Source organism: Lissotriton vulgaris, chromosome 3_1 (genome assembly GCF_964263255.1).
Source record: "Lissotriton vulgaris chromosome 3_1, aLisVul1.2, whole genome shotgun sequence".
Lineage (NCBI taxonomy): Eukaryota > Metazoa > Chordata > Amphibia > Caudata > Salamandridae > Lissotriton > Lissotriton vulgaris.
In genome coordinates, this window is record NC_141689.1 from 2,030,673,658 (window position 1) to 2,030,745,746 (window position 72,089).

Sequence of the window (72,089 nt, forward strand, 5' to 3'; positions counted from 1 at the left end):
GCCGGAGCCCGAGCCCAGAGCCTGACAAGACCCAGCTTCGCAGACTTTTCACAGCCCGATCCACAGTCCCTGCAAAGAAGGGACCCGTGGAGGCACCGAGAGACGTGGGAGCGGCCATCTTGAAAGACCCCCGAGACGCTGACTGCGCAGCACCCAAGGCACCCTCGACTCTGTGCTTTAGGGTTTAAGAAGCCCCACAACCGAGCAGCATTTGCACCAAAGATCAGCCCTCCAGCATCTCCACGATCTGCGTGGGGCCCTTTTGCTTTGTGCCACTCGACTCGCCATCCCGGCCGCCTGTTACGTGGTCAGCGGCCATCTTGGCGACTAAACCTACAATTTACACTGTGGGTCTGGTTGCTCCAGACCTGCCCTCGCTCCTGTAGAAAGGAGTACCCGCTCTAACCTTGCTGGTCCGAGTAATAAGCCTTTTTCACTTTCCCCCTGGCTTGCATTAGCCAAGGCTTGTTTGCTTCAATCGAGTTGCCGACACCGCCATCAGCTAGAGCCTTCAAGGGACAGCTCGTGATCGACTCCTGGACGTCCTTGACCTCTTCGTGTCCACGTGGCTGCAGAGAGAAGCAACACCTCATCACCTGTTTGCACCCGACTTTGCCTGGTTCCAATCTGGTTCCACGGTGGTCACTGGTCAGTGACTTTGAACATTGTCCCCTCTGCTTTCAGGTCTTCACCACTTCAGATCCACCCTTGGATCCACCGGACACTTCTCCTTCACATCGCCTGCAGCATCTTCAGCTTCAAGCGCCAAGAACCTGCGTGTCAAAACCCAACGCCACTTCGACCCTGTGCACCCACTTCCTGTGGGTGAGGTAACATTGCAAAGCCGGTGTCCCTACACTGGTACACACCTCTAGGGTCTGTGTCTTAAGTTTTGTTCCTCTAGGTTCAGCGGAAGTGCCCTTAAACTAACTTTGTACTTTTTACACACCATAGACTTTGTTTTGAAAAGTGCGTGCACTTTGAACACTGCACCCGAGTCCCGTGGGCCTTTCCCGACTTAGTCATTGCCAGTCTCGAATAGCTCCAGCGATTCCCAAGGCCCTAGGCCTCTTCACTTTCCTATTGGTATCTCTTATACCACTTTCTTAGTATATGGTTTAGGTGGCCCCTAGGGCTCATCCATATTGTGCAACTTTTGTGTATTTTAAACTGTCTTGTGATTTAACGCTTGTGCTTCTGTGCTCATAAAGAGTCCAGGGGATTTTATAGTTAATAAATCAATATATATTTTCAATATATATCTGTGTGGTGTCCCTTTCATTTGGTATTCAAGGGGGTTGTGTATGGTATAACAGCTGGCTTCACATGCCTTTCAGAGTTTAGCCTAAGACTGCTTTGTCCACGTTACCACTAGGATAACTGGTCTACAAGGTTGAATTACAACCATCATCATAAGGGTTGCTTGGCATGGTACAAAGTGATCACTAAGAATTAGTGAGCATTATATACCAGGCCAACTTCTCACATTGGTGAGCAGCGGATTGGGATCTGAGCTTGCTGTTGTTTTACCATTACAATCTTTGAGATTATCATTTGAAAGATCATACAGGCACCTGCTAGGTACATATAAAACAAGACTAGTATACTTAAGTTCTACTGAACTTAGTTGTTGTAGAGTAAAGGGAGTAGCACACCCTAGCTACAACTACTAGATAGGTTTAGTAGGTAAACACCAGTGTAGGTAGATTGCAACACATCCACCCACACTAGAGCAATGTCTGGAACAGAGGGGTCCAGTGGACTTACTCCTGTTGAGAGTGACCCTCCAAGGGCACCATCCCAGTTTGCTATTTTTCCCTTTAAGGAATTAAGACATATTTGTGTCTTAAGGGGTCTGAAGACAGGGCCTTCCCCTACTACAGACCACCTAAGAGAGCTCTTGGATCAGTCTGAGGCTCTAAAGACCTCTAAAGCAAACCCCAAAGGGGATGCTGAAGGAGGCCATCCTTCAGAGGATGACACTGTAGACACCCCTGCCCCTATCATCCTGGTAGATGAGGAAGCCTCCACCACTGGAGCTCCTCGGGTAGATGTAGAGGAAGAAGAAGAGGAGGAGGAGGTGGAAAGCAGTGAGTCAGATGATGACAGAGATAGTCAGGTGCTGGTCAGTAGACTGAACCAGGCTAACTTAAGCTTACTTGGGAATGAATCAGGTAACAACCCATTCAGACCCCCAGGTGGACTTAACCAGAAGCCTAGGAGGAGAAGGACTCACTCAGGTGACTCTGACAACTCCCATGCTTCTAGAGGCTCTCATGGTCACTCCAGAAGGGGGATGACTAGCCCTCAGAGAAGGGAACATGAGGCCAAATTGAGAGAATCTCAAATTAGAGAGGCTGAATTGAGAGTCCAGAGACAAGAGTTAGAAATTGCCCTGGCCCAAGAGAAACTTGCTAGAGCAAGACAGCCTAGAGAGAGTGGATTAGGATCCACTGGTGGCAGCAATATCCAGAAGGATAAAGACAGGTCCTTTGATACAAGAAACCTGAGTAAGATTGTGCCCCCCTACAAAGCTGGGGATGATATCCACAAATGGATGACTGCACTTGAGAGAGCCTGCATGGTACAGCAGATCCCTCAGGAGCAGTGGGCAGCAATCTTGTGGCTCTCCTTTGAAGGTAGAGGCAGAGACAGACTCCTCACAGTTAGTGATGAGGATTCTAGAAACTACATGGTCCTGAAGAGTGCTCTGATTGATGGGTTAGGCTTAACCACTGAACAGTACAGGTTAATGTTCAGAGATACCCAGAAGACACAGACTCAGGACTGGTCTGAATTTGTTGAGTGTGCCACTAAGGCTCTGGAGGGCTGGTTGCTGGGAAGTAAGGTTACTGACTATACAGGATTGTATAATTTAATTATGAGAGAGCAAATCTTAAGTAATTGTCAAAATCAGCTTCTACATCAGCACCTGGTTGACTCTGATCTGACCTCCCCACAAGAATTGGGTAGGAGGGCAGACAAATGGGTCAGAACCAGGATCAGGCCTAAGAACCAGGGTGGTGACCAAAAGAAAGAGACTACCAAGCCTCAAGAGAAGGGTGGGGATAAAAGTAAGGAAAAGACTTCCCCAGGGCCCCAAAACTCCAAGAATGGGGGTGGGTCCCAAGACACTTCTACATCCCAGAAAAAGCCTTATTGTCATACCTGTAAACAGGTGGGGCATTACAAAACAGATAGCTGTTGTCCCAAGAATGGCAATAAGGAGAATATACCTCCAGGTAAGGCTCCAACACCTCCTGTCACTGTTAGCAGTGGTCCCCCAGGTGGTGGGAGCACCCCCAAGAATTTGGGTGGGTTTACTTTTGGAGGACAGGTGGACTCTGGCCTATCCAGGTCCCATAACTCAGATACTCTTGTCTATGAGACTGGCATGGGGTTTGCCAATTTCACAGCTTGCCCAAACACTTTGAGCAAGTATAGACAGGAGCCCCTCATCAATGGTTTGAAAGTTGAGGCCTTCAGAGACACAGGGGCTAGCATCACCATGGTGGCTGAATGTCTAGTCCCCTCAAGGCAACTTTTACCTGATGCCAGATATCAGGTGACAAACATTGATGGCATAGAAACCAATCATCCCATGGCAGTAGTCAATCTTAGCTGGGGAGGTGTCACTGGCCCAAAGAGAGTGGCAGTGTCAGCAAACTTGCCTGTAGATTGCCTACTGGGTAATGATTTGGAAATCTCAGCCTGGGCTGAGGTTGAACAGCAAACCCATTCTAGAATGGTAAATCTCCATGGAAAGGTTAGTGGGGCTGTAATGGCTACAGCCCCAATTCAAGATGTCCTTCCTGAAAAGGTTGGGAGGGCTGAGCAAACCTCAGCCCCATCTTTAGATAACTTCCCTCCTGGAAAGAGTAGCAGGGCTGTACTAGTAACAGCCCATACCCAAACTGAGTCTCCTCCTGAAAAGGTTGGTGGGGCTGTGATGGCCACAGCCCAAACTCAAACTGATACATGGGTAGTGAAGCCTGAAATGATGGATCACTCCACCCAAACAGAGAGCATTGAGGAGGAAGAGAAATCTCCCTCCCACCAGACTTTAGGAAAGGATCAGCCTCCTCAGGGAACTGATCTTACCCCTGATGAAGGAACTGTCCCAGAGGTTGTTAGGCCTGGCCTAACAGAGCCTCTGATGGCAGTGGACCCTTCTCAGGTGGGACCCAGTCTGGAGCAGGTAACCTGCCCCTCTCTACCTTGCCTTACTCAGCCCAGGGCTGCAGAGGACAAGAAGGACAGTGAGACCCAAAGGGCCCCCTGTCAAATAAAGCACACCCATCAACAGATTAGGGGCACCGAAACTAGTAGCCCTAGTGAGGTGCAAGCTTTAAAAACTCCTGAGGGATCCCCCTTAAAAGTAGTTAGGGACCTCCCCCAGATGGATATTGTTGGGCACAGCCAAACCTGGGACCCTAAGGGCCCAAACCTGACCTGTCCCTCCAGTAAGCCAAACAGAGGGACCCAGCCTCCAGCTTTAGGTAGCCAGAGGTTGACCCTGAGAGCACAGTGCAACTCAGTCAGAGAAAGAAAGGCACACATGGTGGAGAGTGATTGGAGGAAGCTGAGCCCTACAGAGGAAACTCACTTCAGTACTCCATCTCAACACCAGCCTTTGGCTTTGCAAAGACACACCACAGGTAGAGATTCCCTATGGTGGAGACCCTCAGATACCCTTAGGGTGAGGGATTGCTTAGTGGACCATGAGACAGGGGGTTACCAAGCCAGAGCTGGTACTTCCTTATATGGCCACTTAGGCAATATAGGCTTACCTGGTCAAGGATAGCCTTATCTCCTTTCGTTTCGGGGGGGTTATGTAGGAAGGTGGATATCTGACTATGGTTACCCCCAAACTTTTTGCCTGGTGTTTAGCTGGTTTTTGACTTAGTTGGCCTGGGTTCCTGCTATTCAGGACCCCCGGCTCATTGCTCTCTCCTTAAAATGGACTCCATGTACCTTAGGTGCATAACACAATTGGAATTGGTTCACCTTATAGGCCCCTGTAACAGTGTACCATAGGTACCCAGGGCATAGGTGTAGCCAAGGCCTACCAGGGGCTGCAGCATGTGTTGTGCCACCCCTGGCCTGGCCTCCATATTTGACACAACTGGCTGATCACTCAGCTGGGGTAAGTTGGTGTAATCACCTCTTACTTAGGTACAGTATGCCTGTGCCTAACCCTAAACTGGACACATATGTTCCTATCAGCCACTCCTATGGAAGGCCTCATCAATCCTGGAGGCAGAGTGCTTGGAAATATGTGAGATGGTGCTCTAGCATGAGCTGAGCCTTTCTGCAGCTGTCGGGAACCACTCCCTAAGCTGTTCCGGGATATTGCCATACCATATACTCTTAAGTGCATTATAATCCTCGCAGTTATATGCTATCTTTGGTTTGGCTTTATCAAAACATGTCGAGTAAGGTGTCATACGAATTGGAATACTATCCCCTCGCCAGTTCTGGCGACGGGGATAGCATTCCACCCTTCTAGAGGGACACGACATGTGTGTAGCCTTAACCCTGGTTAAAGTTAAACAGAGCCTCAGCATCACAAAATGGATGCTGCCACCACAGACACATGTCTGACCTCCTGCTGCTGGGAGTCCTTCCAGCGAGGAGGGCCTGGACAAAGGGTTTCCTGCCTGGGGAGGTGCGAGCACCACCCCAGACAGGGTTTTGTGTATTGGGTAGGACAGGGCTGAATAGATTGAGACATGCCTGGGGCACACAAGGTGTCCCTGTGCATAAGCCAGCCCAAACCGGTTCTGGGGCTTTCCAGCTCCAGTCCTGGTGAGGAGCTGGACAAAGGAGAGGGGGTGTAACCACCCCCCTTCCTGGTCCCACCCATAGGGGAGGGACCTAGCAGGAGATCCACCCCTCAGATGGGAATAAGGGAGGGAGCAGTGCCATTGCACAGCAGATCATCCTGAAATCAACTTTAAACTAAGAAGACGACTGGACTTCGACTTTCTGATGAATAGAAAACTGAAGAGCATCTCCCTTGTGGCTTAGGAAGGGCCACCCTGTGAACACAGGCACCACCCAGCACCTCGACGTCTGCTTTGCCGCCGCCTCCCGCCGGAGCCCGAGCCCAGAGCCTGACAAGACCCAGCTTCTCAGACTTCTCACAGCCCGATCCACAGTCCCTGCAAAGAAGGGACCCGTGGAGGCACCGAGAGACGTGGGAGCGGCCATCTTGAAAGACCCCCGAGACGCTGACTGCGCAGCACCCGAGGCACCCTCGACTCTTTGCTTTGGGGTTTGAGAATCCCCACAACCGAGCAGCATTTGCACCAAAGATCAGCCCTCCAGCATCTCCACGATCTGCGTGGGGCCCTTTTGCTTTGTGCCACTCGACTCGCCATCCCGGCCGCCTGTTACGTGGTCAGCGGCCATCTTGGCGACTAAACCTACAATTTACACTGTGGGTCTGGTTGCTCCAGACCTGCCCTCGCTCCTGTAGAAAGGAGTACCCGCTCTGACCTTGCTGGTCCGAGTAATAAGCCTTTTTCACTTTCCCCCTGGCTTGCATTAGCCAAGGCTTGTTTGCTTCAATCGAGTTGCCGACACCGCCATCAGCTAGAGCCTTCAAGGGACAGCTCGTGATCGACTCCTGGACGTCCTTGACCTCTTCGTGTCCACGTGGCTGCAGAGAGAAGCAACACCTCATCACCTGTTTGCACCCGACTTTGCCTGGTTCCAATCTGGTTCCACGGTGGTCACTGGTCAGTGACTTTGAACATTGTCCCCTCTGCTTTCAGGTCTTCACCACTTCAGATCCACCCTTGGATCCACCGGACACTTCTCCTTCACATCGCCTGCAGCATCTTCAGCTTCAAGCGCCAAGAACCTGCGTGTCAAAACCCAACGCCACTTCGACCCTGTGCACCCACTTCCTGTGGGTGAGGTAACATTGCAAAGCCGGTGTCCCTACACTGGTACACACCTCTAGGGTCTGTGTCTTAAGTTTTGTTCCTCTAGGTTCAGCGGAAGTGCCCTTAAACTAACTTTGTACTTTTTACACACCATAGACTTTGTTTTGAAAAGTGCGTGCACTTTGAACACTGCACCCGAGTCCCGTGGGCCTTTCCCGACTTAGTCATTGCCAGTCTCGAATAGCTCCAGCGATTCCCAAGGCCCTAGGCCTCTTCACTTTCCTATTGGTATCTCTTATACCACTTTCTTAGTATATGGTTTAGGTGGCCCCTAGGGCTCATCCATATTGTGCAACTTTTGTGTATTTTAAACTGTCTTGTGATTTAACGCTTGTGCTTCTGTGCTCATAAAGAGTCCAGGGGATTTTATAGTTAATAAATCAATATATATTTTCAATATATATCTGTGTGGTGTCCCTTTCATTTGGTATTCAAGGGGGTTGTGTATGGTATAACAGCTGGCTTCACATGCCTTTCAGAGTTTAGCCTAAGACTGCTTTGTCCACGTTACCACTAGGATAACTGGTCTACAAGGTTGAATTACAACCATCATCATAAGGGTTGCTTGGCATGGTACAAAGTGATCACTAAGAATTAGTGAGCATTATATACCAGGCCAACTTCTCACACTCACTAAGGATAACACGAGGCACTCCCCCACACCCTGTGCTCCTGTCGTCGCACACTTGCCTACTGCCACTAGTGGTATGGCAAGTATCTCCCTTGCTTCCTTGACTCCCTCTCTCCCACTCCGGGCTGCTTTCGCCAGCACCACAGTGCGAGAGAATCCTGTTATCCTGATCTCTCCACTCTGCTTCTGTTTCTAACTTTTTATTCTGAGTCTCTTCGGCAGCATCCCATTCTCTCAAATATTCCCTTAATTCCTTATAGGATGTCGGTTTCGGTCCCCTCAAATCCATCTGTCCTCTTTGACCCCCTTGTTCTATCCAGGGACCCGTTGCTGAATCTAATGGGGTACTCCGACTCATTGGTCCTAGCGACTGCCTTTGGGAATTGATCGTCCTATTCCTATTCTCCATCTCTGCCCTTTCCCTGTCCCATTGTGCCTGTTCCTCCTGCTGGACTCCCTCCGGGTTGTAGATTGATACTATAGGACCTATGGTAACAGGTACTTGTAGAGCATCTGGCAATTGATACGACCTTACATGCTGCGTTTCTGGTACCTTCTGGACCACGAATCTTCCTACTACTCTCTGTTCAGGACTTGCTTGAGGTACTTCGTCACCTTTCCTATGATCCCACTCTGTTACTGGGAGCAATTTATATTCTCCCCATCTAGCTCCGTCCCCTTGCTGTAGTACGGGACTTTCGGCTTCGCTGTTGTACGGAGGTGGTCTATCTGTTAATAGCCTCTCTATCAGATCCTCATCTGGCTCGCTATCCTCATCTTCTTCTAGAGGTTTCTTTTCTCCCGTAGTCTCTATCATGGTGAACAGTTTGTCTGCTTCTATCTTTTGCACCCTCCACTTGTTAGCTTCATCGTCCCATTTAGCATCCTGCACTGCCTTTACTGATCGTCTCACTCTTTCTTGGAGCCTCTTTAAGCTCTTTTCGTGTGCTGCTCTAAACCATGCACTAAGGGCTTCGAACTGTGTTGGCCTCGGTAGAGGTCTCGTTGCGAGCATTACTGCTTTCAGTTGGTTCAATACTTCTAGCTTAAACGTTCCGTATCTCGGAAACGTCAGTTCCTTATTCCCTTCTGTCAGCTTATTCCACTCGGAGATCCATAGTATCGAGTGTAAGCCTACATTTACTGCCATATGATAAGCTGGTGTGCCTTCTGGTGGAGCTTCTTCTCCTGCATACAAATTTCTTCTATCTCTCTTAAAGATCGCCCTTAAACGCTTAAAGCACTTCATTTTTGATAACCTACGATTTTCTCTTATTCCTCTTCCTTATTTACGTCCCGATGACAAACAACCAATCCCTACGCGGCTCTCGCTGATCAGCCTATCCCAGCGCGGTTCTACACTGACCGACCAATCTCAGCGTGGCTCTACGCTGACGTCACTCGTCCCCTCTGCAGCAGTTCCCCTTTCTCAACTCGTTTCGCGGTCTTGCATGCGTCTCATTCATACGCCGAAAAAATGACTACTTCCGTCCAAGCGATCACTTTTCTATGACTGTACGGCCACAGTCTGACTGTAATTGTCACCTCAACTGACGAACCGTCTTTCCTCTCACGGTCAGACGATCGCCTTAACTGATAGGTTACTTACACACAGTAAACGTACGACCAGCGTCCGTTACTCATACACTCACTCTTACGCTCCCCCTATCATCGGTCCGACGGGCGATCAATGGTACCTCATGACCCCCTTTACAATGGTGAACAATTACTCTGGGTGTTCGATACACCCGAACCACTCAAGCTCTCCTTGAACTTAAGATTTTATCCGGTTGCGCGCGCTCACAACCTTCCCTCAATCACACTACAGGCATTCAACTCCGCTTGACATTACAACACAAGTACAACAAAAACACCGCAATCTTACAACGCATGACCCTTATACTCACTCTCGACCGACTCTGCTGCTTTTCTCTCGACGCACCGTCAGCACCGTCTTCGGCAGGGATTCTTCTTCTGGTCGTCGATGACTAGGGACCTTGGGGTAATCTAGACCTGACCTAGGTTGTCTTCCTCAAGAAGAAAACCATCCTCTGCTACCAACTGCTGGGAATGAGATTTTGATACCCTTTTTTGATCACTTTGATACCTATCTCATTCGTCAAATTTGGATCGATTGTTTTCTGTCATTGAGTAAAAGACAAACCCCGCATAGGTCAAATCAACCCCAATAACGGACACAACTCTGAAGAACCACTTACAACTGATGAAGTTTTAAGATTTTATATAAAATCAGAGTTATGGGCATTTACAATCCTCTCAGGATAAAATCAACAAGTATACGATCAATATCAATTTCCAGAATTTACAGATTAAAGCATAGACACAATGTAGTTCTGTTGCGTCATCTACAGAGAGAGAATAAACAAGTTAAATCTGTCCCTACTCTATGCTAGGTGACATCCCTACTTCGCAAGTTCCTTACCTAAAAGGTGTCAGCAGTTTGACTTCCAAAGAAGTTCAAACTCTCTTAGCCTCTAATGGTAACTTATATCGAGAAGCAGTACCCTCTCTGCCTACCCATCCGCTCTCTAAGGGTCCTCGGCCTACTGCTCTCTTGCGCTCTGATCTCTCTCAGTGCTCGCTCCTAACTTCTCCTCCCCAGGGTGCTGTCCCTAAATACACAATCATAGTATGGGTGGAACGCCCCGTGACGCCCACCACGTGTACATTTACACATCTTGGGTTTTTCCATTACTTCATCTCTTCGCCCGTTAAGTTGACCCCTCTTCTCCGGCGCCATCTTCGTCTTCTTGCTGGTGACTTCATTGACATTCCATTTGACACTTTCAGAGCAAAAGTCTATCACCTCAGCAGAACTCTACTCTTTACGACTGTATTCGTAACCTTCTTTGGTCCTGTGAATGGTCATTTCAAAACAAGACTCAAATTCCAAGTGTCTCCTATCACGTTCAGGCCATAAACTTCGTCCAACATTGTCACCTTAAATCTAACAAGACCTTTTGACTCTCGGCTCGCACATTCAGATCAAGCTATTCACGACTCCTGTGAGCCCACTAAATTACATACAGCGGACTACACTCCTGCGAACCCTTGGTCAGTCAGGTTAAAATCACACATGACCTAAACCTTCTCTAACATTCCTACAAACTCTTCTACACATTATAACCTTTAACACACATTTCTATATATAATCGCATTTAGCAAAGCAATGATTATAAGTGAATACATTTTACATAGAATACAAAGTTATATTCTCGTGCTTACACCGTGTTATACATATTCTACACATTTCTTCGCTTTACGTTTTCGTCGTCTTCTTTCTCCGTTTGATAATTACACGTACATGGATTCTGTTTGCACGTTCTTCTGTTCGTAAGCATTTCTACACATTACTACATTAGCCCACTATGTATACGGGCCTTCTAAATCCTAATACATTCTAAAGTGAATACAGAATACATTTCCTATTATTCATGTTACATCGGCTAACTTTACGCTACAAGTGTTAACTTCACGTTATAGATTTTACGTTTGCGTCATATGCTTGTAAATATGGTTCATACATATTTTTTATTCAAATTACGCTCTCTCACAGGTATGTCCCCTTTTGTAATGATGAGAGGTAGATTACCCAGATGTAAATTTAACCCAGGTTGGCTATTCAAAGATAGTGTTCAGGAATGGTCACCTGTGGAGGTGAAAAAGAATTTGGAGTTGGTTCATTACAGAAGTAAAGCGTACTTTGATAAACAACATGGTGCAAAGGATGTTGTTGTAAATGTTGGAGATTGAGTAAGGATCAAGAAACCTTTCAAGGTTTTGAAAGGCGAGAATAAATTCGACTCACCTAAAAGAGTTGTTGATGTTCTTAGGAACTCAGTCAGACTAAGTGATGGTAAGGTTTGGAACCTTAAGGATGTTGCTTTTGACATTTGTCAAGATCATGATGAGGAGCCACCTGTGAGGAGGAAATCAGGAGATTTTGATTGGGTTGAAGACTATTTTGATAACAGTGAGTTGCAATCTCAGCTAGCGCCTGGGAGTTCACTTCCTCATTTAAGGGAGGGGGAAGTTGTGGTTGGTGTTCCTGATTGTCAGGCTGGTGGGCCTTCGCATGATCCAGGTCGTAGTGTGTGTTCACCTGGTCAGGAAGTCGTAGGGTTCAAGGGTGGAAATGAGAGTTCTTCTTCCATGTGTCCTGACGCAGTTTCTGTTCCTTTTTTGTCAAGTGTGGAAGGTTCAAAGAGGATAAGAGTTTTGCCTAGTTGGCTTAAGGATTATGTTAGGTAGGTTCCTTTGGGTTTTTTTTTCTCCTGTTTCCTTTCCCGTCCTTTCTTCCTTTCCTTCTCTTGTGTTCTCCTGGTTTCTTTGTGAGGGGGGGGGGGTGTGTTATGTTGTACTTTTATTATTTTATTGTGTATTTCTTTAAGACTCGTGTTAGGTGCGAGCTCACCTTTGGAATGCTTATACATCGTGCGTGTTCTTACTGTGAAAGTCAGTTGTAGCCTGACTGGTTTGCTGTGCAGCTGTGTTCCTGGCACCACCTGTTCTTACCTTAATTCTAAAATAAAGAACTACTGGAAGAACCTTGCCTCCATCTCTACATTTCAGGCACGTGGCCACAGGGATGAGGACAAATTAGGGGAATAGGGAGGACGGAGTGTCCCAGAATATTTTCTCCTTTGACCACCTTGGTATTCGCCTAACACGTCTTCCCATCCTAAATCCAGGTTTTCTCTGCCACCCAGTAACAGCAGAAGGGTTCTCACCAGATGATCCATCCTCCACGCTAAGAGCTGCCGAGATGCTGTTTTTGTGACGTGTTGCGGAAGGAACGGATCATCAGGCATTTAATTAACAAAATTACGATGGTGGATATGTTGAAACTTTCATTTGGCTGACAGAGTTTCAACATATGTCGCTGCTCGGTCGTACGCCTTTCTTAAAAGTGCTCTTTTCAACTTGGCATTTTTTTTTAGATGCCTTTGTCTAAACAACTCTTTATCAGAGAAAACAAACCCAGAATTGAGTAATGATCGAACTTTATTGTCATATGAACTTCAATTGATCTTGTTAGAATAGTAAATAAGAAACTTAGCAAACACGAAATAAAACACCCACGATCAAAACAGTGGAACATTTCTCTATCAGTGGTTTTCACGGCGTGTTTCCAATTAAGACACATCCCAGGAGAACCCAATCAGCTCACTCCTTGAAGCATCAGCTCTGACCTTTGGAACTGCTGCAAACCAGCGCCATTATAAATGCACCTTTGATTGCATGTTGATTGTTATTGGAGACGCAAAAACGGAGACCATTTACCCAGGAGTCTTCGAAAATTGGAATAGTAGATTAAAATGTAGCAATAGATCAGTTCTCACTCTTGCGCAGAGAAATAAACAATAAAATAAATAAGTGCAAAGTGGGATATAGTAATTTCAAGAGGAGAATGCTGAGAAAATGGCCACCTTTAACGGGATTTTATATTCATCATCAATTTTAGAGAAATCGATTTTTTTCTAGAGTAGAATTGTAAACACGCAAGTACATTTTCACCATGTGAAACGATGCCGCTTTTTTTTTTTACTAACCTCAGCTATAGGAATAAATGTCTGGGGTCATGCTGGTGGTCAAACATCTGCCTTTCACACTTAAAAAGATGCCCTATGAGCCGTGTTCCCACCAAATTAATTATCGCAGTTTGGATATAGACATGCTGAGGTTTAGCAGCGAGATCTCATTGCAAGATTTTCTACACGAAGGACAAAGATCCAAATTATTTGGGATTTGCAAATGTTCTATGCACTACTTCTGGAAATCAAAAAAGTTCTATATTTCCAGGAACACAGTTTACCTCCACGTATCTCTTCGTATTGAAGAGCATCCCACCTCTGAGACAGAAAAGGTTTAGGAAAAATTCTACAATGCAGGGCAAAAATGTCGACCAACATGAATAATATGAAAGCTGCTGTTGTTCCCAAGTAGAATCATTTTTCTTTAGGGTGGTAGCTCCATTCCAAGGAAACAGTATTTCCAGTCCTAGTATTTAATGTAACAAAAAGTGCATTTTGGGTATGGTAACCTTTATTTAATTCTGTGGGACTAGATATACTGTCAAGAAATAGACACCATGAGGCCCTCTCATTTATTTCATGAACTCCAAAAGAAAGAACAAAATCTCCCAGTAGCCACAGTGTGGCAATCCATTAACAAACGTGTGAAAGTTGCCACGTTTTTATCGACTAAAACCCCACAAAGGGAAGAAAGAATCTTGATCGAAGATGAAAAACAAGAGTTTGGAAGCAAAACTCCACTACAACCTACAAACAGAAGAGAGAGTCTTGCACAATCTTCCATGCTGAAGAATCCAAGAGGGAATAACAGCTGCAGACAGAAAGACAAAAAATCAGGAGAAAAGTCTCTGAGGAAGGAACAAACAGAATAAACAATAAGGGAATGGAAAGTGTTGCAAAAGATCCTAGAGAAATCGAAGCTCACTTGTAAAATAGGAAAGGATTTCACAGGAAAATGGTTGAATCTTGAACATGGATGCTGTGGGAACACAAAATTGCATGATAAACATCTTGGTTAAGAAATAATATAATCCTAATCATACAGTAATAGAAAATATTTGTCATTATCTTGCAGCACAAGAAAGGAGGTGAAGTGTGTGACATCCTGTCTTTGATTCCCCTGGCATCTCTAATGCACCATATCACCATAATTCACAGCACCACACCCTAGATTGCACGCAGAGAAATCCAGGCCAACCAGAACCCTTCAGGGTTACCGAGGCAGAAAGCTTGCCAGCGCGCTGCATGGGTAGAAGTTGTGGAATCCTTCCTGCATGCCATGTGCACAATCTCCTTGGAACCAAGGCACCTGTCGGGTGAGTTTTCTTTGAGGATGTAATATATACTAATACTTCTATTATTTGTTTGGGAAAAGCCCAGAATTGGAAACATTGTACCAATAATTACATTGAGCGAGGTCATTCATTTACAAAGTTGCTTCATTCATGTCCCCTTTCTTGGTGAACCTCAGGATGACCCACGGCCATGAGTACAAGGAGGCTTAAGCAGAGGGAGAGATGGACTCAATTTCTGATATTGTAATGGAGGTTCTGTAAGGCACAACAGATAGATGACCTACTGTCATTTTGGGTAGCAATCTGTTTCTGAAGGTTATTTGGAAATGTCAGACTACTAATAAAAGTATGTATGAAGAGTCATCCACTACTTTCAGGTCACACTCTTCCTCTTTGCCTCAAAAGCACAAATGCAGACTTTGTTAGGGGGTAGGTGAGACTAAGGGTGAACCTTATCCGAGGACAAAAAAACTGATTGCTCAAGGGGATGTAGATTCACTAATATCAAAAGGAAAATTGTGCGCCAGGAAGAAAGTTCCTCCCTACCATCTTTGTCACTAGGATCTGTGGAAAAAGCAGAGAGGGCACGCTGAGTCTGAACATATTACTCGAAGGATAAGCAGATAGGGAAAGAGACTCTCAATACATTACTGGACAGTATTAGACACAAAATGGGCTCTCTATGTCCTATGTATCTGCCATGATTACTAGATATGTTCTGCAATAGTTTTAGCAAAGCCCCAATTGGGTTAATGCAGGCTGTCTTACTCAGTGTATCAATACAGCGATCAATGTGCTGAATTTATAGTACGTTTTAATCAAATTCTGGACTCTTTTGTGGATTGCTTCCTTAGTTTCAAGCAGGATGGAAAGATCATTAATGGCAAAGAATGCAGTTCCAACTGATCCTGAGCAAAGAAAACTCTGCTCACATACACAAACACACTAGCCTTATTTATTGGGGTTTAAACCATCTTTTCAGCTCCATCCCTACTCTTGGAGTCAAAGCAGTTCTTGATAGCAGAAGAGTTTGGACAGAGTGCTGATATCTATTGAGAACAGTGAAATGTAAGGTAGAGTTCCTCTCTGACAGGTCGTTTGATGATGTAAAAGCCAGAGGTTCAACCAAAAGGCCATCCATTGTTGCTCATCGAAAACTACATTTACATCTACAGGATTGGCATATTGATATTTCACTTCTGTCTACTGTTCCCGGATTGGTGTTTCCAGGTACTAAGCTTTTTAGAGAAGAGTTAGAAAGAAACATTATAATATATTTTAGGAAGGAAAAACAAACTAACCTCTTCCTTTTCTTCGGTCCACAGAATATCTTTTTGATAGCCCGCACAAGGACAGCAATCTCTCCAGGCACATTGACAAAGGAAGATAGGAAACACGCATGCAATTAACAGGGGCATCATCAGGTCTCCAACAGCGGTGGATTCTCCGTGAGGGCATAGTGGCTCCGCCCCCTTATCAGCCATTGTAAAAGTGAAAATACACTCTTTTAATCATCTGTTTAAAAATATATGTACACACACCTCTTGGAGCAATGCTGTTGTGCCCATGACTGATGACGACGAGTGTCAAGTGGCACTAGCAGTGAAGTTGTTGCATTCTACTTTTTATGGGTGGGCCCTCCATCTACAGTATTTGCAGGACTGATGAGCTCACAGCCCTGAGACCTGTAAGGTCATCAGCTCGGCAAACACATAGCCTTAAGGGACAGTCTCCACCCCTTAATGATATGGATGTAAAGTTAGCCCCTGGGCGCTACAGGCTGAAGCCCTGTAGCCAGGGGCTTCACATCAGTCAAGGAGTGAAGAGGATGGTCACCCCACCCATTACCAACTCATGACATGGATATGAGTCACACTCTTTGACAAGTTGGGAAAGGGTGGGGTAGAGGCTACAGGCCGGTGGAAAGCTGACAAATAGAGTCTGCATAGAACGTTTGAAAACACACTGAGCCGGCTCAAGGTGTCTGCTTCCAGCTACTGCTGTTACTGGCAGGATCATGTGGACCTCATACGCCTTCATCCATTTTCTGCTCCATTTTCGCTCCTGCGTCACAGGTGCCTGTCGACTTCACCTACATGCTTCCCCACCCTGACCTGATCTGAAGTTGACAACCGCACAAAGTGATCATTCATCTGCATCGGCTCTCCGTGGGTCCCCAGAAACTTGGCCAGTGGCATCAGACCCTTGTAAGTGTATTCTTCTCTTCCCTTAGAGGTGCATCACTGCTTGTACTTCGATCTCTCTTTACCTACTCTGAAGCTTGGAGAATTTACAATTAAAAGGAGCCCAAGCCCGTTTCTGGAAGACAGCAGTGAAATGTTCCATGCCGCCGTGTACATATTCATATAAATATATGTACACATGTGTATGCAAATGTATGCAGGAAACTATCTGGATTATATCAAATGACCTCACAGAGATTGTAAATGATTAATTGAATGTACTAAATTTACGTGAAGATGTTGTGTGTACCCTTGATAGGGGCTGGGTACAGTCCGCATATGTATATAATGTTTTGTGGCTATGCATTATTATTTTGATTAGAAACTGAATGAAAGAACAATAGCTGAGGTGTGGTTGAACATACACAATAATAATCTATGTAGTGACCTTTTAGTCATGACTTCTAAGCGGAAAAAATGTTCACAACTAAAGTGCAACAGAGAGTCCTACTTAAAGTCCGAGGATTATGGTCTAGATTGTTCCTTGATTGGCAACTGCTGGGAACATGCATATTTATCACACACAATAATTTAAATGAAATAAATACACCCCCACAACGTGTAAGCGGCTACCAAAGTGCAGCTTTTTTCGGCAAATATTGTACCTCTGGCTTAATATTATCACACTAGTTGGGTCCTGTAGAGCTCATAATATAAGCTCTCGATTTATTGTTTGAATGTCCCAACGGCGCTCCCGATGCTTCATTGTGTGCAGAATTTTTCAAGGTTATGTCTCCCCCTGCTGGTTGTAGGGCATCATCACCAATTTCACCATTGAATAGCTGTTGTCACTGGTCGGATGGAAACACGGAGTCACTAGTGCTTGAAGCATGCAGTGTAGGGTGTATATGAAAGTGTGACTCATGTGTGAGACACAGATCCTATACCTGGGTTTTATTATCTTTCACATCCAAGCCCACGAAGCCCAGACAATCGTTTTGAGCCCCTCTTGGCGCTACAATTCATCTAGATGCTCATGGATGGGGTTTGCATCCCTTCTGGATATTACACGAGTCTTAACCTAAGGGACACCTTCTTGATGGTGAGGTGTGTGCATTATCGTGCTGTGGTCGTGGTGCTGCAGGTGTTTCTTTTATGAATTTTTTGATATTGCTATTTAACAAGAATAACCTGTTTGCAAATATTCAGCTTCTGTTGTTTTATTTATGATGAATGTTGTTTTGTTTACTTTGCACATGCTTCAATCTTAACTTTTTTCTTTAGTAATTGCTGCGTGGGTGTTTATTTCTGATTGGAAAGGTCACGAAATTGGCTTGTAGGTCAATTTTTGCCCATTATTTTTTGTAGCCTATTACCGGAATGGTATTTAAGTGGCAATACACTGTTGTTCGTGATGCTGCTGATGATTGTGTTTACTTGATTCGCCTGGAGTAGTTAGTGGCAGTACGTTTTCGGAAGTCTAGATGTGTGTGCGGATTTATGAGGAGAGTCTTTGTATATGCGAGCTGTGGCATAGTAGCAGTCTATAAAGTGAAAATAAACAAGCCCCTGCACATTGTGCGTTTCCCTCTATATCAACATGGCAGTTAAATAATTGCAGGCCACACCGGCGGCGGAAATAATTTCTACTCAGTAGCGGTCGGCAGTAGGTGTTTCTATAGGGCGGTGACGTGGGCAGGAGGAGGGGCAGGGTGGGGGGAAATAATGTATGGATTACGGAGTTTTACAGGTAAGTAAACATTTAAATACATAAAACGAATTTCGTTGCGCGCACTGCATCACATTGCCGACCGCTACTTTTTCTACTTAATAAATACAAACATTTGAAGACAAAGCATCTGAATCATTTCCTATTAGTCCCCTTCTCAGGGTTTGAGCTCCACGCATGGGCACCTGGAAGTGAATAAAGACCCATCGTTGTCAGGTCAAACGGCCGCAACGGGATGTGACCAGAGAGTGCTGCAGGCAGAGCTGGACATTGACTCATGGCAAAAGCCCATGATGGAGCACATAGCAAAAGGTGATCTGCAGGATGGGAGCGTTTTGGGAGACAGACGATTGAGGGGTTCACACTACAGATGAAGATGGACTTTATGCAGACATTTTCTTTATCCCTATTTTACTGGCAGTCACCTCACTCTAAAGTTCTGCCACCCGCACACCTATATTACACATTCCTCCCCAGTGCTGCGCTGTCCATTAGAACTAGTGCTGAATGGACGTTCAATGGTCGTGCGCAGCACTGGGGAGGTAGCGCCGCTGACGACCATTGGCCGTCAGCAGCACTTAAGGGGTTAAATGGGAAAAAAAGTGCAGGTATTAATTAAAATGAGTTAGAGGTGTGGCAAATGGGCGGGGCTAAGGGCAAGATAGGATGATACATAATGACTTCTGTACCAGTTGTAGCATATATCAAAACGCATGAGAAATGCGTTTATGTAAACAAATCAGGTTAACCCATTACACAAAATGAAAGCCAAACAGGATGACATGTTAACATTTCCTTGTTTTGTAATATTTGCTGCTTCTTAATGCCATATGTTATTTGTTGTTGTTTGGCACAATACTATATATTCTTAAGCGTGCACGCACACAGAGAGCGAAACAAGCCGAGATGAACACAAAAGCATTCTACCATTCCCTTTAAAATATCTCCGGAGAGTGTCCTGATTCTCTCTCTCTTTCTCTCTCTTTTCTCTCACACAAAAATAGGCACACACAGGTCGGCAAGCACACAGACATATAAATATGTATGTTTAAACGATTATTAAAGTTAACAAGAAATGTACAGGATTTTTGACTGTACACAAATTTGTCCATTTTAAAGCCCATTCATGATTTTCTGAACTCAACAAATATCTGGTATTTTTATGTGAAAAAAGTGGCAATTCTAACTTCACCTGTCACTTCACTTCTATACAGTCATCCCTCCCCCTTCCTTCTATGTTCATCTTAACTTACCCTCAACCAAATCCATTTGCCAGTTTTCCTGGAGCTGATTCCTGGAGTGCTGCAGCGTTCCCTGCTGTTAATTTCTCTATGGGAAGGGTCAGTACTTAATTTGTAAAGAAATAAGTGCCAGGGCTCAAAGTTTTATCTCAGAACCTCATTTCTAGCGCTGCCGAATGTGAGGTTGACATTTGTTTATTCTACCACCAGAAACTCTCTCCCTGTTTATCTCAGTTTTGCCGGTACTTTTCACTCCCACTTTTTCCCTTTGTCTCTATTTTCCAGTTGTTACCTTCTTGCATCTTTAACCATTTTTACCTTTCTCTCTCGATCTGACACAATCCCTGAAATTAGCTGGGCATCACCTTCAAACACCAGCTCAAATTAAGCACTGGAGATAGGCTTTGTGGTGGAAGTGTGGGCCTAGACGTTGGCTCTCTGGACTTGTCTTGATTTTTAAATGTAAAAAAAACACACAAATATTTGTTACTGGAGCTAAGTTGACAATAATTAGTTATTGAAAGTCATCTCTCTTTCTGTATAGTAGAGCATGTTCAACAAAGCCCGGTACAGGAGGAGGCAGAAACAGGCATTCACTGGCAGATTCACAGTGAAGTGCATCTCAGCGGTCCCATCCAGCTCTGCTCTGGCAACAAAGTGCCCACGAGGCTGTCCCAGGAATTAGATATATGCAATGGCAGGTCACCACTGCTGGAAACAAGAGGTCCAAAATTAAGGCACTATTCGTAATTGAGAAAAGAAGGCACAGTGATATGTATTCGCCAACCTACACTCACCCACTATGTACATTTCTGTAGCACTCATGACACAGGCAGTGTCTGAGGGGTGAGAAGAACTGTGGGCTCCTCCCTACTGCTGGCTTAACTAGGGAGACACAGCCCTAGGCCTCTATGCAATATTTTATTGCTAGGCGCTAAGCACACAGGCTAGCGTAATGTACACATTTTCGTGTGTTTGTCACGTTCCTTCATCGTCCTGGGCTTGCTGTTTCCAAGCTTGCCTCGCCCTAGCTGAGTCAAGAGCCAGCCCCTAGCAATAAATATCTCCAATTAGAGACTGCAGGCAGGGTGCAAGCCTTTTTACGAAAAGGGTCAAAGTGAAAGTAGCTCGGAAGATGATTTAGGAAAATTCAGCAAACCTACTGTGTGCATTCCTCTTTTAAGATTTATTTGCATCACAGCTGCCCGTATAAAAGACAGCCATAGTGCCCGCCCTGGAAAATAAGTGCTGGTGCTGAGCACCGGAAACCAAAGGCACAAATTAAGCAATGGAAGGGCTAACTTTACACCTATGGAGCCAGTACCCAGGTCAGTCATGTTGTTATGCCAAGGCAGTGATTAGTGTTGGAGGGGATTAAGATTACAGGGGAACCCTACTTACTAAGAACCAGGGTAATTGTGCTATACTGAAGAGACAGTGGTTCTCGTAGACACAATAAATAATAATAGAATGAGAAATGCACAATGGCAATACATTTGTAAGGGGAGGGATAATGAAAGAGGGAAAAGAACCTCTACACAAAAAAATACATTCAATGTTTATATTTGCAACAGAAAGGACATTGATATGTAAATATATATCATTTTTAACGATTATAAATTTTTGTGCAGTGCATCCCCAAGTGAATCATGGAACCAGTGAACAATAATGTACAGTGATTTAGTAAAAAACGGTTTCCATATGTACAAAAAAGGACCAAATGATACAGAATAGCGAGGATGTCTGATAACACCAGCTATATGCGGTCTTTTTGTACTCGTGTCGACGCGTTTCAACCCCTTGGTTGGATGTGGGGTTTCTTCAGGACAGTAGGTATTAGGGATATCTGAATGGTAAGAACAGCCTGAATGGACGTGTGATCTCCTGTGATTGTGAGAAATAATCAAAAAAGCACTCACGTGAGTACCCAGCCGGGTGCTCACGATCATGAGGTGTGGGCTGCCTTCTCAGAATGCTGCACGATGGAGTATGCCTTACAGGCTAGATGGTAACAGACACGTAATGGTGTCTTTTAATTTTTAAAGTCGATTGACGAGGTCTCCTACAATGAGGTAAACACGTATAGCCGGATCAGACTCTCTTTGGTTTGCGAACCCCAGCCCATTTTACATGCCTGATGGAGGAAGGGGGTGGGGGGGCTTAACACTTTAAGGTTAATAGCCGTTCCGCACCTGATCAACAGTGCAGGGTTTGTCTAGACCCTGCACTGTTGATCACAACTTGAGGCAAGGCAAGCCCTCTCAGACCCCTGCAGTTTGGGGCCATTCAAGTGAGCACTGCTAGAATCTCCAGCAGCGACTCTGCAAAAGGCCATTGAGGGGCTCAGTGACTTGCAATTTCCTACAAAACAGAGCAGCATCTGCCCCGAGCTGGAGGACATACTTAACCGGAGCCTGCTATGCTCTCAATGAGGGTACCGGTACTCTCCCTGATCTAAGAAAAGTGCTGGTACTGTGGGCCAGAAAATTCAGAAGTGCCGGTACTCAGTACCGGTGAGTACCGGCCCATTTAAAGCACTGCCTATAGGGTTACAGTAGGGTTCTTCTTTGGCTGTTTCCTAAGCTCCCTGCCACAAGAACAGCTTGGGCACATTATTCTAGCGACCAATGGCGTCTATTACAAAGGTCTACCTGTTTGCCTTTCTCCATAACCCTCAAGCACTCTCAGGTGGTTTACAGTGCCATGTAGGCACTACAACAGACAGTAAATAAATACAAATTACCAGACTGGTCATTTCATTAAACTCTGAACAAAGTTAGTCTTTCTGAAATTACAGCGATATACAACGTGGAGACACACACAAACACAATTTTCTTTTTATACTGAATTAGCAACTACCTACATCATTATTATATCAAATCTCTTTATTGATGTCATAACTACACTTTTTTCAAATGCTTGCTCTCAGCAGCCACTCATACCCTTTATGCTCACCACTTTTGAATGCAACCAGCCGCCACTGGTCTTCCCAAAAAAGTAACCTCAGTCCTAAATCAGGGGCGATTTCGTTATCGGGGCTGAAGGCATTGTCCCCCCGTTTTTTCTTTTGTTATCCTGGGGAACCCCACAAATGTGTTGATTCCATTTAGCAGCATTGAAGACTTTGCCTTTGAGTTTGAGAGTGAGTGAGGGGTGGGGTCGGGTATGTAGCTTGAATACTGATTGACAGGTGGTTCAGCTTGGCCTTTGGGTGAAGTGCGCATGTTGCGTTGGATGGGTGCCTTGCACTGTCTAGCCCGATATGCACACTTAAAACCTTGCCAGGCTGAACAATGTTAGGAGCTGGGGTTTGCAGCTGCAGCCCCAAGTCTCCGAGGCAGTGATCCTCCTTGTGCTCTCATGCAGTTTACTAGCATAAACAGCAAGGGAGCAGCGTCTAGATTGACTCATTAGGCATGGGGGGTGGGTGGAGTACTGAGCTGCTCACTCCATGCACTCTAAGAGCCAGTACGTCACAACGGATAAGAGCGCAGGGGCAGCTCGAGAAGCGGCATGGCTTGTGATGGGAGGCATGCAAACATTGGCAAATGTCAGTGCAAGACCGCTCCTCCTGACAGTAGCTTGCTTGGATTTCTCAGTGCGGAGCAAAAGTCAGAAGGAAGATGGCGACCTCCTTCCCTCTGCTGCAGCCCAAAAAAACATAGCTTTCTTGGGGAGGGCTGCGCCAGCCATGTGAAGTGTCAAGTGTTCCTTACAGAACCAGAGCTCACTTGCAGGAGAACCTCGAAGTGCTCCTGACGACCTCTGCCTTCATCCAATACCTGCCTTCTTTTTACTGGCTGCCACTGAGGGACCAGTTGTTTTAAGAAAACAAGGGAACCCAATAAGGCCTTCGGACCGTGGGTTAAGTAACTTATTTCAAGAAACAAGGGTCCTAAGGATTTAAATATAGCAATAGAATAATAATATAGACTTCAATCAGTACTATATGGTTTCAACACCCAGCCGGGCGTGAGTTTATTTAAGGAATGATGTAAAATCTTGTTGGACCAAGAGGGACCAAAATCAGTGGTGAGATAGGGTACAGTCCTGTACCTATCCCAAAAGATTAGAAAGAACAGAACAAGGTTTAAGATAGAAGAAGGGAGAAGGTTTTTTCAGGCAGGAAACAATTTTTGAGCCAGAGGGTGACTTGCAAATACAATAGAAATTTTTCAACAAATTCACCCTGCAGTGTAAACAATTACAAGTATACATATTATATCATATGTTACACTGCATAGCGCGTCGACGTTTCGATCCCTAAAGGCTCATGATAAACTGGGACCATCATCAGGACAGTTTTACAATTTATACCTGCATTACAAATGCGAAAGCCTTTTTAAAATATTGTGGAACCCAGATTGTTAGGGAATTGGCTTGCGACTTTTAACAGCTATACATGCCTTGAAGCTTATATTGCCGCATGGGGTTGAGGGTGTTTCTACCGACCGAGTAAGTTCAGAGCCGGTGCCAGACCCAGGATGCTAGCGCTACTGGGATGTAGACGCATGCACTCCGAGGGTTTGTGGTTTCAACAGGAAGGGAAATGGTTCCTGCCGATTCGGTAGTCCGATTGCTTGCTACGTGCGAAGTAGCCGTGCAGGGGGAGATAAGCCGGGATACGCCGTGTCGGGGGAAAGGATGGCACCCACGAGACTCCTGGTAGCTGAATCCGAGCCACGGCGGGGTGGGGTGAAGCGCAATGGACTTCTACCCCTTTCCTTGCAGCGCGAGTCCGCCGCGCTGCAAGGAAAGGGGTAGAAGTCCATTGCGCTTCACCCCACCCCGCCGTGGCTCGGATTCAGCTACCAGGAGTCTCGTGGGTGCCATCCTTTCCCCCGACACGGCGTATCCCGGCTTATCTCCCCCTGCACGGCTACTTCGCACGTAGCAAGCAATCGGACTACCGAATCGGCAGGAACCATTTCCCTTCCTGTTGAAACCACAAACCCTCGGAGTGCATGCGTCTACATCCCAGTAGCGCTAGCATCCTGGGTCTGGCACCGGCTCTGAACTTACTCGGTCGGTAGAAACACCCTCAACCCCATGCGGCAATATAAGCTTCAAGGCATGTATAGCTGTTAAAAGTCGCAAGCCAATTCCCTAACAATCTGGGTTCCACAATATTTTAAAAAGGCTTTCGCATTTGTAATGCAGGTATAAATTGTAAAACTGTCCTGATGATGGTCCCAGTTTATCATGAGCCTTTAGGGATCGAAACATCGACGCGCTATGCAGTGTAACATATGATATAATATGTATACTTGTAATTGTTTACACTGCAGGGTGAATTTGTTGAAAAATTTCTATTGTATTTGCAAGTCACCCTCTGGCTCAAAAATTGTTTCCTGCCTGAAAAAACCTTCTCCCTTCTTCTATCTTAAACCTTGTTCTGTTCTTTCTAATCTTTTGGGATAGGTACAGGACTGTACCCTATCTCACCACTGATTTTGGTCCCTCTTGGTCCAACAAGATTTTACATCATTCCTTAAATAAACTCACGCCCGGCTGGGTGTTGAAACCATATAGTACTGATTGAAGTCTATATTATTATTCTATTGCTATATTTAAATCCTTAGGACCCTTGTTTCTTGAAATAACTGAGGGACCAGTGGCTCTTGGTGCAACAGTGCTGGGCCCCTCTCTTTGTCCTGGGTCTGGCTCAGGAGAAGGTGGATTTTAACACTACACACCTCAGCACCCAGTTGAGACAGATCCTCCTGAACCAATCTGATAATGAGGATAAAATGCTTGCCCCTCTTGGTGTGTTGTTCATAGAATGAAGAGTTTCACGGGCAAAATGTAGAGCTTGGACCTCTGTGCAAAAGAATATGCATTCCCCAAGGGTATTGCTCTCTTTAATCCAGGTAGGAGCTACCGAAATATTTATAGTGCAAAGCAGGCGCAAACCTGAACAAATAATTGTACTGGAAATGTTAACCTTGCTTATGCATCTGTAGAGGAGGATTGGTGTCACTACAACGCATGCTTTTACATCGCATGCCTTTACAACGCGGTTTTTACCACGCAGTCCATTACAACGCATAATGCTTTTAGGCGCTGGATAGTGAATTATTTAATTTACTATTCCAACTCCAGTCCCCGTGGATAGCAGGGAAGGTGTTGGATAGTAAATTAAATATATTCCCTATCCTAGAGCGCCACCCAGCGCAATGCGTTGTAATGGTATGCGTTGTAATGGTTGCGATGTAATGGTAGTGCTTTGTAAAAAATGCGTTGTATGTGATGTTCCCCATAGAGGATGTGCTCACATCATAAAAACACTGGATATACTTCATACACAATGTATATATTTTGACACGAAACGAGAAGGACTTTACATATAAAATGTGTGTTTATTTTGCAATGTGACTGTAGATATCACAGTGTAGCACGTGTGCCTGGATCCTAAATCCATGCTACAAAAATATGTATTTAGACATCCAATACTAGTCGAGGGCGGGCCATTAAGTTAGTATAAATGGATTGGGTTAAACGCCTGCTGCTGGTGTCAGAGCACAGCCTCAACAACACAGATGTTTATTCCCTACTCAGCCCTCCATCCTTCTGGGGATTGCCCACCCTCGATTAGTAATGGGAGTGAGCCAACAAATTAGCAGTAAGGGCTGAGCGAAGGTAATGGTACTGAGTAATAAAACGAAGTAGTGACGAACGTAGGCTCTAAAAATCATTAAGATGACACTGCTGCCTAGATCAGCAGCAAAGTCAGGACTCCTCCAAAGTTCTTTGGTTTCATTAGCCACGTAAGTGATTTGCCCTGAAATCACAAGATGTTAAGCCACCGCCGAGATTCGAACCCGGAGGTTCAGGTTCTAGCGCCGGGACACCCCCTCGGGGGTAGCTGCGCGCTCTACAAACTACATAAATAAATAAATAAAATAAATAAAACCAGGATTCCCAGTTCCTGAGTCCGGCGGTTCTGGCCGCTGCGCCACACACTCTCCCTTCGTATGAGACGCAGGCGGCAGTTCTTTTTGGTGCTATAAGTAACACATATCCCATGTTATTACCAAACTGATACATATTTTTATCATCAACTTTGAAAGGATATGTGGCTGAATTATTCCTAACACTGTAACCTTCTGGGACTGGCTGTGTGTGGGCATCCGTTTTTTTTTATTTGTGCTGCTGGTGGTGCATTAACTTTCAGGCATATTACTAGATTTAAATCTGAAATAATCAGGTTTCACAGAGCTTTCTGCATTCAGTGGTTCACTAACTCTTTGACTTTGAAAATAACCCTTGACCTGCTCTGAAAACAGGTGTCTTTTTTCCAGTATGACTCTGTGAACATTAAAGTACTTTGCTGCAGCATACAATGTGTTCAGGTTACAAATACGTTTTGGATGGCCAGGCATGTTAGAAGCTGCTCGTCAAACTGTTTTAAAGGAGCTGAGGTGAGACAAAGCACCATTTTAGATGACTGAGAGCGTGTGTGTGAATATGGTGACTGGGGCTGCTGGATGCTCTTTCTGCATTGTTGGACTGGATTCTCAATAGCCGGTAGCTCTTAAAATCGCAAAGTGCAATAAGCGAATATAGGGGCATATTACCAAGCAATAGCGATAATTATCGCTATGCATGGTTAGCGGCTAAAATTGTATCGCCGCGCTCCGACGATTTTTACCGCTGAGATACCATGATATTATCAAGGTTTTTCTCAAAAGCGGTAAAAATGCTGCAAAATGCATGAATATCGCTGAAAAATCAGCGATATTCATGCATTATCGTGACAATGCTCTTAGCCATGTTATCCACCTTCCATTGGATAACATGGCTAATAACTGCTCTGGCCAGGTGTTAACTTTTGGAGATATTTGCGCTTAGCGCGAATATTTCCAAAAGTAAGGCTTTGTTGATAATTGGAGATAGCGAAATTAGCGACTGTTTCCAGTCGCTAACATCTTGGCATGCCCACTTTGCATGTCATTAGCGATAAATATCGCTGACATGCAAAGTGGGCCCCAAGATGATCGCTATCTCCTATTAGCTGTCGCTAACTGGTGTTAGCGACAGCTAGGTAATAGGGCGATAAAATTATCGTCGCTTTAGCTGGAAAAAGTCCTGCTAAGGCGGCGATAATTTTATTTATTTTATTTATTTGATTTGTATAGCGCGTTATAGCCACCGGGGCCTCTAAGCGCTGGTTGTCCAAATTAACTAGTAGGGCTGAGCATATTACTTGATCTTAGAGTGCGCTTAGTGACTGCTCCATGCTTGTTTGAATAACACAGTTTTTAGCTTTTTCCTAAAAGTTAACAAATTGCGTTCCTTCCTAAGATCTGGGGTCAATTTATTCCACAGAGCCGGGAGTGTTTTAGAGAAAGCACGTCCCCCTACCGTGGCCAGTTTAAATCGGGGTTGGGATAGGAGAGTAGCATCCGAAGAGCGTAGAGTCCTGCTCGGCGTGTAGAGGGAAATTCTGGACTTAAGGTATGTTGGTGCATTCCCGTACAGCGTCTTATGCACTATACACAGTCCCTTGAAAACTACTCTCTGCCGAATTGGGAGCCAATGAAGCTCCTGCATCAGCGGGGATGAGTGGGTCATCCTAGGTTTCTTGTAGATCAACCTGGCCGCATCGTTCATAACCCCCTGTAGCTTATCCAGCAGCCGCTGGGGTAACCCTATGTACAGGGAGGTTCCATAATCCAGTCTGGCCAAGATTGTAGCTGAAACCACCTGTTTCAGGGTGGAGAACGATAGCAGCGCCGATATTTTTCTCAGTTGCCGCATTAAACCAATGCAGGTTCCTACTACAGTCGTGACCTGTTTTTCCATGGATAGTTTCCCATCCAGGTACAGACCTAAACTTTTGACTGCTACCGCTGGTTTCGGTGGTGCACCCAGCTCTACCGGCCAGAAACTCTCGTTCCAGGGGTTGCCCGTGATGGAAATGGGCAACACTTCCGTCTTATCCGGGTTAATTTTTAGGGAGTTTTTAGACATCCAATTAACCGTGGCTTTAAGTATGTCCTGTAGCCTGGTAGACGCTCCTGGACCTTCCTCTAGCCGGATGATAATCTGGGTGTCATCAGCGTAGTTATAGACTAGGCAGTCCATCCTGTTCAGGAGTGCAATCAAAGGCTGCAAATAGATGTTAAAGAGTAGGGGCGACAAAGCAGAACCCTGTGGGACCCCGCAGGTAATAGGCGCGGAGGTGGAAAGCAGGTCCCCCAGTTGGACTCTTTGTGTCCTGCCCTGCAGGAATGATGCAAGCCATGCCAGGGCTGTACCTCTGATACCAAAAGACCTCAACCGCGACAGAAGTTGTTCATGACACACGGTGTCAAACGCCGCGGAGAGATCTAATAGTACCAGGGCACTAGGTGTTTTAGTATCAGCCCGGCTCCTCAATTCATCCAGAATTGATAGCATGACTAGTTCCGTGCTATGGTTAGCACGGAACCCTGCCTGATTGGCCTCTAACAGGTTGTTACTGTCAAGATGTTTTGAGAGCGATACCAGCACATGCTGCTCAATTACCTTAGCCAGGAAAGGCAACTGGGAGATGGGACGAAAGTTCTTTAGACACTTAGTGTCCGAGCCAGGTTTTTTCAACAAAGGGATCAATCGAGCCTCCTTAAATGCTAAAGGGACCTGTCCTGTATGGAGAGAAGTATTCAGTAAGTGCAAGACTTCTTCTTCCATGGCCGGAAGGGCTAGCTTGAATACTTCCGGCGGACATGGATCCACCAATGAACCGGATTTAACTCGGTCCGTGATCTTAGTCAGTTCCTGCTGTATAATGAAAGGGAACTCAGCTAACGGAGTGAGAACTGGCGGAACAATATAACCAGGTGGGCTGGGACAGTCGAGGGTTATAGTTGCAGCGATTTCTCCCAGAATGTCAGAGATCTTACTCACAAAGAAGTCCTGGAACTTCTGGCAATCTTGTTGGGTGAACTCAGTGCTTTGCTCCTTGTTTGTCCTGAGTTCTGACAGAACCCGAAAGATTTCCTTCTGTGGATTCCTAGCTGCCACTATTCTCTCCTCGAAAAAGGCCGCCTTTCTGGTTTGAATGGCTGATTTGTAGGACGCCAGGGAAGACGTATAGTCTTTCCTAGCAGTGGCGTCATATTTCTTCCGCCACGCACGTTCTTTCCTCCTCACCCCACGTTTCATGTCACGTAGGGAGTCATTATACCAAGGGGCCCCAACTCCCCTGTCCACCTTCTTCACCCTACGAAGGGGTGCCACCAGCTCAATGGCTCTCCCCAATTTGTGGTGGAGGTGTCCGCAAAGGGCATCGACATTAGCGCCCTGCTCCTTTAGTGGCGGAGACTGTTGTAGGAAAGTCTTCATTCTCTCTCCATCAAGATTTCTCCATTTCCGGGCCATTTTCCAACCTTCACCCAGCTTGGGCGGATGGCCGTTCAGAGGGATTTTACATTTTATTAACGAGTGATCAGACCAAACGCATGGCAGAATCTCTGTGGCGTCCTGGGCTGGCATAGTAGTCCAGATTAAGTCTAGCATGTGTCCCTTCTCATGGGTCGGTCCATTCACCTGCTGAGTAAAATCTAAGGAGGAGGTTGCCTCCTCAATTAATAATGCTTGACCTTCTTTAGGGGATTTCTCCCAGTGGTAGTTAAAATCTCCGACGACAATCAATTTATCGTATCTCGACCGCAAATCCTGCAGCAGTCTAATAAACAGCACAGGAAAGTCCGGCGAAGCCCCAGGCGGGCGGTAGATCACCAGAAACACCACACACGCCGCCCCCTGTCTAAGTTTGACTCCTAGGATCTCTGCGCCCCCCATGGTTTCTGATAGAAATCTTTCAGCGCGGAGACGAGCTTGATAGAGGAGAGCTACTCCCCCTCCTTTTTTGGCTCCCTCCCTATTGAAGTGGAGTGCCAAATAGTTGTCTGGTAGCGCCGCCACTAAATCCGGCACAGAGCAATCTTCCAGCCACGTTTCCGTGAGTGCAAGGGCATCCAGCTCTCCGTCTTCCAATAATGAGAAGACCTCCAGCTTATGTCCCTGCAGCGAACGCGTGTTCAGAAGGCCGAACTTTAACACCTGGGCTTTTGCGTGGCGCGCCCGCGCTGTGGTAGTCCTAGGAGAACGCAGCAAGCCCTCTCGAGCCAACGCATGCATATAGCCCTGGGCAGGTTGGGACTTACCGCAGTTAAGCTCCATTAGATCACCTCTGGTGTACGACAGAATTGGACCAGGGGTTCTGGCCCCGGGCCCCAGATGGGCAAAGATGGGCTCGCCTCTGGCGAGCCTCCGGCGTGCCTATGGCGCGCCCGCTGCGCGTTACCGCTGCGCGTCATCAGGGAACGTTTAAGTAGCACCCAATCGTGCTATGGCTCTGCAACAACAAGAGCTAAACCGCCAACAAAGATGGCGTCCCTTTTCCGGCACTTCCCCTCCCAAGATGGCGATGGCGTCTAATCCCCAACTAACGAGCCGCCAAACAGCGGTGCAACTTCCAGAAATTAAATGTGGGTATGTCCTAAAGCCCCGCTAGTCATATACACCTTCCCAGACTTATTTAAAAATATACGCACATAAAAACGCACAAGATCGCGCTGCAAGCGCCGAGCATGTAGCGCACTTTAAAAAGGATTCTCAGTTCGATAAATGTCCACGGGTCAGTAGCAGTCAATGGCAGTAGTTGGAAATAGTTTTAAACAAGACGCGCCGCAGCAGCAGAGTCTCAAAAGATGCCTCGCCTGCACTAGCGCTTACCTGGACAGAACGAGCGCCTGCCGTAGTCCACTTAAGTAGCACCCAATCGTGCTATGGCTCTGCAACAACAAGAGCTAAACCGCCAACAAAGATGGCGTCCCTTTTCCGGCACTTCCCCTCCCAAGATGGCGATGGCGTCTAATCCCCAACTAACGAGCCGCCAAACAGCGGTGCAACTTCCAGAAATTAAATGTGGGTATGTCCTAAAGCCCCGCTAGTCATATACACCTTCCCAGACTTATTTAAAAATATACGCACATAAAAACGCACAAGATCGCGCTGCAAGCGCCGAGCATGTAGCGCACTTTAAAAAGGATTCTCAGTTCGATAAATGTCCACGGGTCAGTAGCAGTCAATGGCAGTAGTTGGAAATAGTTTTAAACAAGACGCGCCACAGCAGCAGAGTCTCAAAAGATGCCTCGCCTGCACTAGCGCTTACCTGGACAGAACGAGCGCCTGCCGTAGTCCACTTAAGTAGCACCCAATCGTGCTATGGCTCTGCAACAACAAGAGCTAAACCGCCAACAAAGATGGCGTCCCTTTTCCGGCACTTCCCCTCCCAAGATGGCGATGGCGTCTAATCCCCAACTAACGAGCCGCCAAACAGCGGTGCAACTTCCAGAAATTAAATGTGGGTATGTCCTAAAGCCCCGCTAGTCATATACACCTTCCCAGACTTATTTAAAAATATACGCACATAAAAACGCACAAGATCGCGCTGCAAGCGCCGAGCATGTAGCGCACTTTAAAAAGGATTCTCAGTTCGATAAATGTCCACGGGTCAGTAGCAGTCAATGGCAGTAGTTGGAAATAGTTTTAAACAAGACGCGCCGCAGCAGCAGAGTCTCAAAAGATGCCTCGCCTGCACTAGCGCTTACCTGGACAGCGCCAGGTAATGGCCCTTGGTAATATGCCCCTCAATTATTTTAACATTCAACAGTTTAATGACTACTATAGCTAGATAGATACACGCTGTGCATTGCGCTAAAGAAGTGCTTTATGCACCCATTCTCCCATACACATATCCATACATTCAACCTTTCATCAAGAATCTCAATCTGTTCACCCCTCCACTAGGGATCCACCCATGAATCCACCTCTTCCATCATCCTGTCCATCCATCTTGCCACCAAAACTATTCGTTTGACCATCCATTCACTCATCAATCCGTATGTCATCTTTCCATTCACCAAATTATTCATCCTTCAACAACACCATCTGTTCCACTAGCCAATTCATCCACCCATGCACCCCTTCCTTCCTGCATCCATCTATTTGCCCCACAACCTCATCCATTCGCCCATGAAATTGAACTATTTGCACTTTAATTTTTCAAAAATGTCCCAGGGCAGAACCCCCTTCCCCCAGATTTCCCTTATAAAGACAGAGCTCGCTGTGCTCGCTCGCTTCAGGGCACTTATCACACATTTTTATGACTCACCACATTGAGATATCACCAGCCGCCCACTGTCTGACTGGCTGGTATGTAGCAGGATTTAGCGCATCACAAAACCTCCTAAGCATCCACCTAAGATGCCTGGGTTCTTAATATTTTCTGATTGTCTAAAACAAGAAATGCCACATTCCAAATTCATCACTCCACAATGCAAGTAACAGATTGTCTAGACACTGTGGTTATGCCATTCAGTGAGGCCCAAAGCCCTAATCAAGAGGCCCTGGACCATGATTTACTAAAGGAAGTGCTGATCTGTCCATTACGGCAGGAGGTTCAAGCTCAGGAATTTATAGCATTGCCTTCATAAACTAGTGGGTCCAAGTTTTAGTGAAAATAGAGACTTTGAAGACAATCATCCATATGTTGATCCTAGGAGTCTTTAATGTCATTTTTCACACTCTGACGCATAATTGCATGTGCAGATACCACTGCACCGTGAATTTACTTGATGCTATGTAAAAAAATATTAAGGTTAGACTTTATCATTATCCATAAAAATGCAAACAGGGCCCATGTTACGAATAGGGTGTGTGAGAAATTAGTTTTTTGATTGAGGGAGGTGAAAAAGTTTCTCAAGCAAAAACCACAATCCCTTTCAGGGTGAACTACAAAAGTCGCTAAATTAACTTATGCTTAACCCCCTGGAGGATAGGTACAAAAGCAGTCAAGTGTAACTTATTGGCAAATGTGTAAAGTATTTATGAAGCACACAAACATTAATAAAGTAAAAACGCAGCACAATAAAAGAACCCAAACTAATAAAAAAAATAGAACAACTTTTAATAAGTAAAATGTGCCCAACATAATAAAAATCCAATCAATAGAACTAGAGAATCGCAATGTGAAAGGTTTAAGTGAAAATAGCGCCAAGAAGCAGAATGCACTAACTGCGGGTATTGAATCACTCTAAAGTGGGGCAAAGTCACAGGTTCAGGCTGACTGCAAAGAAGTTCTGGACGGATACAGAGACCAGTTTAGTCCTGCTGAAAAAGTTAACTTCTCAAAGTCTGGTGCACAGAGCTCAACACATCAGGATTTCACAGGAGAGGCTCAACAACTGCCAGCTGAGTGTCCACAACATTAGGGGGCACCCCTTGGGAGTCGGGAACCCACCACAGCAGAGGCCAGTGGGACTGAGGAAAGTCCCTTTGCAGGTCCAGGCAGGTCTTGTTGCAGATCCATTCAGGCCTAGTTGCAGCAACTCATCTGGCCAGTTGCACGGAGGCCTCTGAAGCTTGTTGTGTCTGTAGCTGAGAACAGGAGGTCAGCCAACGGCGAATGGAATTAAGAAAAAAATTGGGATTGACTATAAAAATAATCCAGTTTAATGGGTGCTGCACATCAAAAGATTCTAATTAATTTTAGGAAATGGTGTCACCGGGTTACAATGGACAAACAAATCGTATAGATGCTTGTATTGGGGCTAATGATTGGTGCAACCAACACAAATTACTCATAGATAGAAGATTAAGGTAGGTGAAGAACTTTTATTCACACCTCAGCCAGCCAGTAGTCTCCAGAGACCCCTGCCACCAACTCCCGCCACATTCATCATCCACAGAAACATTCTACAAATAAGGTTGCTCATGATGAATGTTCAATTGTCACTATAACTACCCCTCAGGCATGAGAGGAACATCATTACAATTGGCTTGCACAGTGTTCTGCTCTGGGTGAAATTCCCAAGAGAGAGAGGTTTATTCGTGTTATTTCTAGACCCTAAGAAATTCTACCAAGCTTGCTTTCACAGTTTCAGAAGAGGACGTTGCCTTAACTTGTCAGAAAACAAATACGCCCACCAGTCCAGATGCTGTTTTTGTGGACTAGTTTCAAGCTGACCTAAAAGTATGGATCCCATCCTTTTGGAGTTTATAATACTCTAGCAGCCTTCAATATTGTCCCAAGATCTTGGAATAAAGGTACAATTGTTCCTCTACAAAAAAAGGTGATAGGTCGATCGGTCAATATAGCCCTATGTCATTATTAGATGGTGCAGGGTCATTTTATGGCTGTGTTCTATTGAACCAAATCCATGTGTGGCTTGAGCAGATGATATTTTCACAAACCTGAAGCTGGGTTTAGGAGAGGTTTTTGCATTTTTTAGTCAGCTATGAGACTCCAACTCATTCTCACTGAATACAGTCAACTGGAGAAAGATCCATTATCAATTACGTTTGCCTTCAAACTGGTAGCAGGAGGAATTATGATGTTCTCTAAAAATCCACAGTCTTGATAGTGCCCTTCTAGCGGTTGTTAGAGGCTTACTCAGCAGTACGGCAAGAATTCACCATCAAAAACTGCAATTCATTATCTTCGCAGATGATGCTTTGTTACTGCCCAGGACCAAGAGCACTGTGCATAAGATGATGAGGGGGGTTGTTGAATATTGCACTATGAAACATCCAACTATAATTGTCACTAAAACTAAAGTTATGATTCTGAGACTTAAAACGCACTTGATGAAAACATTAGACATTTGTGGACAGTATACTAAAAGAGTGCGTTGCAGACATTTATGGTAAGCATATTGAAAGAGTAATTTTTACTATTTTGGAATTCATTTCGAATCTAAGTTTATTGCTAAAACAAAGAGAGAGCACTACTACCCTTTTGAGACAAGCTGCTGCTGCATTAAAGTGTAAATCAAGGTTGGGAGGCCAGCCAATTACCACCATACTACACATGTATAAAATAAAGGCTATTGCAACCGCCCGGCTATATAAATGTGAAATCTCTAGAAAGAGACAAACTTTCTAAGGTCCCTCCTGAGCTCAGGCCAAGGCATGCCCCAAATCCTTCTTCACCTCAAGCATTGCATACATTCAGGAAGTGTTGAAATCAAGGTGCGTCCCCTTCTTTATTGGTTGCGGTTAGGCAAGTATTCTCATGCTGAGGTCTACAGTAATGCTATGATATTTTTCCTAAATATTTGTAAAAAAAACAATTTTAGCCAATAAAATGTCTTTCTTAGTAAAATAGTCTTTGAATTACTCTTGTATCCATCTCCCATTATATGTTACGTTTATAATCTGGTCTTTGACATTCTCAATGATTCAGCTACAGTCCTTCCAGAGTGAGGAAACAGAAATTTTAGGTAGCCAGTGTGTCCCCTCCCTCGCACCCTATTCCCGTACCTATGCCCCATGTATGTCCATGTTATCGTGTAATTCCCTTCCCGTGCCTGTCATAATAATGCCCCTGCGTTTCCGTTTAATGTTAGCATGTCAGTTATTAGGCCTTCCATGTATGTAACGTTAATTCCGCACTGAGGCCTATGTTGCCCATGCATTTACATGGTACGCTTTTAAATATTGCGAAGCACACGTTTTTGTGGCTCAGCCGAGCCAGGCCCTGAATTCAGGCTCCGAGCCTCTTCTGTCTCTGAAAGCTGCAGTTTTAGGTATGCATCCCTGACCTCTACCTTACTCCCTGCCCAGCCGAGAGGTGCCCTGCCTGGCCTGCCTGCAAAGATGGTATTTTGCCTACCGTTATCTGCTCAGCCTCCGCAAAAACACATTCCAGTCTAGTGAAATAGGTAAACATATTTCCACCTGCAGAGCATAGGGCCTAGCCTTCCTGTCTCCACGCAAGTGATTTACTGAACCCGTTGCCATAGTAGGCCCATGGTCCGCGCAATGCACGAAGAAATATATGCACACACTAGCATTTAGTGATGAACGGTCTCTGCTCGAGAGACCTTTACTTCAGACAATAAATCCTCCAAACACAAGATATCAGATATGCCAAAGGTGCAGGTCGTTCTGACATCCCAGACTCCAGACTCCTCTACTAGTGCTAAAGTCAACCCCCCAGCTCTCCCCAGTTACACGTCAATTTCACGTCATGATCAGTTACGCGTACATGCAGGGTAAAGGTTTCTGCTGACACTGCAGACTCCCTCTATGCATCCACCCACCTATGACACTCCTATGACTCCTCGAGTGCACACCCTTGTGTACGCCTCTTTACACGCCTTCTTTTACGCCCATATGTTCTTATCTCTCTCTTTTCACTTGCTCCGCCTGGAGTGTTACGCCTACTGTACTCATTGAAATTGTATGGTTTTACTATATATAATGTGTGATGTTAATAAAACGTTAGATATCCCTTCCTGAACCTTAGTGGTGATGGAACCCGATTCTCAATGACTCGAGTCATCTTAATTAAAGCCCTTATGACTCAGATACCACGGACTCTGCCTCTCATTTTATGAGCTATTCTTATTGTTATCAATGTATGGAAAAATAGTCCCGGTAATTTTATTTACCACAAAATTCTGGCGCCCGAACAGGAACGAGTCCCCTTCCCCACGCCCCGGCGATGTAAGCGCAGCCCCTGACCCCTTCTACAGCCGTGACAGGCCCCTTCTGTGCACATCCGCGGGTTTTCCTGCTAACTCCCTCAGGCCCACGGAGGAGACGGAGACTGCGACCAGGCCTCCACACGAGGCGGTGAGGATTGCGGACTGTCCCGACCAGAGCCCAAGCCGAAAGAGCAAGGTCCGAGGTATCCGGAGGCCCACCTGTTCCGAGGCGCATGCGTAGCAGCAAGAAGCCGTAGCAGTCCAGTCCAGTATCGAGTTTCCGAGGCCTTCCGGTTTGCTTCCCGGTGAGTACCGTTGTGGGGAACGCATATAGACGGGTTCATTTATCTGAGCCCGGTCAAGACGGGTCTGGGTACACAGATCCGGTAAAGACGTGTCCATTAGGTGGATGCGGTATGACGTGTCTCTTTAGGAGACCGGTATGACTGTACTGTTCTAGCAGTACATCCAGTATTCTAGTGTTGTATTTCGAGATTTTCAGAATTGTGTTATTCTATGTACCAGGTAGTATCTGTTCGTAATGTTTTAATATCGTGGTATGAATGATTGTTTGCAGTCTATTATTGTGCTTAATGTGTTTTCGTTCAAGCTAGTTCAAACATGCCACTGTTTTTGAAATTACGTCAGATAGGAACCAGGAAAGGGATACTCGAAGAAGCAGTTCCCGTCCCACCTAGGGACACTCCCGGACATTTTATGTATCATAAACATGGCTTAGATGCCATACTGTACTTGGATTTATGGGTAGATTACACTAAAGATCTGGAAGAGAAATATAGATGGCCTGTCTCAGGGACATGGGAAGCTGATTGCATCATGAGAGTAGAGGAAACACTGTGGAAAAAGAAAGCCAGACAATCCCAGAAAGATGCCATAGAATTGTGGCGTAAAGAAGCGCATAGAAGAACAGAGAAAGAAATTAAGAAAGCAGAGAGAAGTAGAGAAGCATCAGAAAAAGCCCAAGAAAAAGAATTACTAGAAGAAGGTGAACGAGTTAGAGCAGAACAATTAGATAGACAAAGAAATGCCCTTATTAAAGGCATGTATCCCCTTCTCGCCGAGGGCCTACCTAAAGTGACCTCGGAAGTGTCCAGTAACTTGCCGCCACCGCTGATCCCGACTAAACTCCGTAGTCATAAACAGACCGCAGCAGACATTTTTCTTTCTTCCTATTTAGATGGCGCTGCTCCAGAATATGTAAATGTAAATGTACCTCCTACTAATCCTCCTCCCAACCCTGTTAATAACACGAATCCCCCCACTGTTCCGCCTGCTACCAACCCCCCTCCGAATCCTTTTCTCCCAGCACCTGTAGCCCAAGATCAACCTGCATTACCAGCGACAACGCTGACAGCGACAGCACTGCCAGTAAAAGCTGATTCAAGCCTAGGCGATACCAGTTTGGGAGCATCGGGAGGGGGGCCCTCTCGATATACACTGAACACCCCACCACCGTTAAAACGATCATCACTACGAGATTTAGCACTACAGCACACGCCAAAAGCAGCTACATACGCATCCCTTAGACAGTTCCTTACTGATTGTATATATGATCCAGTACCAGGGGAGGGTTCAATGCTCATATACTCAATACGATTAAGACGCGTTGCAGACTATTTGCTTATTCTACCAGGCATGAAGGACCATTTAGACAGAATATACCACTTCATTAGAACGGGGGAGGGACCAGAAAGTATTCACAAGGCCATGGCACATAGAAAAGTGGAGCTTCAACGTATGCTCTTACAGTTTTTGATTAATTGTTTGATCAGGGAACAAGACCAGCCAAATAAAGAAGTAACTAAAGTCATGACAAACTGGAGTGACAACATAGCTGCTGGTAAACATGATAAACAGAGTTGTGTAGAAGCAATGTACAAAAAATTCGTAAAGAAATTGTTGAGCTACACAAGAAAGAGCAGGCCGAGAAAGAAGCCGAGAAAGAGGATGATGAAGTCTCAGAGGACGATGATTTAGCAATTGAGGACACAAGTAAAATACATTACATAGGTAGGGCAAGACCTTTTGATAGACCCATACGCCTAGAATACAAGAAACGTTCTCTTTCCCCCATACCAGAACAATATTCCCTTGAACACATATTCCAAGCCACTAACCAAGCATTGAAAAAACGAGTAGGGAGTAGCGAACTTAGTACTATGCATGAACAGGAACTAGCCCGGTCAGCAGTACAATGGGCTGGCAATTCTAACATGTATAAGGACGATATAGTAGCGCAAACATTTTTGAGTCTTCCTCCGGAAGAACAGCGTTTAGCTGGCATTTACATGATTCAACATCTCATCACACTGTACGAAGGTCAGCATTCTGATCCGGGTCCCCTATATAAATTATTGGACGATTTACTCCTGGAAAGATGGAGAGGCCTAGGTACCGAATTAATTAATGTCATACTAGAACAACGACATAAGTACATGACTTTCCTGACCCCGCATTTTGTTCCTGTTCCACACCGAGAAAGAAAGACTTTTTACATAGATAGACAGAATCCTTTACGAGAGGTTCATCCCGTTAGAACTGACGCGGGTGCGCTTCAACGAGTATTTGTTTACACACCGTTGACAAAAATGGAATTATTGGAAATAAAAAATTACTGCCCTGTCATGATAAAGACCCGGCAGGGTTCCACCATGAATTAAAAGACATGCTCCGTATGGGGGAGTATACATACGCGGATATCATTAAAATGTTGAAAGTACTGTTACCAGCAGGAATTTATGAAAAACTTAAAGAAAAAGAGTGGGAGGTGGGAGAGAAAAAGATTAACTGGACAGAATTAGAAGACGAAGATAAAACAAGAGCCCCAGGTATTGGTCTTTCGGAAATAGCTAAAGAATTACCCGAGCTATTGATACAGGTCTTGCCAAGATTATTGACTACCAAAAAGGAAGATTGGGATGCTATTTCAGCCAGCAAACAGAAACAAGATGAAGACACTAGTGATTTCTATTCTAGATTTGAAAAATGTTTTATTATTAATAGCGGCCTAAAGACAAGTAGTGAATTGTACCCACATCTGTTTGTGACCAAATTAGTAGAGAATTCCTTACCCCAGATTACAAATAGAGTACTGAAGGTTGAAAGTACTTGGCAAGCTAATAGCCCTTCCCAAATGTTACAAATGTTACAGTACCACCAGAACCGAATTAGAGAAGAACAGGAACACGAAAAGAGACGTATGAAAGACACGAAAATGAAAGTACTAGTTGCACAGTCAGTTCCAGCCGCCGATGGCCAGAGAAAGGGCGCGGCACCTGTCAAAGGGAACTGCAACTACTGCAAACAGCCAGGCCATTATATAAATGAATGTGCTGTCCTGAAACACAATATAGCTACAGGCAAGACGAAAGAAAGACCGCGTCCTCCTAGACAGGAACCCATCCCGCAGAACACGCAACCTCCACAGAACGCACAACAGACATTAGCTGTACCCCAACCCATAGCTGCCACACAACATGTCACGCAACAAAGGTACCAGTACGCACAGTCAGATTACCCAGATTATCAACAATATTCATGAAACAGCCTAGAGAGGGAGGTTGGCTTGCCCCTTATCGAGGTTCCTGTAGATCAAGAGGGTCCCTATGTACATAGTCACGTATTGGGGAAAGACAGAAAATTTCTGATTGACACAGGGGCGAGCAGAACTACCATCAGTCATGACGAGGTCCCAGGGGCACCCCTCTCAGGCTCACGGAATATTTCCCTGGGATTTTCAGGAAAGCCTATTGTTAACGAAGTGTCTAAGCCAGTTTCCCTAGAAGTTGGTCCATTGTCCCGCACTACCGACTTATTGCTTACGAAATCATGTCCAGAAAACTTGCTTGGTATCAAAACATTGAAAGAACTAGGAGCAGTGATTTGTTGTTCTCCGGAAGGAGTGAGATTGTTTTTACGTGATTTTAAAGGACATTATGTGTTGAGAGATTTTGATCCCAGACTTCAGAATGTACCACAGCATTTATGGGCGCAAGGCCCGACTGATGTAGGTTATATGCACATTACACCATACCGTGTCACACTCAAGCAAGGAGTTGTACTGCCAGGAATCGGACAATACAAGTTACCACCCGAGGCTGTAGTGGCCTTACTGAAAATTGTTGACAAACTCATTGCACAAGGAGTGGTTGTAGAAACTGACTCCAATGTATGTAATTCTCCTATCATTCCGATTCTTAAACGAACTACAGACTAGTGATTGACCTCCGAGAATTGAACAAATGTATAATACCCCAGTACCCAGTGGTCCCAGACATTTCTTCACTATTGACTGCAATTGATTCCGAAGCAGCGTTCTTTACTGTCATAGATCTTAAGAACGCCTTCTTTAGTGTCCCAATCCATCCGGAAAGCCAGTACCTCTTCGGTTTCTGTTTAAATGGCCGAAGCTTCAAATTTGCGAGAGCTCCTCAAGGGTTCACAGAAAGCCCTAGTATTTACAGTCAAGCACTGAAACGACAACTAGACAGTATTCACATGCCTACTGACACCGCACTGCTCCAATACGTTGATGATCTATTGATCACAGCACGGACAGAACGAGACTGTGATCATGCATCACTGACAGTCTTATATTTCCTGGCCGAGAAGGGGCACAAAGTGTCCCCTTCAAAGCTACAATTCTGTGCCCAGCAAGTGGTATACCTTGGACACTTGCTGTCTAAGAGGGGTAGACAGTTGACACCTGACCGCATTCAGTTAATTGCACATCTTCCACAGCCCAAGACACAAAAGGAAGTACGGGCCTTCATTGGCCTCACTTCTTACTGCACACAATGGATTCCTCAGTATGCATATCTAGCCAAACCACTTATACAGTTGACAACACAGGAGGCAGCGACTTCGACTGCCCTCCCTTGGACTCAGGAACATACACTTGCTTTTAATGAACTGAAGAAAGCCCTATGTCAAGCACCTGTTTTAGCGACACCATGTTACAGCAAACCTTTTACACTTTTTGTCACTGAACGCGATGGCACAGCATTATCTGTTCTCACACAAGATGAAGCAGGAAAACACAAGCCTTGTGCTTACTTTTCTAGTACATTGGATCCAGTGGCCCAGGCTCTGCCTGCGTGCCTAAAATCAGTTGCAGCAACAGCTCTAGCAATCAGACAAAGCGACTCTATAGTGTTAGGACATCCCCTGACAGTACAGGTTCCACATTCAGTGGAAGTTCTCTTAAACAGGACACAGACACAACACTTGACCATAGCAAGACTGACAGGATATGAATTGACACTGTTCCAGCCACACATAGAGATCAGACGTTGCAACATATTAAACCCTGCTACACTTTTATACTCAATCACAGCAGACCCTACACCACATGACTGTGTGGAAGTCATTAACACAGTGACGAAGCCAAGACAAGACTTGACAGACATTGCATTGCCCGATCCAGACCTGACACTTTATGTGGATGGTTCATGTATGAGAACAAACACAGGAGAATTAGTGGCCGCATATGCAGTAACCACCGATATTGAAGTCATAGAAACACAACGTATTGACATCTTGTCTGCCCAAGCAGCAGAGCTCATTGCTCTGACCCAAGCCTGCATACGAGCCAAGAACCTGAAAGTAAACATATACACAGATTCACAGTACGCATTCGGAGTCATTCACGACTTCGGTGTCCTCTGGCAAGAGAGAGGTTTTCTGACCTCCCATGGAGCCAAAATACAGCATGGTCCCCTCATTCAAGCTCTGTTAGATGCAATACACTTGCCTACAGCAATAGCCATCATGAAGTGCAAAGCACATATGAAACTCACTGACATTATTTCCCAGGGTAACGACCTGGCAGATCGAACAGCCAAACTTACAGCACAGACTCATACAGACATTCCAGCTGACACGACAAAGACTGAAGTGCCATCACTGATGAATTGCATGACAATCAGGGATCCCTTACAAGATGTACTCGACATACAGACACATGCCACTCCAGACGAAATCAAGAAATGGACTGAACAAGGAGGGGTCCAGACAGATCAGGGATGGATGACGAAAGGCAAAGCCACATGGTTTCTCCCCGACTCCATGGTTCAAGCTATTATTAATACAGCACATAGTCCAGCACACTTAGGAGAAAAAGCCATGTTAGACAGTATACAGAACATCTGGTTCAACAAGCATCTACGTGCAGCAGCGAAACAGAAAGTGCGTACCTGCATGATCTGTTGTCAGTTCAATCCAGGCAAAGGCATTCCCGTAGAACAAGGTGGATTTCATCCTCCTGACCACCCTTTTGAAGTCCTCCAGATGGATTATATTCAGATGGACAGATGTCGAGGATTCAAATATGTCCTCGTAGTTGTATGTGCCCTATCTAGATGGACAGAAGCATACCCAGTCCCAGATTACACTGCTGTGACCACTGCCAAGCAGTTGGTCCGTGAATTCTTCCCGCGATATGGCTTGCCCCGTGTTGTGTACTCAGATAATGGACAGCCATTCTCTTCTGAATTAATGAAACAAGTATCTCTCCTGTTAGGGTACCAGTGGAAGTTCCATTGCGTACGACACCCAGAGGCAGCAGGCCTCGTCGAGAGACATAATCAGACTCTGAAAACACGACTAGCGAAGGTCTGTAAAGAAAAAGGCGTGGATTGGATGGTAGCCTTGCCGGTTGCCCTCTTTTACTTGCGTATGGTAGCTCATTCCAGAACCGGACTATCTCCGTACGAGGTAGTTTTTGGTAGACCGCCATATATGTGGGGTACGCCTATGCCGCGAAAAATCACTGATGTTGACAGTAATATGCTGACAAATTACCTGGCTTCCTTGATGTCTGCACTACTTTCTTGTCGTTCACAGGTTGCCGCTGCCTTCCCCGACAACACCCAGGTGAAAGGCCACAAAATCGTTCCAGGAAATTTGGTTTGCATTCGCAACTTCGACCGTTCAAGCCCTCTGGAGCCCCGCTGGCGTGAGCCGAAGTTAGTCCTGTTGACGACGAGGATCGCCGTCAAGGTCGAGGGAAGGAAGGGCTGGATCCATGCCCACCACGTGAAGCGGTTTCATGGACTTGGCCCGGAAAAGGATTCTAAAGACTGTTTCGCGAAGGTTTCTGAGAACTGTTCCGATATTGACACTAAATTCTAAAAAGTGTAAATATTTTAATAGTCCCGTTTTTACATTTGCACTTATTTCCGCGTTCTCGGGTGCAAGGCTATATTGCACCGAGACACTCATTTTTCACCTTGCTCCTCCCGGTGTGGCAGACTAGGGGCTACAACGCGGGGATAGGCGCCATCTTGAAGGGAGGAAGGGTTGGCGGTCCAGTGGCAGGACGCCTCCCCACCCTCCTCTACAGAGTATAAATGTCAAGGCCATTTCGTCCGCGCAGCGGGCGGGCGCAGCGGGCGCGCCGGTGGCGCGCCGAAGGCGCGCCAAAGGCAAGCCCGTCTGCGCCCGTCCGCGCCGGACACGGGCCTAGGGCCCCCCCCCTGGCTCTAATGTACCTCAACGCCTCCAATACTCGCACTCTATGTTAATTGACCTCTGAGCCCAAACTACGGAAGAATGTATCAGGAATAATCCTGATAATATATCATCTTTACCCACACTAAACTGCAAGCACTGTCAGACCTCCATCCCCCTGCTAAATAAAGCGGTCGGTTGGGACAACGCTAAACAGATAACGCAAAAGTTCACCATAGCCCTTATCAACGTACGCTCATTGGTGAAACACAGGCAAGAAATAGCGGATTTACTTATTGACAGGAACATCGATATAATGTTCCTCACAGAGACCTGGTTGGACAAGGCATCAGGCCCAGACCTTGTGATAGCCGTTCCAACAGGTTTCAAATCGTATAGGCTAGATAGAACTGGTAAGAGAGGAGGGGGGATCGCTATAATTGCTCGTGATACACTAAAAATCCGTACCACAGCAATTCCTTCCACTACTTGCGAGGCCTTCCAATTTGATATATACCTATCACCCTCCCACAACTTCAAAGGTATACTACTATACAGGCGACCAGAAACCCGCCTAGGATTTCTTGAAGAAATCGCCACTTTTCTGGAAACTTTTGCTACTGATAAATCCATAACCCTGCTAGGAGACTTTAATTTCCATCTAGACTGTAGTGAAGATAAGGATACTATTGCCCTGCAGTCTCAAATGGAGGTCTTCGGTCTAACCCAATTGGTGAAGGGACCTACTCATAACGCAGGACACACACTAGATTGAATATTCACCAATCATGAGAATTTGGGGGTGTCTGATGTCCTGCCAATGACCTGGACCGACCACCACCTGGTCTTAGCTACGATACAAACTAACAAAACAGCTACCGGAACAATACCAGTACCAAAACAAGAAACATTCAAAGTATGGAGAGACATCAACATCCCCAGCTTTAAAGACGCGCTGGACAATTCAAAGCCCACGCTGTCCAATAACCCAGAAATCGCCACCAAACAATATCAAGCATGGCTGGACCAGGCCGTCAATGAATTAGTCCCTAAAAAAAGGATGTCTAGAAATAGAAAGTCCCCCTCAGCCCCATGGTATACAATGGAACTTAAAAAACTTAAACAACAATGTAGAAATCGAGAGAGACAATGGAGGAAAAACTATGACAACGGAAACAAAAAGATATACAAAGAGCTTCTAGCCCAATATAAGCTATTGATTATCGAAACTAAGAAAAAATTTTATACTGAGCAAATTGAAAGTGCGAAAAACTCAAACCAGAAGCTTTTTGAAATAACTAAACAGTTGGCCGGATGCGTCCCAGATTTGACCCCTCCATGCTCACAAAACTTCTGTGATTCACTGGCCACATTCTTTTTCAATAAAGTGAATGACATCTTCTCAGTATTCAATCTCGGCGATAATCAAAATATTGAAAAAATAAATACCCCTCCCCCAAGCAATAACTTATCCTGCTTTGCTGAATCACTGAAGACCAAATCCAGGACTTTGTCAAAACCATTAAATCAGGATCGGCTTTAGACCCCTGTCCTCTGAACACTCTTCGCCTATTTATGGACACGGTGACGCCAATTATAACCCAAATATGCAATATAATGTTCCGTACAGGCATTTTCCCCACCCAACTAAAAAAGACCTTATTAAAACCTCTCTTGAAAAAGCCCGGCCTCGATAAAGCCGACCTGAAAAATTACAGGCCTATAGCCAACCTACCGCTTCTCGCGAAAATAGTGGAGAAGGCCATGAACACCCAACTTACGGAATTCATCGAGCAATACAACTTGCTTGATGAAACACAATTTGGATTCCGCAAGTTTCATGGGACTGAAACCGCACTTATAAAAGCTGCAGACGATATCAGACTAATTAGAGACCAAGGTGGTACAGCACTACTGGTGCTTCTAGACCTATCAGCCGCCTTCGACACGGTTGACCATAAGATTCTTGTCAACCGTGTCGAAAAAATGGGCGTGCGAGGCCAGGCAAAAAATCTTCTGGCATCCTTTCTGACGGAGAGATCCCAGGCGGTGACCTTGGGTCAATTTGAATCGGCTGAACTATCTCTGCCATGTGGGGTACCTCAAGGTTCATCCCTTAGTCCGACACTTTTTAATATCTATGTGTCGGACCTCGCAAAGACCATCAAAGAGCACGGGATGAACCTTACCTCCTACGCAGATGATACTCAGCTAATCCTGGGTATCAGAAATGATGGAGAAACAGTAGCGGAGAGTTTCAAAGCAGGTATGCTGGCCATAGGACAGTGGATGGCAGCAAACTGCTTGAAACTTAACTCCGATAAAACTGATGTGGTCACTTTTGGCCGTCTCAGTCCTAGCTGGTCCCCAGTATGGTGGCCGCCATCTTTTGGAGCCGTGCCTGAACCTGCCACAAAAGTACGGAATCTGGGCGTCATCTTTGATGACAACCTAAATTTTATGGCACATGCCAATCAGACGGCCGCCACGGCATTCTACAAACTACGCCTAGTCAGGAAGATTCTCCCTTTTCTACCTAAAAATGTTGGCAAGACACTTGTCAGCGCCCTTGTTTTGTCAGCATTGGATTACTGTAATGGCTTGTTTGCCAGTGCCCAAGCAAGGGTCATCAAGAAACTGCAGGGAATCCAAAATGCGGCAGCCAGACTACTTTCAAACATCCCTAAATTCAAGCCCGTAACTGAGACCCTGAGAAGTCTTCACTGGCTCCCAGTGAGGAACAGAATTAAATTTAAGACACTGTGTATTGTCTATAAGTCACTTCACCACCAAGCGCCGCAATTTTTGAAAGACCATCTTGTCCCATATACTCCCTCCCGGACACTACGTTCAGCAAAACAAAATGACCTGGTTGTGCCACGGACCAGGCTGGTCAATTGGGGAGACAGACGTTTCTTAGTGGTAGGCCCCAAACTGTGGAACACTGTCCCGCAATCCATACGATCTAGCCCAAATCTGATATCATTTAGGAAAAAACTGAAAACCTGGTTATTTAATCTTTAAAAATTCCCACTTATCCATGATACCTTATAGGAGAGCATACATCAGTACAGCGCCGAGACGCCTGCGGGCAATTGTTTGCGCTTAACAAATGCTAAAAATAAATAAATAAATAAATAAATAAACTCCCTTTGCTAGAAAAAACTCCGCAACAGGAGTACAGGTCTAAGCTACGGTCTAGTAAGTCAGACAGCGTTTAATTGTTTAAGTCCCCCTCGGGTGAAGCGGTTAGACAGGTTCCTGACATGTATAAGACTGTAGACCCAAATAGTGAGAGAGATAGACAGAGTAAAATGAAAGAAAAATACTGCAAAAGCCTACGCAGTCGATGCATAGTTACTTTGATCATTATGTTTTTTTTAAGTATTTCGATTATATGTATAAGCTTGACGCTACATGTTTTCTTTCCTCCTCTTGGTTCACATGTACATTCTTCTTTCAATGACACTGTAGAGCACACATTCAGTGACCTGCCACCCCATGAACTATCATATCGACTAGCACTGCGCAACAACACTTTTATCCGTATGTTACACCATTCTCACCAGACCAGCAATGTCACGAATTGCTGGGTATGTGGCCGACTCCCACCTTACCAGAAAATGAAGGGAGCTCTGCCCCTATTTCCTTATCCGTTTTCGCACAATAGTTCGTGCGGAGCATGGTTTGCTTTAATGTCATCACTAGACAGTAAGTCCACAGTTTCCCAGGGCGATTGGATATGGGGAGACCTGAATACAGTTATGAATAAAGCATGTTTCCCAGACCAGGACGGTCTTCCCCAAAGGAAAGGGATGGATCTAGAAAATGAAGTGTACGAATTTTTCCCTTAACCTCATGATTCTGAACGTCCAGTCTGAGACCAATACAGATTTAACGTTTATAACAGTCTTACCAGTGAAAGGTGAATTGTGCGTTAGGAAAAATGGTTCAGTGCACTTAGGACACAGTGATTGTAATACTGTGGTTGAATTCAGTGATAAAGGAAAGTCTACTTTCAAAGCTTCCCGCCATTCCTATTTTATTTGTGGTCAGACAGCTTATGTACGTCTGCCCTTAGATTGGGGTGGAACGTGTTATATTGCATTCTTATTGCCACCAGTTTTTCTAGTCCCATCCAATTATCATCGAGAGTCCCGACTCGTACATGTAAGACACAAGAGGGAGATCGAGTCCCCAATTGTCGATCAGACTGAGACAACATTGGAGAAATATACAGATTTCAATAAAGGAGTCTTTTTTTTCATAGGTCCCATTCAAAATAGTAAATTAATACGTAGATTAACCAGAACTTTGGAAGCAGTAGTGAATGAAACTACTTCTGCCCTAGGTAACTTAACCGAGGAGCAGTCTGCTATGAGACTTGTTGTTCTTCAGAACCGCCTTGTTCTTGACGTCATCCTTGCCGATAGGGGCGGAGCTTGTAGAGTGATCGGCTCCAGTTGTTGTGTGTTTATTCCTAATAACGCACCATCATTGTATGCAGCAATAACAAGGCTCCATAAAATAGCTCACCAGATACACCAGAATCCTGGCACCTGGACTTGGTCCGGTTGGCTCTGGAGTGTGATCTCAGCCTGGGGATGGAAAGTATTGTCATTCCTAGGAATGATACTGCTCATACTATTCAGTTGCTGTCTCTGTCTGCAATGTGGCCCAGCGATTTGCGGCTTGTGTGCCACCGCTTGCATTCCCCGTCCACGTTCACGTTCCCATGCTCGAATGAAAAAAGACGAGCAAATGATGTTATATGAACAAATAGATGGTCTCATGAAAATAGAGAGTTAGTGGTATCATCCCTGTAGGGCTATATGGATGGTGTTAACTTTAGTGTTTATATGGGAACACTACCCATGCCACAACTATGGAGCACCTTGGACAAACGCAATGACCTATACAAATAATTAATTGTATGTTTGTCTCTTTTGTGTTTGTGTGTGTTATTTTATTTACAGGTGCAGATACACTCCCTAACTTGGAGTATTTTTGGAATGAGCGATTTGCTCTTCCCCCTTTCTCATGCACTTTTACCACTTTTTTGATTTTTCACTTTCATGTCCCCAGGTTAGGGTGGACGATTAGAGAGTCCATACCGCCGGGGTTTGATCTAGTCCTGACGAAGGTAAACTTAAACCATTGTAAAGGCAGAAACATGTTGACTGACTAAAACTTTAACTCTGAATTAACCAATCCATTACCTTTGGCAACATATTCAGACACATAACTCCTTTTAACCGTGTCTTAGGGATCACTCATTAAAATATTTTTTGCAGATACCCTTCAGGCACTTTTAATTTTATACCTCACTACACGCCCTTTTCACACAACCAGCTCTGCAGTCTTCTGGCGTCATAGCACACCAAAGAGGCACTCGGCCTCTTTGGTGGGGCCCGATGATGTAGCATGACACTGACTAGGTCGGTGTGTGAGGGCTTTCTTAACCACCCAAAGTGGGTGTGTGATTCCCCAGTTGCATCGCTATGTCTCTGTGGCTGTTTGAGACTCATATAACCTCTCTTTTCTTGCCTAAGTCTTACACCTGCTGTGAGGCAGGTGTAAGATGATGACGCATTTGCGTCCTAGAAGTGACACAGTGAAATCTCATAGATTCCTCCTGGCGGTTGAGGCAGTCTTGTCTTTTTTTCAGTTCAAAGTGATTTTATTTAATTATTTTGTAAACAGAAGAAATAGACAAATACAATACAAAAAGAATAAATCTTACATGCGTAAATGATGAAATTATGAGCATAAAATGAAATAAGCCAAAAATGAAGAGGAAGGGTGAAAAAGGAGGGGAGGGGCGGGGGAGTGAACATATCATAGAATCATAAAATCAAAAATATAGAGTCACAATTAAATTGAAAACAAAAAGGATGGTAAATGAGGGGAAATTAATCATCAAAATACATAAGAGAACTATTAATCATATCATTGCATAACATACGAATCAATAGGAGACCAAAAAGATTGAAATGACTGCGAATTGTGAATAACGCCTTTAAGAGACAGCTGAGCACCTCTTCTTGTAAAGATAATCCACGACCACCAAGCATGAATTGAAAGAGAAGAAGCATCTTTCCAACAAAAAGTAATAGATTTTAAAGCAGCTGTCATTAAAAAATTAAATAACTTTGCCTCTGACTCACTAAGAGGATGGGAAAGGGCAACTGATTTACATATTAACATAGCATAGGAAATATCATCGTGTAAAGGCAAAATTTTCAAAATGACATTCCAAACATCCGACCAAAATTTCATAATAACTGGGCATTCAAATAACATATGACGAAGTGACCCAGAACTTGAAGTGCAATGCCAACAAACATCAGATAGTAAAAATTTCGCATGGCATAATCGAGATGGGGTCCATAGGGCGTTAAATAAAATATAAGCATTAGTCTGATGAAGAGACACCGGAAGCCAACCAGAGATACTGTTGAGCCATATTGAGGACCATGTGTCATCTGATAGGGAAATGGAAAGTTCAGTATTCCAAAAAGATGATATTGCACCAACATTGGAGCCCTGGGAGGAGGTAAATTTTTTATAAAAAACAGAGACTGCTTTGGGGGAAGACGTAACAGCCGTGAGGTAAATTAATAGGTCATTAGTGGTGGAAGAGGGAATACCATTGGGAAAAGAGTCCAAAATTGAATTACATAAAGATTGGTATTTTGAGAAATCAGAAGCTGGGATATCAAATCATAACTGTAGTTGCTCAAAAGGAATAAAGGCATGTCCACAAAATACATCTTTAAGATAAAAAATTCCTTTTGAAATCCACGAGGACCCGAAATTAATGTTTCTGTTTAGTTTAAGTAAAGCACTATGCCATAAAGACAAGTGGACTGTAGAGAGTAAGGGTAAATCAAAATTAGAGTCCAAATCATTAATTATTAATCTGGAGGATTTGATTATAGACCACAGACGAACAAGCTTGGATGCAGAAGACATTGACATCAAAGAGGGCAGTGAAAAGGGTCGTACAATTGAAGATTCTATATCAAACCAAATTGGCGGTTTGACCATATGTGAGTTTGTAAACAATAAGGAGCTTTGTTTTAAGATAAAAGCTTTATGGTAGAGGTAGAAGTCTGGAAGGGCAAATCCAACCTGGGGCTTAGGGAGTTTTAATTTCCTGTAAGCAGTACGAGGAACCTTGTTAGACCAGAGGAATTTCGATAACAGTTTATAAATATCTTTATAAAATTTGAGAGGAAATTGAGTGGGAATCATGGCTATTGAATAGAAGATTTTTGGTGCAATATTCATTTTTTTTGCCTCCATTCTCCCCCACCAGGTGAGATAAAGGGAAGACCATTTGGACGTTTTGTTTTTGATATAGTCAAGTACAAAATCACTATTTAGTTTTAATGTAGCAGGCAACGAGGAGGCAAATAGGATACCTAAGTATTTCAGCTTACTGTTCTGCCAAAGAATATCTGTGTTTGGTAGCATATCTGGGGTACAAAAAGCATTCAAAGGAAAAAATTCTGTCTTACTTACATTTAATTTATAACCTGAAACCTCAGAATATTTAGCAATAATGTCTAATAAGGAGGGAACAGAGGAAAGAGGATTACTAATAAACAATAAAACATCATCTGCATAGGCTAAAGTTTTAACAGTGACATCATGTATCGCAATACCCTGAATATTATCACTGCATCGGATATAATTAAGAAAAGGCTCAATTCCTATTAAAAATAACAGTGGGGAAAGGGGACAACCCTGCCTAGTACCTCTAAAGAGAGAAAATTGAGTGGAAATTTGACCATTAATAAACAAACGAGCAGTAGGGGCAAAATATAAAGCAGAAATCATACAAATAAAATGGGCACCAAAATTAAAAGATAATAACGTTTTAAATAAAAATTGCCAATGAATTTTGTCAAAAGCTTTTTCTGCATCCAAAGCCATCACTCCCTCAGGGGAAGCAAGATATGCGCTCTGTTCAATAACGTGTAAAAGCGATCTGGTATTATTAGCCGAGTACCTATTTTTCATAAAACCAAATTGATCTGGATGAATGATGGAGTGAAGGATAGGAGCTAATCTAGTGGCAAGGATTTTAGCATAAAGCTTACAGTCCTGGTTTATTAGGGAGATGGGATGATAATTAGCAACCAGGGTAGGGTCCTTATCAGGTTTGGGCAGAACAATGATTAGAGCGTCCGTAAAGGAGCCCGAAATAGTGCCAGAGGAACCAAAATGGGAAAAAAGTGCACTTAAATAAGGTAAAAGGTAAGACTGAAACTCTTTATAAAATTCAGCTGGGATACCATCTGGGCCTGGGGATTTATTCTTGGGAAGTGATTTAATAGCAAGTAAAATCTCATCACAAGTAATTGGAGAATCTAAACCTATTCTATCTGAGGAAGAAACTTGAGGCAAATTACACTTATTTAAAAAGGAATCAATTAAATAATCATCACAGGGGACCGGTTTACTATATAGGTTACAATAAAAATGTAAAAATTCTTGGACAATATCATTATGGGAAATAGCAACTTGATCATGAGGACCACGTATTGATGTTATTTGAATTTTATCCCTCTTGATACGTAAATAGTTTGCAAGAATTTTTCCAGAGCTATTGGTATTAAAGCGAAATTTAGCATTAGATTTTGTGAGTTGGATTCCTGCTCTAGTACTAAGTATAGCACTAAATTCATAACAAAGCTTTTGTAGTTTAAATTTGTGTTGAGGGTCATTAGAGGAAATAAATAAACGTTCATATTTAGCAATTTGTTTTTCCAAATGTTTAACATTAGAGTTAAATTGTTTGTTCTCATGGGCCATAATAGAAATAGTGGTACCTCTAATGTAGGCCTTAAAGGCATCCCATCTATTCACAATTGAAGTTGAACCTTCTGGGTTGAACAAAAAATAGTCTTGAATAGCTTGTAATAGTTTAGACTTATGCTTATCATTAAGTACTATATTCGTGTTCATACGCCATCGACTTTGCTTGGTAAAAGTGGAGGAAATATTTAAAACAAAGGAGATTAAGACATGGTCTGAAATATCAATATTACCTATAACAGGGTTGGTGGCTGATTGAAGTAGTGAGGGCGAAAGCAAAAAATAATCAATCCTAGAATGAGATTTATGGGGATTAGAGAAAAAGGAAAACCATTTATCAGTAGGAAAGTGTAACCTCCAAATATCAGCCAACTTGGTTGTGTGAAGGAAAGATTTAAAGGCATGAAAAACTTTAGGAGGTCAGAATTTTGTAGTGGAAAGCCTATCTAGCAACGGATCAATAATCACAATAAAATCCCCCCCAACAATCAAAGGAACCTGCCCCAACTTTAGAACTTCAGAAGTTAAAGTAGACCAAAACGAAGGGTCATCAGCGGTAGGACCATAAATATTAAGCAAAAAGAAGGTTGAGTCATGAATTTTAACCTTAACCACTTTATATCTTCCTTCTGTGTCTGTGAACTTACTAAGAATCTGACAGTGGGGAAAGGAACATGGCGGCGGCAGGCTAACAGCTGCTGCGAGGCTCTGCACCTAAGCACCCCCGTTACGAGTCTTTTTGCTGGTCTTTACATTACAAGAAATACGGACAACTGCGGTTAAACAACTGGTGAGGCGGATTTTTATATTGTTACCGTTCTTGGTGTGTGCCGCTAAGTTTTCCCGGTTTTCTCCGTTTAGAGGTAGGAGCTGGAGGTCGGAACCGCGGAATCACGGAAAACACGGGAGCACTAGGACCCTGCGCCTGGGCTCTGCCGGTATGCGAGAGCGGCTCTACGCGACGGAGCTGGAAACTGGGCAGCTGCATCGGATCTCAAACGCCGAAGATGTCGACCTGCAGAAACAGGTCGGTGGCAGCGACTGTTTGATTCTAGGAAAAGGAGCTGAACCCAGCAAGCCCCGGGTAAGCCGTTACGCCTCAGATTTATGGCTGCGGTCAAAAATAGCATTTTCCAGTGTGCCGGGGTATTTTTGTTGTAACACCCAAAAGCGGCATAAGGGGGGAGACTGTATGGAGCCAGACAGTTTTACAATAGTCCCCCAAAACGAGAGTGTCAAAGTAATAGAACCTACTAAGAAAGGGGAAACTACAGAGGGGGCCGCCTCTGTTGATCACCTCATAGAACAAACCATCAAACAGAATACCACTTTCAAAGACAAAGAGAAACGAGGTGAAGTAAAGAGTCGATATCAGTTACGCTCAAAACAAGAACTCAAGAAGAAGGGGGTTCTAAATTCCATTGATCCTACTGAGAGTAGAGGCCCGATACCCATCTCGCCTCTCAAACAAAACAGGAAAGGGGGAGCAAAAAGAGGTAGATCATCCAAAGGGGTAAAGCAAACGCAAGTGCCTAGAGGGACATCCTCGTTAAAAAAGCTACTTTAAGATAATGGAACTGGCCTTGAACTCCAAGGAGAGTGCTATAGGACCAGTGGGGGTGTACACAAGCGCAAATGTAGTTGAGGAGCCCATAATGGATGACATTTCTAAATCTACTACAGCATCAGCCCCCTCGCTCCTTTCTACATTTCCTTTAAGTAACAAGTACGCTATCTTGGATTTAACTCATGCATGGGGAGGACCGGAGGTGGTTGTTCAGGAATCCCCAAGCCAGAATCCAGTGTCAGACGCAGGTATTCCAACGAGTGATGATGCACATACCATACGAATTGTTCCCCCTTCTCGGAAGAATCAGTCACTTTAAATTCTGCAGAGATCCTTATAAACAGTATTGTTAAAACACCTCTACCTACTCACAGCTCAGATCTGGGAAAACATTGTCCAATCCCCCACCCTGATGGGGCGTGCGGATTATATGAAGCGGAAAAAGAAGAGGATAGACTTGGTTCCCTGCTGCACACTTTGAGGGATGATTTACTGGGAAAGTTTGAGATCTCTGAGAAGAATCAGAGGGGTTTACATGATAGATTTGACCTCCTGGAGGCTAAAATTGAAGGTATCAACGCTAGAACTAGTGTACTAGAGGGTAAAGTGACAGCCCTCTCAGAGACTTCTAAAGGAAGTTCTAAGGATATAAAAGCTTTAAAAGTGCAAAATCGTACTTTAACAATGGACTTGGAAAGGTTGGAAACTCAAAGTCGAAGTAATAATCTGAGGATCCTTAAAATTCCTGAAGGAGTAGAAGTGGAGCACATTAAGGGGTTCGTGTGCAGATTGTTTCGTGAGGATATCTTAAAGGACTAACCTGATATTAATCTGGAAGCTGAGATCCAGCGAGTACACAGTGATCCATTCAGGTTACACCCTGATCGTAAAGCACCCAGGAAGATTCTGGTATATTTCAAGACTTACAGTGTCAAAGAATTGATCCTCAGCAGATGCCTGTCACGCACTTCTTTACATTTTCGAGCCAACCCCTATCAGATAAGATCAGATATAGGTGGGAAAACCACTCAAAGACCGTGGGAACTTGGCTCTAGGATGCCAGAATTGCGTTCAATGGGGGCACAGGTACAAATGAAATTTCCAGCCCTCCTCAAAATAATGTGGAATAATAAAATGTTTACCTGTCACTTCCCATAAGAAGTGGACGATATACTAGCTAAAATGAAAGGCTAGAAAACCAGAATTCTAGAATGAAATCCTTAAAGAATGGTTAAATAACAAGGGGAGTAACAAGGGGTAAAAAATAAATAAATAAAGAATGTGGGAGGGAAGGGGGAAAAAAAGGGTGTGGTGATTGAACAACAACAAAAAAAAGGGGGGAATAGAGGCTTGAGAGAATTATATATGAAAAAACAGTAATCACTATAGGATAAAAAAAAAAACAAGAGGAAAAAAAAAAAAAAAAATAAAGAAAAAAAAGAAGGGAAAAAAAAGGCCAATGATTAGTTGCACATAAGCGGGGTGTCAAGGGTAAAGGGCCTCCTAAGGCGTATCTACGCCAAACAGGAGGGTTGGGTTCCTTGGGGGTGGGTTGGGAGGGCACCCAGGGGTGAGGGGAAAAAACTTATAAAAATGTCCTCAATTGCCATAAATCTTTATTCTTTTAAATCCGAATGTAATTACAGGTCACAACTAGTGGTAGGTGATGGGGTAGTTCTATTATATGATGACTTCGTCTAGTTGTAGCAATATCCTTTCCTGGAATTTGAATGGGTTGGGAAGTCGTAAGAAACAACAAAATATTTGTTGCTTTTTGAAAAATACTGGAGCATGTATATTTCTTTTACAGGAAACACATTTAGAAGCAGAGGAATGTAAGAGAATATTTGTAAGGTATAAATGGGTTCAGGAAATATTGTGTTCCAAACAAACCGGTGTCACTAGAGGGGTAGCATTGGTAATAAGTGCCAATAAAGGGATTAGAGTTCATGACTGGAGTACTGACCAGTCAGGTAGATGGCTGGCTGCAGTGCTCTCAGTTGGTAATGTTAAAGTTTTATGTGGGGTATATTATGGTCCTAATGAAGACAAAGCTTGCCTCCTACAAAAGTTAGAAAAATATATGTTACAGCATACAATTCCAGTCATACTGGGGGGTGACTTTAATTTATTGCTAGATCCCCAAATAGATCGCACCTCAAAAGCTAAATATAACCCTCCAAAAAAATCCCTTCTTGTCGTAAAAAATATCATGAAGTACTACGTATTACATGATGCCTGGAGAGTTAAACATGGTACCCAAAGAGAATACTCCTTTTACAGTAAAAAAAAGTATCATCAGTTTTCAAGAATAGATTTCTTTTTATTAGACCAGTCTTTCTTAGCAAATATTTCTTCTATTTCTTACATTCCAGTTGGTCTATCAGATCACTCTGTAGTTGAGTTAAAAATAAATTTCAAAAATAATATCTTAGACTATAGGTGGACACTTGACAGGACCATCTTATTAAATGAAGAGTTCAGGGATAAAATTAAGGAAAATTCTATGGAATTCTTTAGGTTTAATGATAATACCGCCACAGACTATATCGTATGGGACACATTTAAGTCTTATATAAGAGGTATATATGGCTCCCAAATGACTCTAAACAGAAAGCTTATAAAAGAAAGAGATATTCAAGAGCTTAACTTAATCAAAAAAAAGAACAGCAACTTCACTCTGCTGCCTTGGATGATAGAGCCAGTATTCCATTACAAATAAACTTTAGAACAAGAACCGAAAAAACACTTAAAGATAAATGGGAAGTAAGTAAGCTACGCAATTTTGAATATGGAGAGAAATGTGGGGCGCTGTTAGCATGGAAGGCCAGGATGGAAAGGAGCAGGAACAAAATTAAATCATTGATACAGCGTGGGACCAGAGTAACCTTAACAGAAGGCATAGAGATTAAAAGGGAAGCCAGATTTTTTTATGAAGGACTATATCAAGAGAGGACCAATCGGTTGGTGGGAGAACTGGAGAACTGGTGGACCTTAAGAGAATTGCCTCAGTTGAGCAATACAGATAAGGCCTCCTTGGTTAAGGAGATAACAGAGGGAGAGATTAGATTACAATTGAAAAGGATGGCTAGAAATAAGGTTTCCGGCCCTGATGGACTTCTGATTGAGGTTTATAAAGACATTGTTGAAGAAATTCTAGCCCCATTACAGAGACTTTTTAATAAAATATTTATTCATGGAGAACAAATTCCATCTTCTTGGCTAGATGCTACAATCTCCTTGATAGCCAAACCGAACAAAGACCCGGAAAAAATAGAGTCATACCGTCCTATTTCGCTTTTGAACTCAGATCTAAAGATATACTCGGGTATCTTGGCGTCCAGGCTTGCTAAAGTTATTAAAACAATCATCCACCCACACCAGAGGGTATTTATACCAGGCCGTCAACTAAATGAACTTACCTTTCAAGTAACCGGAGCCATAGATACCGCTATTGAGAAGAAGATGCCGCTCACTATTGTAGCAATAGATGCGGCTAAAGCATTTGATCAAGTGAACTGGCTCTTTCTATGGAAATCAATGATAAAATTTGGTTTCCCGGAGATTTTTGTTAAGGGAATTGAAACTCTGTATAGGGGCCCGAGAGCTAAGATCTTAGTAAATGGTAGTCTGTCTGACTGGTTGAACATTTTTAGAGGGACAAGGCAGGGCTGTCTCCTATCTCCTCTATTGTTTGATATTTATATTGAACCTTTTGTTTGTTCCCTTAGACAGGATCCAATAATCAAACCATTTAAAATTGGTTATTTAATACTTAAGACAGCCCTATATGCAGACGATCTCCTCCTCTATACATCGAACCCAGTGGAAGCAATACCAAGATTATTTGAACTGGCATAGGATTTTGGTACAGTATCAGAATATGGCATTAAGAGATAAAACTGATATAATGTGCTGGAATAATCCTGTCCCTATCCCAGAAGCAAAATCTAAAATCTGATATCTTGGCATCCAACTCACTCAAAACCTGGAAGATAAGACCAGCTGGGCAACTGTAATAAAAGAGGTGAAAAAACTCCTGACTAGGTGGAACACCCTGCCCTTAAACATCCATAACAACAAGAAGGGGATGCCAGTACTGATACAAGTAACCATTTAGCAATTTAAGACACTCAACCTGAAGTAAAATTCAAGGCTTGGAGCTGATCAGTAGCTTTTATTATTTTGCTTAATGTTATCAAAGAACAATTGGTTCAAAATTAAACAGTATTACATGCTAGGTACAAAAAATGTGGGAAGGAAAAATCTATCATTCTATCAGGCATGTCACAAGCTTACAACAATCAATCATACAGGGACAGTGGGGGACATGGAAACTCATATATTACAGTGGACAGTATTTACAGTGAACAGACAAGCACAAGAATAGTGCAATAGGCCACAGTCTGCTAAATTTCTAAAAAGTTTAGTTATAGAATTATTTACATAAACTGTACATTCCTAACGCAAGTTTTAAATAATCACAATTTTTGATGCAGTCAACCAAAAAGATGAATAAGGTAATGTACAACTAAGGGTGAAAAAGTGGCAAAACAATTCAGGTCAACTTGTCACCCAGGCAGACTTAAAGGTGGTGGAAGGCCTACGCGTTTCGAATCCTACAGGTGTACGAGGATTCTCATCAGGGCCTTTGGTTCTGGAGAAAGAAAAGAAAAAGAGTGATAGTAAGATCAAAGGGTTTGACCTCAAGTGTATTTAAAACGGATCATCATTAGAATCTACACTCAGTCCACACCCTCTCCTATACAGCTTACCAAAACACGGTGTTATAACATCCGAATGTAGTTTTTCACAGCATATATACTGAAGGGGGTATTTTGTACCTGAAATGTCCGAAGCAGACTTGAATTACATAACGGACTTGGATGCGGTGGCAAAAAAAGGGATTAAGGGCTTTTAATATTACCTGCTACCGTGTTTACAGATGATGCTTTACCAGGTGCGGGGTCACTTTGGAAAGGCTGAAGGGTTCCTAAAAGATGGTGAACATGCGAGATTTTAGGGAGGGTTTGCTACAATTGTCACACCAACAGGTTATCTACAGGTGGCACTTCGCCTTACCTAATATTTTAAAATCTCTATTCTTATTTATAACCGATGTCCCTGTCCTTAGGGTAGCTGTCGCTTTATTTGAGACACTGTCGCCGTGGGAGTAGAAGTGAAGTTGAATCAGAGGCCTGCGAAACAGGAGAGGCAATGTTTCATTATTATAAGCAATTGCTTCAGGGGTTAAACAGGGTCGACAGCGGCGCTGAAGCCTAATTCGGCAATTTGGGTTTGTCAACTCAGAAGTTTAATGGACCTGTAAGAAAGCACACGCGGCGCTTAACATTGCGGTTATGAAGTAGAGACAGCCACTAGTTGCGAGCAGGAGGAAAAAAGGAGGACTCAGCGGCTTACCGTGTTTTAAATTACGGCGGGCGTGGTCCGCTAACCGTGGTTGCAAACGTTCAAACCATTCTACGATCCTGCAAAGATATAATATAACAGCGTATCAGCGGGCTATTTCGCCCGGATTACAACACGCGGTTTATATGGGGAAAGCGGAAAAAAGAATTTACCGTCAACATTACACAGCACGCTGCAGAAAGGTGATTTATTCCTGCCAAGAAAGCAGAAGTTTCTAGATTAGTTAAGCAACATAGGGCTTTAACTGGCTCCTAACGTGAAGAGAGTTACTTCAAATACTCACTTTCAAAGGTTCAGGCTGGCGACCTTAGCGACGGCGAATGCGAACAAAGTGGTAACCTTCAGGCAAGGGCGCCTAAGCAGACTGAGCTGCTGGGGAACACCCTTAAATGCAGGTTATTATCAAGGCCACACCCACCAGGTGTGCTGGCCGGTTTAGAAAAAAGAGTGGGGGCAAGAATGAAAACCCGGACCGGAGTGGCCAATCCTTAGTCACTTTCAGACCTTAGTAATATGCATAGAATCTGCAGTATAGAAAGAGGCAGGAGGAGAGAGTTAAAGCTTGAATATCTCACTTAATTCATTTAAACCAGACACCGCAGTGTCGAATTTCAGTATCAAAAGGGCTTCCCGTTTTGACAAGGCTAGGTTCTGGTCACCACCTCGCGGATTTTTTTCCACTTTGGAAATTACAGTCCACTTCAAGTCACTAACAGTATGTTGCATACGTGTCCAGTGGAGCACCAGGGGTGCATTCTCAACCCGCTTTTTGACTCTTGATTTGTGCTGCGAGATCCTTTGGCGGATCTCTTGGTTGGTTTTGCCTATATAAAGTAGGCGGCATGGGCATATGATACCGTAGACAACAAACTTGCTCTTGCAGTTACTGAATGATTCATGTTTCCAAAAAATTCCGTTGTGCTGGAACAATGAGCCCTCAATCGAGGATTCACAACAGAGGCAAGTGCCACACTTATGGTGTCCAAGAATCGGGGGCATCCCCATCATTTGGCGCAATGTAGCTGGTTTGGATGTAGGCATATCGGCCCGAACTACATAGTTGGCAATGTTGTTTTCCTTTTTAAAGGCAAATAAAGGGGTGTCTACTAAGCTGTTATCCAAGTCTTTCACTAAATGCCAGTTTTGTTTTATGACTTTCTTCAATTGGTTGGCATTCGGGCAGTATGTCGTAACACAAACCTGTCTTTTTAATTCAGGTTTGGTCTTGCGTACTAGAGTGGTCTCACGCGGTGTCCATTGTGCTCGCCTCATACAGCTCTTCACGAGTTTTTTGGGGTAACCTCTTTCGCATAATTTAGATGTTAATTTCTCTGAATGTTTTTGAAAATCCTCTTTGAATGTGCAATTCCTACGAACTCGCAGGAACTGCCCATATGGCAGGTTCTCTTTTAGGTTCCTCGGATGGTTACTAGAAAACATGAGTGATTTATTTCTATCCGTGGGCTTGCTGTATAGGGTCGTGGCCAATTTCCCTTCAGAAGGGAAGACTTCCACATCTAGAAACGCAATCCTTTTGGTTGAGCTGGAAATGCTGAATTTTATATCAGCAGTTCTATTATTCAACCACTGGTAGAACTGGTCGAGGGTGTTACTATCACCTGTCCATGTCATGAAGACGTCGTCAATAAACCGGAGCCAAGCTCCGATGTATTGAGTGAAAGGGTTGTTCTGGTAGATATATGCCTCCTCGTACATAGCCATAAATAATACCGCCAATTCGGGCGCAAAGGGGCAGCCCATGGCTACTCCCTTGGTTTGGTAGTAGTACTCGCCATTAAAGCAGAAATAATTCTTCTTTAAGGCGAAAGCTGCCAGGTCGACAATGAATTTGGTGGGCACCTGCATGGGTCTTAGTCTGGAATCAAGGTAGTGTGTTAGAACTGCTATCGCCTCATCCTGAGGGATCTGGGTGTATAGAGCAGTTACGTCCAACGTAACAAGTATGTCTCTGTCTTCGCGAAACTCAATGTTTTCGAGTTTGTTAATGAAGTCAGTTGTGTCCTGGAGGTAGGACTTCACGCTGGTCATGAATTCTTTTAAGAAACAGTCTACATATTTGGCTGCCGGTTCTAATAACGAACCGCACCCGGCGACAATAGGTCTGCCGGGGGGTTGATGTGGGTCCTTGTGTACCTTGGGCAGTACATAAAACAACGGCACCTTGGGATGTAAATTTTTAAGGTATTCAAGCTCTTTAGGTCCGACAAAGCCAAGATCAAAACCTTCTTGTATGATGGAAAAAAGTTGGTCTTGTAGTTCAGAGGTAGGATCTTTCTTTATTTTACGATAACAGCTGTTGTCAGCCAGCTGTCTCATAACTTCGGTAGTATAGTCGTTGATGTCCCATACTACGATTGCTCCGCCTTTGTCGGCTTGTTTTATTATGACAGTACTGTCATTTTTAAGGTTGTTCAGAGCTGTCATTTGTGCCTTAGGGTGTTAAATTTAACGTATTTTCTTTCTTTTTCCATAGCTGATATCGCTGACAATACGCTTTTTTCGAATGTCAGAAGGTTTTTTGGGACTTTACTTGCAGGAGGACAAAAGGAGGATTTATTCCTAAGACCAGTCACCTCTAAAGACTGGGAACTGGGGGAATCTTTGAAGAACAGAGTCAGTCTTAGTTTCCTGCAGAATTCAATAAATTCTGACTTCATTTTAACGAAGTCAGTTTTTTTGGAAGGGACAAATGATAGGCCTTTGGCCAACACGTTTTCCTCATCAGCTGTTAGAACTCTCTTAGATAGATTGAAAATAGGCGACATATCTAATTTTTGTAATGTTGTCGTCTGGTTTTCATTTCCCAAGGGGTGTTGATTCTCACTCGACCCCTGGGTAGGGATTGGCCTCTCCCTAAAAAATGAGGGTTAGAAGTTTGGTTTGATTGTTGTTGGTTGGCGTTCCAGTTGCGATTCCTATTTGGACGGTTGTAATTACTGGTTGAATCACTGTCCGTTCCTGATGATGAAGTATCACTGAAGGAGATAAACTGCTTACGTGATCTTCCTTGGTTCCCTTGAAGGAAACGTCTCGATTCTACCTTGGAATAGAAGTCGGCCTGCAAGTAGGGGTATATGTTGTCTAATGAAAAACCCTTTTTGTCCTTCTCAAATTGGTTTGATTTTTGAGTTATCGTATAATCTTTAAACTCTTGGACTTCTTTGTTAACTTTGTCCAGGAGAGCCTTAGCATCTGCTATGGTAGGATTAATACTTATGTCTGCCTCTAGTTTAGAGATTTCAGCCAATTCCTCTTTTGATATACGGACTGCTGTCTCAACTGTTAACATCATCAAATCTCTACTACATTTAGTTTCTATCATAGAGAAGCCTTTCTTGAATATCGGGTCTTCTGTAAAAATTACAGGTATGTTTTTAATTTGCAAACCGGCTGGGATGGTGCCTTCCCGGAGGTGTTGCAACAAGAAGTGACCATGAAGATCAGTCCTTATCTGCTTTTTCTTAAGACGGATTAGTTTATCCGATTCGTTGGATGTAGTGGCTGTTTCGCTTAGGGTAACTGAAGAGAAGACAGGCGGGTCACTGAGGAAGTTTCTAATGTGATCCTCCGTGTAGGCAAAGGTGTCTTTTTCTGCCATTACTCTGTGAAAACAGTGAAAAAGAAAAAAGATTTAAAGACCTAAAGAAGGACAAAGTTGAAAAGTAGCATGTACATGAAACACAATTTCTCTACAAATGTGATGAGGGGATAGCCACAGGTCTATCCTGACTTCGAATCAGTGAACCGTTAAGCCTCGCGAGCCAGCGCCCGCTATTAACACCAGAAAACTACAAAGGGGTGGCTCTAATCAGTATGGCTGAGCCAGTATCTATAACAACAAGAAGGGGATGCCAGTACTGATACAAGTAACCATTTAGCAATTTAAGACACTCAACCTGAAGTAAAATTCAAGGCTTGGAGCTGATCAGTAGCTTTTATTATTTTGCTTAATGTTATCAAAGAACAATTGGTTCAAAATTAAACAGTATTACATGCTAGGTACAAAAAATGTGGGAAGGAAAAATCTATCATTCTATCAGGCATGTCACAAGCTTACAACAATCAATCATACAGGGACAGTGGGGGACATGGAAACTCATATATTACAGTGGACAGTATTTACAGTGAACAGACAAGCACAAGAATAGTGCAATAGGCCACAGTCTGCTAAATTTCTAAAAAGTTTAGTTATAGAATTATTTACATAAACTGTACATTCCTAACGCAAGTTTTAAATAATCACAATTTTTGATGCAGTCAACCAAAAAGATGAATAAGGTAATGTACAACTAAGGGTGAAAAAGTGGCAAAACAATTCAGGTCAACTTGTCACCCAGGCAGACTTAAAGGTGGTGGAAGGCCTACGCGTTTCGAATCCTACAGGTGTACGAGGATTCTCATCAGGGCCTTTGGTTCTGGAGAAAGAAAAGAAAAAGAGTGATAGTAAGATCAAAGGGTTTGACCTCAAGTGTATTTAAAACGGATCATCATTAGAATCTACACTCAGTCCACACCCTCTCCTATACAGCTTACCACCCTTTCACTCAATACATCGGAGCTTGGCTCCGGTTTATTGACGACGTCTTCATGACATGGACAGGTGATAGTAACACCCTCGACCAGTTCTACCAGTGGTTGAATAATAGAACTGCTGATATAAAATTCAGCATTTCCAGCTCAACCAAAAGAATTGCGTTTCTAGATGTGGAAGTCTTCCCTTCTGAAGGGAAATTGGCCACGACCCTATACAGCAAGCCCACGGATAGAAATAAATCACTCATGTTTTCTAGTAACCATCCGAGGAACCTAAAAGAGAACCTGCCATATGGGCAGTTCCTGCGAGTTCGTAGGAATTGCACATTCAAAGAGGATTTTCAAAAACATTCAGAGAAATTAACATCTAAATTATGCGAAAGAGGTTACCCCAAAAAACTCGTGAAGAGCTGTATGAGGCGAGCACAATGGACACCGCGTGAGACCACTCTAGTAAGCAAGACCAAACCTGAATTAAAAAGACAGGTTTGTGTTACGACATACTGCCCGAATGCCAACCAATTGAAGAAAGTCATAAAACAAAACTGGCATTTAGTGAAAGACTTGGATAACAGCTTAGTAGACACCCCTTTATTTGCCTTTAAAAAGGAAAACAACATTGCCAACTATGTAGTTCGGGCCGATATGCCTACATCCAAACCAGCTACATTGCGCCAAATGATGGGGATGCCCCCGATTCTTGGACACCATAAGTGTGGCACTTGCCTCTGTTGTGAATCCTCGATTGAGGGCTCATTGTTCCAGCACAACGGAATTTTTTGGAAACATGAATCATTCAGTAACTGCAAGAGCAAGTTTGTTGTCTACGGTATCATATGCCCATGCCGCCTACTTTATATAGGCAAAACCAACCAAGAGATCCGGCAAAGGATCTCGCAGCACAAATCAAGAGTCAAAAAGCGGGTTGAGAATGCACCCCTGGTGCTCCACTGGACACGTATGCAACATACTGTTAGTGACTTGAAGTGGACTGTAATTTCCAAAGTGGAAAAAAATCCGCGAGGTGGTGACCAGAACCTTGCCTTGTCAAAACGGGAAGCCCTTTTGATACTGAAATTCGACACTGCGGTGTCTGGTTTAAATGAATTAAGTGAGATATTCAAGCTTTAACTCTCTCCTCCTGCCTCTTTCTATACTGCAGATTCTATGCATATTACTAAGGTCTGAAAGTGACTAAGGATTGGCCACTCCGGTCCGGGTTTTCATTCTTGCCCCCACTCTTTTTTCTAAACCGGCCAGCACACCTGGTGGGTGTGGCCTTGATAATAACCTGCATTTAAGGGTGTTCCCCAGCAGCTCAGTCTGCTTAGGCGCCCTTGCCTGAAGGTTACCACTTTGTTCGCGTTCGCCGTCGCTAAGGTCGCCAGCCTGAACCTTTGAAAGTGAGTATTTGAAGTAACTCTCTTCACGTTAGGAGCCAGTTAAAGCCCTATGTTGCTTAACTAATCTAGAAACTTCTGCTTTCTTGGCAGGAATAAATCACCTTTCTGCAGCGTGCTGTGTAATGTTGACGGTAAATTCTTTTTTCCGCTTTCCCCATATAAACCGCGTGTTGTAATCCGGGCGAAATAGCCCGCTGATACGCTGTTATATTATATCTTTGCAGGATCGTAGAATGGTTTGAACGTTTGCAACCACGGTTAGCGGACCACGCCCGCCGTAATTTAAAACACGGTAAGCCGCTGAGTCCTCCTTTTTTCCTCCTGCTCGCAACTAGTGGCTGTCTCTACTTCATAACCGCAATGTTAAGCGCCGCGTGTGCTTTCTTACAGGTCCATTAAACTTCTGAGTTGACAAACCCAAATTGCCGAATTAGGCTTCAGCGCCGCTGTCGACCCTGTTTAACCCCTGAAGCAATTGCTTATAATAATGAAACATTGCCTCTCCTGTTTCGCAGGCCTCTGATTCAACTTCACTTCTACTCCCACGGCGACAGTGTCTCAAATAAAGCGACAGCTACCCTAAGGACAGGGACATCGGTTATAAATAAGAATAGAGATTTTAAAATATTAGGTAAGGCGAAGTGCCACCTGTAGATAACCTGTTGGTGTGACAATTGTAGCAAACCCTCCCTAAAATCTCGCATGTTCACCATCTTTTAGGAACCCTTCAGCCTTTCCAAAGTGACCCCGCACCTGGTAAAGCATCATCTGTAAACACGGTAGCAGGTAATATTAAAAGCCCTTAATCCCTTTTTTTGCCACCGCATCCAAGTCCGTTATGTAATTCAAGTCTGCTTCGGACATTTCAGGTACAAAATACCCCCTTCAGTATATATGCTGTGAAAAACTACATTCGGATGTTATAACACCGTGTTTTGGTAAGCTGTATAGGAGAGGGTGTGGACTGAGTGTAGATTCTAATGATGATCCGTTTTAAATACACTTGAGGTCAAACCCTTTGATCTTACTATCACTCTTTTTCTTTTCTTTCTCCAGAACCAAAGGCCCTGATGAGAATCCTCGTACACCTGTAGGATTCGAAACGCGTAGGCCTTCCACCACCTTTAAGTCTGCCTGGGTGACAAGTTGACCTGAATTGTTTTGCCACTTTTTCACCCTTAGTTGTACATTACCTTATTCATCTTTTTGGTTGACTGCATCAAAAATTGTGATTATTTAAAACTTGCGTTAGGAATGTACAGTTTATGTAAATAATTCTATAACTAAACTTTTTAGAAATTTAGCAGACTGTGGCCTATTGCTCTATTCTTGTGCTTGTCTGTTCACTGTAAATACTGTCCACTGTAATATATGAGTTTCCATGTCCCCCACTGTCCCTGTATGATTGATTGTTGTAAGCTTGTGACATGCCTGATAGAATGATAGATTTTTCCTTCCCACATTTTTTGTACCTAGCATGTAATACTGTTTAATTTTGAACCAATTGTTCTTTGATAACATTAAGCAAAATAATAAAAGCTACTGATCAGCTCCAAGCCTTGAATTTTACTTCAGGTTGAGTGTCTTAAATTGCTAAATGGTTACTTGTATCAGTACTGGCATCCCCTTCTTGTTGTTATAGATACTGGCTCAGCCATACTGCTTAAACATCCATGGCATGGTGAATTTAATTAAAATGATAATCCTGCCAAAAGTAACGTTTCTCTTCAACTCCATTCCCTTAATCTTTAACAAAAAAGATATTCTCAACCTGCAAGGAAGGATAGGCTCTTTTATTTGGGCTACAAAATCTCCCAGAATAGCCTGGAAGAAGTTGAGGAGAGGATTAAAACTTGGTGGTTTGGCACTTCCAGACTTACTTTTCCATTGCTATGCCTTCCAATTTAAAAAATTTAGACTTCTAGCCAATAAACAGGACTTTACCTCACATGGCAGACTCTTTCAGGCTATGTTATTAGACCCTCCACATAGTCAGATTTCTTTTTGTTTAAGTTTGGTGACCAAAAATTATTAACAAATTCGCCTGAAACTGTTAAGGGCCGCCCTAGATAATTGGCAACAGATCCGTAAAATATTAGGTATTCCTTACTACCACTCTCAAGCCCCAATTTGGGACTCCCCCGGCACCCCAGAGTGCTTAATGGATCAATTAGCTCTTCCATTGAGGAGAGCCGGTCTTGCGAAATGGGGGGACCTCTGTAATGCCTCCACACTATTAAGTTGGGAATCTTCAGTGAGTTTAACCGGGGGTACCCTCACGAGGTTCAAGTTTTACCAACTGTCTGCCTGATGGGGGAGTCAAAAGTGGAGTACAGAAGAGGAGAGCCCTCTGTTGGAACTAATGAGCAGCAATACGGGAAGGAAGGGTGAGATTGCGGTATGTTATAAAATTTTAGTGGGAAGTAAGGATAACCTCGAAACAGAAATTATCAAATTATGGGAGACTACCATAGTTCAGAACTCAGATAATTTAGTGAAAGCTTGGATAGATTCCTTTACAATGTCTCAAAATACCATAAAACCTTCAAACTTGAGAAGAAATCACCTATTTACAATGTATAGGGCTTATTGGACTCTGGCGAAACTTTCTAAAATGTCAACAGTACAATATACTTGTCCTAGATGTAAGTCTCCTGATGCTAATGACACTCACATGTTTCTTGAATGTCCTGAAATAGTTAACTACTGGAGACAAGTGTGCTGTTTCTTGGAAGAGGTTCTGTTATTTCCATGCATATGTACCCCCAGATTAGTCTTCTTTGGTCTTCAATCTGATTATGACATTAACAGTTATATATCACAGTTTATCTTTTATGTGGTAGTCATCGCCGGAAGAGAGATCTGCAAAGAGTGGAATTCGGAAATACACCCAAAATTTTCTGAATGTCTTAAAAACATCATGGCGGTGAGTAAATTTGATACACTTTGTGGAGGGGCGAAGTCTGTTAAATTGTGGTCTGCATTAAAAATCTGGAGTGATAAATAATATCTAATAGTCCAATGATTATGCCAGAGGTTAAGTGGTCTGGTCCTCCCAATGTAGCAAGAAACATCGCAAGTGGGAGTTGGATGGGAAATAACCCTACCTCTGGGCAATCTTCACTGGCTATCCACAAACATCAGGGCTGGAAAGGAAGGTTTGTGTCAGTGGCTTGAAGAATGCCTATTTAGAGCTAATATCTACTGGTGGCATATATGAGGACAAAAAAAAAAAAAGAATCTGACAGTGCAACCTTTTTGCAAAGAGAATTGCAACACCATTTTTCTTTCCCTGCGCAGGAGAGGAGACAATCTTATCTACCCACTTTTTCCTCATATATTGTAAAATTTTGTCATCAACATGCGTTTCTTGGATAAAACAAATGTCAGCTTTGCACGCACCCAGGTAGTCCAAGATTTTAGTGCGTTTTAGTGGATGCCGTAAACCCTTAACATTAAGTGAAACAATTTTAACATTATGAGTATTAGCCATTAGGAATTAGGAGGAAGAGGATAGAAGAATGAATCAGATGAAGAGGAAATGAGAAAAAGCCATGGAAAAAGAGCGACTCTATGTAGAGAGTAAGAAAAGGAAAGACACAATAGGGAGAAACACAAAAGGAAGGAAAAAGGACAAACAAGAAACAGAGACATTAAGAAGAATACAGAGACGCACACCCGTTCCACAAGCATGGCCATAAAACCGTTGGAGCCCGTGAAGAGAGAAATATTTAAATGCCAGGATAAATCAGATTATAAGCGTTCAAGTATCAGGATCATGAGTGTCCATTGACGGTGAAGCTTGTTGTTCCAGAAAAAGACGTAGATCTTCAAGACGATGAAAAGATTTAGAGAAGGTGTCTTTCGAGACTCTTATCGTAGAAGGATCAAATAGACCATACTTAAGACCAAGGCTTCTCAGTTGCGGACGATAAGAGGAAAATTCCTTGCGAATAGCAACCGTTTCCTTAGCAAAGTCTTGATGGATAAAGATTTTACAACCATTCACTAAGAGTGAGGGAATGTCTCTTGCTGCTTTCCTGATAAGGACCAAATGATGATGTCGCAAAACCTTAAAAATCATTTGCCTGGGCTTAGTGTGGCGAGGATTCCTATGTGAGGGAATTCTGTGAGCCTTATCTACTTCAAATTTTTTGGGGAATTTGATATTTAGGAGGCCAGGTATCAATGACTATAGATATAAGCGACAATCAGATCCCTCAATCTCTTCAGGCAAGTTGAAAATACGGAGATTGTATTGTCTATTACCGTTTTTCAATTCCAGCAATTGAGTACGCATTGGTACTATTTGACTCACCAAAGGTGTAAAAGAGTCCAATTTATTTTTATTGTCCTGAATTTTGATAGCATTATCAGACACTTTCATGGACATGGAAGCCATGTCTTTGCGAACATTTTTTACTTCAGTCGCAATAGTATCAGTATTCATGCGCAGCGCTTGAATTTCCTCCAAAATTAGAGCAAGTGACTGTTCAGAAGATTCAACAACGTTAGAGTTAGATGGAGTAGGCGATATCTGCTTTTTCCTTTTATTAGCAGCCCAATTTTTATTTTCCATTTTGAGGTGAAAAAATAACCTTTAGCGTCAGATAAATACAAAATATGAAAAAACACCACAAAATTGAATAAATGTGAGGGAAAAAGGACATAAAAGTCCCCAAAAGCTCTTCAAAAGGACTGGTGCAGCAGCTAAACTGGGTCGTGGGTGTGGCCAGGCCCAAGCCAGGCCCTCTCTTTGGAAGCACTCCGCCCCCTATGCAGAGCAAACCGGCAGAAGCTGAAGCAGAGGAAGGGGAGAGGAACCAAGGATCCAGCTGAAGCACTTCCCCACAGCGAAATCACCCCAAAATCACTCACAAGGTAGGAAATAGGTAGAAAAAGCCAGCACCGCTGTTAATTAAGGATTCCTGACAGGAAAATCGTCGTTAATCAGCTAATTAGGCCGGTAGACTCATAGAGCTCCAGTGGCGGTGGCCATCTAGGTCGACGCGCTCGCGCGACTCGAGGCAGTCTTTTCGGAGGATTTTGTATCCATCGGAGATGGTGGTTCTTGGTCAGGTGTAGAGATGGCGTTGGTCCAGGTCTCTGTGAGGAAGGTAATGTCGGGCTCGTGAGTGCAGGGAGTGTGCATTGAGGAGGATGCAGGTCAGTGGGTGTGTGCACTGGCATCTAGTGGGGTGGGAGCTTCTGCTGGGCTCCTGAGGTGGCTGACGGTGTGGCGACAGTGAAGGCAGGGGAAAGGGCCTTGGGTGTTGCTTGGTGTCGATAGAACGCAGTTGTTGCTGTGTCCAGGGTTGAAAGCGAGGAGGGTGCTGGGGTCGTAACGACAGAGGGTCAGAGGACCAGGAGTCCTGGCGCTGGTCGTGGTCGGGACGTGGACCGGCGCAGAGGGCCTTGCCTTTGTTGTGCCAGTGGTGTGCCATCGGCGCACCATTAAGTAGAAGTCAGGGAGGGCGATCAGATGGGAGGCAGAAGCAGAAGCAACAGGTTGGGGGAGAGGGGCCGCTGAGCAGTAGCAGCAGGGAGCACGGGAGAAGGTAGCTAGATGAGGAAAAGAGAAAAAGAGGCTAAAAGAGACAAAAAGAGAAAAGAGTCAAGTGGCTAAAGTGGAAAAGTGGCAACGGAGGCAAGAGGGAAAGAATGTCAAAAGAGAAAAGTGGTAAAGAAGCAAAAGAGGCAACTGAGGCAAAAGGGGTAAAAGTGAGAAAGCAGCAGGAGAGAAAAGAGGCAAAAGAGAACACAGACACA

General features: G+C 43.9%; 1 pseudogene; it reads left to right on the forward strand.

Annotated features, from left to right (window-relative positions):
- The first annotated feature begins 23,100 nt into the window (after positions 1 to 23,100).
- Positions 23,101 to 55,752, forward strand: LOC147728765 (nuclear receptor subfamily 2 group E member 1-like; annotated as a pseudogene).
- The last annotated feature ends 16,337 nt before the right edge of the window (positions 55,753 to 72,089 follow it).